Source organism: Elaeis guineensis, chromosome 8 (assembly GCF_000442705.2).
Source record: "Elaeis guineensis isolate ETL-2024a chromosome 8, EG11, whole genome shotgun sequence".
NCBI classification, from domain to species: domain Eukaryota; kingdom Viridiplantae; phylum Streptophyta; class Magnoliopsida; order Arecales; family Arecaceae; genus Elaeis; species Elaeis guineensis.
This window is the reverse complement of record NC_026000.2, coordinates 106203498-106275586: the sequence shown is the minus strand read 5'-3', so window position 1 is coordinate 106275586 and position 72089 is coordinate 106203498.

The window sequence follows — 72089 nt, the reverse complement described above, 5'->3', positions numbered from 1 at the left end:
ACTGAAAAGGTCTGGTTAGATCCAACCATTAATATGACCATACTTGGCCCATCTAGCCAATGAATAATTAGGCCCAACTTTGGTTGGCTAATCTAACCACCATTTAAAAAGATGCAGTCAAGAAATCATATTATGAATGACAATTCCATCAGTCGATAAGCATCAGGCCTTTGGGCCTCCAATGATTATCCAACTGATGGACCCATTATCATCCACTTAATTAGAGGCTATAATCTAGTTATCACCATAACTATTTTATTTTAAGGACCTAATAATTTTAGAAGATTTAATTGATTTAGAAGAGGAGGTCAGATGATCCAGCTTATCATGATCCTCCCACTGGCTTTACCAAGTCAGCTTAAGGGAGACTATTAAAAGGGATGGTCTAGGAGCACCTAAATCAGTCACACTGATTTACTTAGCTGACATGGGTCAGCTCGAATAGTCAAGTGATCCGATCAAAATATAATTTCACCAAGAGGCCAAGTAAGTTCAATCGGTGGGAGGGTCTGCTAAAGCTTGCCTTAGACACCATCAGAAATGATCAAGTAAGTGGGCTCCCAATTAAAAAACCACTGGTCTGGTTTACCTTAGACACCAACTGGTTTAATTAGTTTCGATTAGATCAACCTAATAGTTCGTGCTAGACCGCTTAGCCAAGAATCAAGTCCATTTGGTTCTCATTAAAGACATGGACTTGACCAACTACAACTATTGTAATTGATCTAGAGAATCCTTGACCTAATCTAAAATAATAATTGATTAGATTTAGTCAATTCTCTAATTAAGTCCATCTTTAATCTAACCTTAGGTCTAACCCAATTAATGGACCTAATTTCTACTAATCTATTAACCCAATGTGTTATGGTTTGTGTCTTAAGTTCTTCAATTCACAATCCTAGAACCTAATCAAACAACTTCTTAATTCTCAATTAAATTTTGGGCTGAGGGTTGGGGTTAGACTTTTTAAAAATAATTTTTATATTTGTAAAATAATTTTACAACATGATTCTACCAACCAAGTTGCATGTTTGATTCATAATTAAAATATAAGTGAAATAAGCATGAAACTACTTTAGATCTAATCTAAACAGGTTCATGTAATTGAAACAATTTTAACTTTAAACTGCGCAAATTTCTCAGACAAATATATGATGATTCTTTACATAAAAATTATTAATAAAGAGATTTTATTTTAGATTTAAATATTTTTTAAATCTAATAAATCATAAATTTAATCTAGTTCATATCTAACAAATTTATGATTAAAGATAGATCTACACAAACTAGGACAACCTTTGCATTGTAAGGGAAAAATCTTACAGCAGGATAACCTACAGTTCGTGATTGATCTAAAAATTTTAATTTTAAATTTAACAATCAGATTATAAATTAGATCTAATCTAAGAAATAATCTAAGCATGTATAAATAATCATGTAATAAACAACCTAGGCTCTGATACCAATTGAAGGAACCAGATCTAGGGTTTCAGGGTTAGATCTTGAAACTTTTTCAAGATCAGACAGTGGAAGACTAAAATAAAATAAAATATATCTTATAAAACTAGAGAATTTCTAGATCTAGGATTCTATTACATGATTATTATATGATATTAAATCAAAAATTAAAATATAAAGAGCAAGAACTACATGTTGATCATATCAACATGTTTCTATACTACATCTAATATATGTAAAATATAATAGATCAGATCTATTACCTTGCAAATTAGATGTTCTAACTTTGTTGTTCCAGGCTTGAGGATGATGTTGCGAGCTGCACATGCATCCAGGCTCTAGGAGTTATCCACACGAGCCTATGAATCACGATCATAAGTTTTGGTCCAAGAATTCGGCATAGTATGCTAGTACTACGCTGATCCTTCTTCAATGGTCGATCAGATACCTCCTTCTTCTTGATTAGGACTCTTCCAAAGATGAAAAGTAAAAGAAAGAGTTTTAGATCTGAGATACTCTTAGAAAACTCAAGATGGAGGAAGGAAAGAGGTGAACACAGCAACCCTAGAAGAAGATCCTCTTCTTTTTCTCTTTGCTCTCACCTAGACACCTAGTCTTGTGTCTATTGTATCTCCATGCTCTAACCTTCTTTCTCCCTAATTTTTGCATGCCTCAAAGGACTCTTTTTTTCTATTTTTTACAAAAAATTCATGAATAAATTTATTTTAAATAGAGAGATATGATGGAGTGATTGTCTAGGTCAAATACCTAGTCAAGGATTATCCAAATATGGCAAGACAAGGGGCGCCCAACTCTTGGGTGCCCCCTCTTTCTTTTTACGTGTAGACCTTCAGAAAAAGGCACATATTATGTGCCATAAAATTCATAAAAATCTCATAAAAAATCTGAATAAAATCAGTGCCATAAGGAAAGAGTTTTGGTTTCCTAAAACTCTATCTCATAGAATTTGAAATCCAAACTAATTCCTACTTTGACTTGTTCCACAACCACTTTCCATGTAAGAGAGAAAGAGAGAAAAGTTTTGGGCATGTGTAAAGACCTAGGAGAGAAGTTTTGTTACACAAAATAAGAGAGAGTGGGTGTGGGATAAGGGAGAGTGGGCGTGGGGGCTTAATTGGCGCAAGGTGGAATCCTAGTCTTACTAGGATTCAATCTATGTCTTGTTCCAATCTAGTTTCTCAAACCAAATCAAATCAAAACCAAATCAATCCAATTAAAATAGATCTTAATCAAATTAAAAACTTAATTTAATTAAATTAAATTAGATTTAAATCTGATTTAATTTTCTAATCGAATTAGAAATTAGGTTGACCCAAGTCCTAATTGAACTAGGACTAGTTTATCATTGTATTTGACTTATCCAGTAAACCAATTGGACTTGATCCAATCAAGTCCAAACTAAATTTAATTAAATCATATTCAATTAGACTTAATCTCAATCCATTGGCTTAATCAAATTAAGCCAATTAGCAATTAAATTATTAATCGATCCTCCGACAATACTTGTACTAGGTTAAATATCAATCATATTGATCGTTTAACCCTAGAATGATTCTTAATCATTGATCAACTATCCGATAGGATCGTGAACTCTAATGTATGTGACCTCATAGGTCCAAACCTAAGTCGGTAGCACAAAAATAAATTTTTCTACCAATCAAAGTGACCATCTAGCAATGGTACCCGACAGTCGGATAGGTCAAATGTGTAGAACAACATCCTTAGAACCCATGCGGATATAGTTTCTATATAATTCATCCCTTTGACCAAAATGCTCATAGGACATCTCAAAGTTCAACTATCAACTCTGACCAGGTTGTCCACATTGTATTTCAAAATATCAAATCTATCTGATGGATTACCTTGGCCAAGGTTTTGCTAAATTGAAATACAGCGACTCATTCTTCTCCAACTCTTGGAGTGGTCAATCCCATCTCGATCACACTCTGACTTCATAAGTACTTGACTGTACCCAGAAGTCTTCCATCACTGAATTAGAAATTCAATTAGTCTAGTACCAAAGCATAGTGAGTTGCTTGCAAGTCACTGAGGTGATCTCAGGTCTAAGGGACACTTATACCTATATCCCATCAGAGACATTCTCGACAGCAGAATGCTCTAAAGTTGGTCACGTTCAATGATGATGTATCCTTACATCTCACCTGTATGTCATACCAATGTCTCCACACTCCTTAGTTAAGAGGACAACCAACCCATATGGCCTACAGTGACCTATGCTCGATAGAAGCTGTCATCCTTATTAACAGCCTATCATTTGATCATGAACAGTTTTAAGTACTAATCGATAAATTCTCTCTTTATCGAATCTAAATAGTCCTAAAGACTTCATCACAATAATGGAGTTCGCTAGAAGATAAAAATTTATGATGAAAATACCAAAAATATATTTTATTTATTAATAAATCAATTACAATACAAGGTTGCTCAACCGTCAACAGCTTGACGATTGGCTTTTGGGACATATTTTTGAACAAGTTTGTGTGAAGACCTCTTCTTGACTGATCTGGATACTTTCTTCAAATCTCTGAAATCTTTCTAGAGATTGAAGATGGACTTCTGAAGGAGATGAAGAGGTGAAAAAAAGATGAAGAAGAAAATAATTTTTTTCTTATTTTTTCTCTCATTCCAAACCTTGAGGAATAAAATCCTCAAAAACTAGGTTTTGCACACACCCAAAGAGAAGATGATCCTCCTCTATTTTTTCACACTAAGAACTCATGCCCCAAGACCCTCAATATGTAGGTCACTCTGTATACTCTCTTACATGTTCAAAACAAAAATAAAAACCCCTTTTTATTGGTGTGTAATAAGGTAGGGTGAAGAGTCCTAGAGATCATGGACTCTTACAAGATGTCACTTCCCTTTAGAATTCCATGCCAATACATGCCTAAAAAAGCATGGGACACCCTTTTCATATCTTTTTCATATGAAATCAGATCAATATCTAATTTCTTATGCAAAAAATTCCATCAAAAAATCACACAAAAGAAGGAGAATAAAAGGGATGGCATGTGGAGTGATTTGGATAAGAATAAACTCTCTTGATAAGGAATGTTTTGAAATCCAATTTTAAAACCTTCATTTTATCAAAACCAAAGCAGATTTGGGCATGAGATAAAGAGGGAGAAGAACTCTTTGGCATGAAAAAATCTCATGCAAAATAATTTTATGCATGAGGAAGAATGGCATGCAAAGTTTGGTGCACAAGGGAGAAGAGTCCAATGCTATATGGACTCTTAATTTTCTTATTTGAATCCAAACCAAATGACATCTGATTTAGCCCAAATAAAATAGATAAAATCTAATATAATTAGATTTATAAATTTTTAATCAAATTTTAATCAAATAAAAAATTGATTGAATCAAAGTCCTGATCAAATTAAGAATAATTCTCCCTTAGCGATTAGCTCATCTCATAACATAATCAGGGCAAACCTAATTGAATCTAATTCAATTAGATTTTATTTAATTCTTTTTACTCAATTAAATTGAGCTAATTAGTAATTTAATTATTAATTAATTCTCTATTAATTCACTAATACTTGATGAATAAATTTATTATAATTTTTGTATAAGGTTAACCATCAATCGAATTGATGATTAAGCCCTTGAATGATTCTCAATCATTGATTAGCCACATGATCAATCAGAAACTTCTTTTGAGTGTGATCCCGTAGGTTCGAATCTAAGTCAGTAGCATAGAAATAGATTTTTAAACCAATCGATGTAACCATCTAGAAATGGTGACCCGATGTCCAGATAGGTCGAATGATGGCGAAGCAACATTCAAGAACCTATTGGCGTATGGTTACCATGTAATTCATTCCTTTGACCCTAATGCTCAAGGAGATCCAGGATTTAACTATTAATCCTAGATAAGTCATCTACATTATTCTTCAATCTTTCAAATCCATCACATAGATTATCCGGGCTCAGATTTAGCTAAATCAAAATACATTAATACATTAACTCTTACTAATTCGGAGGGATCAATCCCATCTTGACTCACGCACTGACTTAACAAGTACTTGACTATACCTTCATCACTAAATTTAAAACTCAGTTAGTTTGGCACCAAAGTATAGTGAGTTGCTTGCAAGCCACAGTGGTGATCTCAAGTCGGAGGGACACTTATACCCATACCCTTTGCGAGCTACTCTTGATAGCAGAGTGCTGTGTAGTTGGTCATCTTCAATGAGATGTACTCTTTTATTTCACTTGCATGCCATATCAGTATCTCTATACTATTTGATTATGAGAACAAACAACACATATGGCATACAATAATTTACACATGATATCGCTATCGTCCTAATAAGAATATGATTGACAGGTTGATCAAAGAATGGGTCATTGAGATAGATGATTGTGAATCATTGCCTACCTGTGAGTCCTGTCTACTTAGTAAGATGACTAAATCACCTTTTAAAGGAAAAGGTGAGAGAGCCAACAATATCTTAGGTCTAATATATATTGATGTATGTGGACCTATGAACATAAGTGCCAGGAGAGGATATTACTACTTCATTATATTTACAGACGACCTATTGAGGTATGGGTATGTCTATCTTATGAAGCATAAGTCAGAATCATTTGAAATGTTCAAACAATTTTGTACTAAAGTAGAGAAATAAATTGAAAAGAGTATTAAGATCCTTCGATCAAATCGAAGAGGTGAATACCTCACCAGTGAGTTTCTGACATATCTGGGATTCTCTTACAGTGGACCCCTCCTGGAACACGACAACATAATGGTGTGTTCGAGAGGAGAAATCGAACCTTGTTAGATATGGTCTGATCCATGATGGGCTTTTCTAGTCTACCAATATCCTATTGGGGATATGCTCTAGAGATTGCCTACTACATTTTGAAAAAGGTGCCCAACAAGTCTGTCAATAAAACTCCATATGAGATATGGACTGGATGTAAGCCAGTGCTCTCACAACTTAGGGTCTGGGGGTGTCCAGATTATGTCAAGCATTTAAAGATAGATAAGCTTGGATCAAAGTTCGATATATACTTATTCGTAGGGTACCCAAAAGAAACTAAAAGATACTACTTCTACCTCACTGCTGAACAAAAAGTGTTTGTTAGCAGCCGGGCAGTCTTTTTGGAAAAGGAGTTCTTTGGTGAAGGAGCTAATACCTGTAAAATTAAACTTGATGAAGTTTATGAAGTGGAAGGATCGACACGTACATAATTTTATTTGATTGGTGAATCGAATCTGGAATCGATAGAGGCACCATTAAGGAGATCCAGTAGAGTACCGCGTCAGTCAGACATATACTATGATTTCTTGATCCAGGATGGTGATCCCATTGAACTTGATGAGAATGATGAGGATCTGATCACCTATATGGAGGCCATGTAAAGGCCTGACTTTCAAAAATGACTTGAGGCATGAAGTCCGAGATGGAGTCCATAGAGATCAATAGTGTATGGATATTAGTTGATCTACCTGAAGGGATAAAACCTATAGGATATAAATAAATTTTCAAAGAGGAAAAGAGGAGCGGATGGGAAGGTAGAGACCTATAAAGCCCGTCTAATTGCCAAGGATTATCGTCAGTGTTATGGCATTGACTATGATGAGATGTTTTCTCCTATGGCAATGCTCAAGTCTATCCGAATTATGCTTGCTATCGCTACACACTTAGATTATGAGATCTGGTAGATCGATGTCAAAATTACTTTTCTTAACGGAGAACTGAAAGAAGAGGTGTATATGATATAACCTGAAGGGTTCACATCCACAGACGAGTCGAAAGTGTGCAAGCTGAAAAGGTCTATTTATAGACTTAAGCAGGCATAAAGGAGTTAAAACATGCATTTTGATAAGGTGATTAAAATGTATGGCTTCATTAGGAATGGAGAAGAGTCTTGCATCTACAAGTGGACTTCCGATTCTATAGTCATTTTTCTTGTACTGTATGTGGACGACATACTGTTACTAGAAAATGACATTCCAACTTTACAGAGTGTGAAGCTATGGTTATCATCACAGTTCTCCATGAAGAACTTGGGAGAAGCATCCAACATCCTAGGGATGAAGTCTATAGGGATTGATATAGAAGGTTGCTTGGATTATCCCAATCCACGTACATTGATGCCTTGTTGAAGCAATTCAATATGGATAATTTCAAGAAAGGCTATCTTCTGATAGGCCATGGAATTACTCTTTTCAAGAAGGATTGTCTGACAACTCCTGAGGAGAGAGAGCACATGAGTAGAATACCATATGCTTCGACAGTGGGATGTATCATGTATGCTGTGACATGTACGAGACCAGATGTGGCCTATTCATTAGGGATAGTGAGTAGGTACCAGTCAGATCCGGATGAGAAGCATTGAAAGATTGTGAAAGTAATTCTTAGGTATTTGACAAATACTAAAGATCAATGGCTTATCTATGGAGACTTTGATCTGAAACTTGTGGGATATACTGATTTTAATTTTCAGTCAGATTATGATAACAGTAGAAGCTTGTCGGACTACGTATTTACCTTGAATGGAGGAGCTGTTTGCAGGAAGAGTTTCAAGTAACATACTGTGGTCGATTCTGCATGTGAAGTGGAATATATTGCTGCATCAAATGCTACAAAAGAGGTGGTATGGTTGCGAAAGTTTATCATCAAGCTGAAAGTTATATCTTCCATTGATGGTCCTATCCTGCTGTACTATGATAGCTCCAGTGCCAAAGCTCAAGTGAAAGAATCCAAGTCGCACCATCACATCAAGCATGTTCAATGCTGCTATCACCTGGTGTAAGAGATCAAAAATTGAGATGACGTTGAGCTTCAGAAGATCGATGAAAAAGAGAACCTAGCCGACTCCTTTACTAAAGCTCTTAGGATCAAAGAGTTTGATAACTTTAAATGAAAGATGGGTATAAGATACTGCCCCGATTGATTTTAGTCCAAGTGGGAGTTGTTGGGAATTGTGTCTTAAAACTAATCATGTGACGATTGAGTTCATCCTTGTATATGAATTATTGATCAATTGAATAATGTTATTCTGATATTTTTCATCACAAAGTGACATCTTCCTTGAACTCTTGTACTATGATGAAGTCTCTAGAACTATGCTAGTATATGATAAAGAGAGCATTTATCATATAATTTTTAAACATATTCACGATCCAATGATACGTCATTATGGGATAATGATGTTTATTGAGTGGAGGTCGTTGTGTGCCATATGGGTTGGTTGTCCTCTTAACCAAGGAGGTAGTGACACTGGTATGGCATATAGGTGAGATATAAGGGTACATCATCACTGAACAAGTGACTCACCTGCTGAGCATTTTGCTGTCAAGAGCTGCTCATGAAACACATGGATATAAGTATCTTTCAGATCTGAGATCACTATAGTGACTTACAAGCAACTCACTATACTTTGGTGCCGGACTACCTGGATTTCTAATGCAGTGATGAAAGGCTACTGGATACAGTCAAGTACTTGCAAAGTCTGTATGCGGATTAAGATGGGATTGACTCCTTTGGATTATTGGAGTTGATGTATCACTGTATTTTAATTTAGTAAGGTCTTGACTAGGATAATCCATGAGATAGATTTGAAAGGTTGAAATACAATGTAGATGAAGCAATCTCAATTGACAGTTAACCTGAGATCATCCTAGAGCATCTAGGGTCAAAAAGATGAATTACGCGGTAACAATGTGCATGGGTTCTAAAATATTCTTTTATGATAATTCGACCTATCTGGATGTTGAAAACTATTGCTAGATGGTATCTCGATTAGTGTATGAATTGATTCCTGTGCTACCGACTTAGTGTTTGAACCTATGGAGTCACACACACAAGTCAGACAAAGTAGGAAAGAATTGGCCTATGTTTATATGTCTAATTTGAAAGTACTAAACTTGATTGAACATATAAGTTAACTTGATTGAGAATTAAGTTATGGGTCAAACGGGATTGAAGAGTTGACTATGTCTAGATAGTACTACACATGAGGTTCAGGTTCAATCCCAGGGATGAACAGTTTCTGATCTATGATTCATGAAACATATGAAAGATTGAATTTAAGTACTAATTAATTTCAAATTAAATCTAAATTAATTAAACTTAAATGGGTCTAAAATCTAAGTTAGACTTGGTACAAAAGTCTTAAAGTGTTTGAAATTGACAGCCTTTTGAAATTATTTCGAACTAGCTTCGAATCAGATTCGAATTGGATCTATTTTGGATGAGATATGAGTATTCCTACTTGCACTGAGAATACCCCCTCATGAAGCATAACCAAAACCTAGTTTGGTGCTTATTTGGGGCATCCCAAATGGGTGAGAGATTGGGTGCAAGTTGATTGTTATATGTGATGACAATTATATCTCATATAGGAATCTTTCTTTCATGAGTATTGGATCAATTCAAATCATATTTGAATTAGGAGTCCTAATCTTATTGGATCATGAGAATCATCTATAAATAAAGAGGGTCTCTACCTATGGATGCATAGCAATAGCATAGCAAACAAATCAGATTAAGAGAAGAGAAAAGAGAGAGAGAGGTGTGAGAAGAGAGAGAGGTCCTATCTTTTCTTTGGCCTCTCTCCTTTTTGCCGCCCCTCTTCCTTTGGGCATGGGGTCTCTTTGGGTGTTCCACCTGCTAGTGTGAGGTGTCACACTAACACATCTCATTCCTCGATTGATTGAGTTGCTAAGCCAATTGGATTGGAGTTCATCCTGCTTTCCTGTGGCGTCTGACGTGCATGCGAAGTAGAGGGTCTGCACATTTAGGCCTTCGTGAAGGTTTATATCAGATAATTTGAGATTTGATCTCTGATTTCACTATGTTTCAGGTAAGAATTTGATTATTAAATAAGTAGAATATTAAAAAAATTTTAGATGCAACTTGAGCATCCCGGAGGGAAACTGTTTCCCTTCCCTTCACATTGGAGGAGATCCAACTCCTTTTTGGGTGAGAGACCTAAAATTATTCTAAGATTTTTGGGTGAGAAAAAATACAAGAGTGAAGAGAGTTCTCTTCTGATTTTTTTTCTACCATCTAGCACCTCCTTTAATCCATCTTTGACATCAGAAGAGTCCGAGGCGATCAAAGAAAAGGATCAAATTAGATCTGCTATCAGAAGCCATCTACATGAGCTAGCACTCATGTGGAAGGTTGATCGGTTTGAGAACTTCGTGTGGACAATCCATAGAGGTCGGATACCTTGTGTGGCCATGAGCAACTAGTAGAGCCTCACATCTATGAGTTTCAGTTGCAGTGTTCATCTATCCACGCTCAAGTATAGAATTAGGAATCCTAGTAGTTGTAGATATGATCTACTCATTGTGCAAATTTTCTCACATGGTTGCTGATTTTAAATTTAGATTTTTTCATACATACTATATCATGTCATAGATCCTTCAGTAAGTATTTTAAGATTTGATCTTATGCATGTATTTATAGATTAAAATATTTAATCTAACTTTATTTTGCTATAAAAATTTTGAAATGCATGCATAAAACCCTATGCTTTCTTAACACCTCATGCACTAAAACATGTGCTAGGATGACAGAGGATGAGATTAGCTCCTACATGAGCCAAAAATTCATTCAAGATGGACTCTATAGGTCCCTCCATGCCAAGAATAAGATAGCACCCACCATTTTGTGCGCTAGCCTTGGATAGAGTCCAATCCCCTTTGGACTCTATAATTCCAATGCCCAAAGGGCCATGTGGTGCCATCTAATGACTGCCCAACATCAGAAGTTGAGTCAAATTAATGTCCAATTAATTTGGTTCATAAATTAAATTGGATTCGAACCAAATTGTACCAAAGTAGGAGCTAGAATTTGCCAACAAGTGCTAGCTTGTCAATTAGCCACCCAATTAAGATCTAATGACCCATATTTCAATTCAAATAAAATATTTGACCAATTCCTTAATGTGTGTGACCCATTGGGCTCCACACCTATTCAGTAGTAGGTATGGACACATATTGACCTGATTTGATTAGGCTCCATCTAATAGATTTAGGTCAAACCCATATGGATCCGAGTTGTCAAATTAGAACCTTTTCTACTTGACTCATAAATCAATCTCTTTAATTTATGAAAATCTATAAGATATGATTGATATCTAGTAATATATCATGCTTGCCCAGAAGATATAGAATATTTTGATAGAAATATCAAAAATATCCTTCAGTGGTAAGTTACCATGCAATTCAATCCTTCGATCATCTTTCATTCCGAATAAGTAATGGATATGGAAAAATATCAAATCCTAATACTTATTCAAATGAAACTCAATTCACTAATGATGACTTGACTTATAAAATATTTGAAAATATTTTTCTAATTTCTATTTTGCTCTGATCAAAAATTTCCTGAGTCATCGATTTATGAGATTGCTTGGGATGACATCTTTCCTTATTGAAAGTGATCGATTTCTTGTTGACTTACTCACTATCTTCATATATATTTCACCATATCCAGAACACCCGACAAATATCTTAGAAAGTCATGATAGAAAATAAATTAAAATAATATATATATATTATTGGGTATAAAATACCCCCCCAGCCGAAGTTCGTGTCAAGCGTGGCCCTCCAGGGGTTCTACCGACGTCCGACATTCAGCGACATCTTCCCGAGCCTCTCCGACGGTCGAGCCTCCGCAACATTCCCAAGTTCTGCCGACGAATAAACTCCCACCAATGTAGGCCGGATTCAGCACGATGGGCGGACTCCTACGGGAGCCGGACTTCGCCCCTGACTTCAACTGCAGGTAGACTTCATCCAGACTCCTACGGGAGCCGGACTTCATCCCCGACTTCAACTGCAGGTAGACTTCATCCGGGCTCCTACGGGAGCCGGACTTCATCCCTGACTTCAACTGCAGGTAGACTTCATCCAGACTCTTACGAGAGCCGGACTTCATCTCCGACTTCAACTACAGGTAGACTTCATCCAGACTCCTACGGGAGCTGGACTTCGTCCCTGACTTCAACTGCAGGTAGACTTCATCCGGACTCCTACGGGAGCCAGACTTCGTCCCTGACTTCAATTGCAGGTAGACTTCATCCGGGCTCCTATGGGAGTCAGACTTCATCCCTGACTTCAACTGTAGGTAGACTTCATCCGGACTCCTACGGGAGCTGGACTTCGTCCCCGACTTCAACTGCACGTAGACTTCATCTAGGCTCCTACGGGAGCCGGACTTCATCCCTGACTTTAACTACAGGTAGACTTCATCCGGACTCCTACGGGAGCCGGACTTCATCCCCGACTTCAACTGCAGGTAGACTTCATCCGGACTCCTATGGGAGCTGGACTTTCAACTGCAGGTAGACTTCATCTGGACTCCTACGGGAGCCAGACTTCATCCCCGACTTCAACTGCAGGTAGACATCATCCGGGCTCCTACGGGAGCCGGACTTCGTCCCTGACTTCAACTGCAGGTAGACTTCATCCGGACTCCTACGGGAGCCAGACTTCGTCCCTGACTTCAACTGCGGGTAGACTTCATCCGGACTCCTACGAGAACCGGACTTCATCCCCGACTTCAACTGCAGGTAGACTTCATCCGGACTCCTACGGGAGCCGGACTTCATCCCCCGCTTCAACTGCAGGTAGACTTCATCCGGACTCCTACGGGAGCCAGACTTCATCCCCGACATCAACTACAGGTAGGCTTCATCCGGACTCCTACGGGAGCCGGACTTCATCCCCGGCTTCAACTGCAGGTAGACTTCATCCGAACTCCTACGAAAGCCGGACTTCATCCCCGACTTCAACTGCAGGTAGGCTTCATCCAGACTCCTACGGGAGCCAGACTTCATCCCCGACTTCAACTGTAGGTAGACTTCATCCGGACTCCTATGGGAGTCGGACTTCATCCCCGACTCCGACCGCAGGTGGACCTCACCCCAAACTCCTACGAGGGTCGGACTCCGAGCTCCTACGGCAAGTGGTCCTCACCTGTCACCTTAACGTCCAAGGCACCCAATAGGATTTGCAGCATCCGAGCTCCTCTCAGATGGATGGCTAGCTACCTCTCTCCACCAGGCACCCCAACCGAACTTTGGCCGACAGGCCTGGACCCCCTGGCAGCCCGCAGTAACGGACGTGATTCTGCTCCACTTCCTGCGATGGATCCCACGCGGCTCCATTACTCCCCGACAGGCTGCAGTAACGGCCATGACTCTGCTCCACTTCCTGCGACGGATCCCACGCAACTCCATTACTCCCTAGTAGGCCGCAGTAATGGCCACAACTCTACTCCACTTCCTGCGATGGATACCGCACGGCTCCTCCACCCTTTGGCAAGTCACGACAATGGACGCCGCTTCACTCCCCACAACAGACTCCACATGGCAGGTCACAGTGATGGCCATGATTCCACCCCACTACTCTCCATAACAAACTCTTCCTGGCTCCGAACGACCCACTATCAGACGGTTACAAACGTCGCTATCAGTCTATTGCACCCTCCGTCTATAAAAAGGGGACTCCAGATATATTATTCTTTAAGCTCTCATTTTCTATCTCAAAACTCTACTAAATTTTTCATTCGAGTACTCCATTCTTGTTGAGGCAGAGAACTGACTTGAGCATCAGAGGGTCTTGCCGGAGCACCCCCAACTCCAGTTTAGACTTCCTTTGCAGGTCCCGACGGCGACCGCAGCTCCCTCGACTCCAGCTTCTCCGACGCAGGTGAATTTTTGCACCAACAGGATTGGCGCTAGAAGAAGGGGCCTGTGTCTTCGCAGTACCCTTGTTCTTAAAGGAGCGCTCAACGGGACCGCCTCCGACGTCCTCTCCTCCTTCTCCCACTAGATCTTCGTCTGATGCCTCCCCGCAAAGCATCCACACGACGATCCACGACCTCCGCGGCCAGATCTCAGGCTCTGACCTCACCTCCAGTTTCCCAGCCTCCACCTCCACCTCCGGTAACGGCGGTTGGTGCGGAACAATTCGACCTACTGGCCCAGCAGGTTAGAGGCCTCGCTGAAGCGGTGCAGGCCATGCAGCAGCAGCAACAGCTGCAAGCGTCAGTGCGACTAGTGAGAATATCATCGAAACTCCAAAATTCAGTGGTAGGATGGGCCACTTGGGCCAGCCGTCCCGTCTTTTCCGAAAAGATAAATCCGAGGGTGGAGAGCCCTCAATCGGATCATGATTCTACTCCTAGAAGATCTCTACCTCCATTCTGCTAGAAGACCCTCGAGACCTGCAGTCGAGATGAACCGGTGGATCGAGAACTCCACCACGCACCCCCCGCTTATGTGAGGACATTTGTACTGACCCTCCCTTTTCTCAAATGATCATGCAGGAACCGATCCCGCCAAACTTCAAGCTCCCTCAATTTGAAAGCTACGACGGGACTTTGGACCCAGTGGACCACCTGGAGGCCTTCTGGACAATGATGCTACTTCACGACGTGCCCGACGCCATCCTATGCCGAGCTTTTCCGTCCACCTTGAAGGGAGCGGCGAGAAACTGGTACTCAACGCTGAAGTCAGGTACCATCTTCTCCTTTGATCAGATGAGCCACCAGTTTGTGGCTCATTTTGTTAGCAGCCGGCATCCCTGGAAAGGTTCGGAGTCCCTCATCAACATCAAGTAGAGGGAGGGGGAGTCCATTCGGGCCTACATCAACCGTTTCAATGTTGTCGCGTTGGAGGTCCGGAACTTGGACCAATCGGTAGTGATGGCTGCTCTGAAAGGTAGCCTTCAGAAGAACGACCTTTTATTTTCTCTGGAAAAGAAGTACCCCAGGGATTTTGCTGATCTGTTGGCTCGGGCCGAAGGGTACGCCCGAGCAGAAGAAGCCTTCAAAATGAAGGATGAGGAGACTGCGAGAGAGCAGCAGGCGGGAGACCCAAGTAAGCCCACAGTCGAAAAGTACCGAGAGAAGCTCAGCCACGTTCTCAAACTCCTCCCGGGCACAAGCGTGCCCAGACTCCTCCCCGAGCACGCAGGTAGGGAAGCCCAGAGCGCCAGACTCGGTGGGGCTCTCCCCCAGGAAGATTCCGCAGCTATGCCCCCCTCAACGCATCGAAAACCCAGGTGCTGATGGAGGTCAGAGAGCAGCTCCCAAGGCCAGAGAGGATGCGCACGCACCACGAAAAGCACAATCCTAACAAGTTCTGCCTCTACCATCGTGATCACGGCCACGACACGAAGGAATGAATTCAGCTCCGAGATGAGATCGAGGAGCTCATCCGATGAGGTCGGCTCGATAGGTTAATTCGATGCCGACCTGAGGGTAGAGAAGATCGGCCAAGGATCCTGCCGCAACCTGAGCCACCAAGGAGGGAAGAGCAGCCCGATGATCGGCCTCCAATCAGGATCATCAACTTCATCTCTAGAGGACCTTGACAGAAAGCAGACCTTCCACAGCCCTAGGATTTGAAAATTTGTAAATGTATTACGAACGACCCCGCTTTAAATCAAGATTTCTTTCAGATCTGCACATCTTTTCCTTTTTGGCATGGACTTGTAACGACAGGGGACGACCTCTTCGGACAACGAAAACAAACCCTAATATGGACAAAGTCGAAGGTCCGATTATTTGTAGACCGAATGGGGGGAGAGGCCGTACAGTACCCATATGTGCCCCCACAGTCATGTTAGGGATAGGAGGAGAACCTCGCCCTAACATGAGCAAGGTCGAAGGCCCGGTTATTTGTAGACCGAATGGGGGGAGAGACCGTACAACGCCCATATGTGCCCCCACAGCCATGTTAGGGACAGGAGGAGAACCTCGTCCTAACATGAGCAAGGTCGAAGGCCCGATTATTTGTAGACCAGATGGGGAGAGAGGCCATGCAGCACCCATATGCGCCCCCACAGCCATGTTCGGGACAGGAGGAGAACCTCGCCTTAACATGAGCAAAGTCAAAGGCCCGGTTACCCTTAGACCGGATGGAGGGAGAGGCCCTGCAACACCCGTAGGTGCCCCCACAGCCCTGTTAGGGACAGGAGGAGAACCTCGCCCTAACTTGAGCAAAGTCGAAGGCCCGGTTACCCTTAGACCGGATGGGGGGAGAGGCCCTGCAATGCCCGTATATGCCCCCACAGCCCTGTTAGGGACAGGAGGAGAACCTCGCCCTAACTTGAGCAAGATCGAAGGCCCGGTTACACTTAGATCGGATGGGGGGAGAGGCCCCGCAACGCCTGTATGTGCCCCCATAGCCCTGTTAGAGACAAGAGGAGGACCTCGTCCTAACCTGAGCTAAAATCGATTACGTCAGAAATAAGGAAAGAACCTCGTTCTGACACCAATTAAGGTCTGGTCATTCAAGACTAGATAAGAAAAAGAGAACCTTCCCAGCGACCCCTTTGTGCTCTCACAACCCCACCAAGAGCAGAGGGAAAACCGTCACTCGAAAAAAGAAAAAGGAAAAAGGGGAGGGGAGTTAAAAAGGAAAGCGACGAACTGCATCAGCGACGAATGAAAAATAAATTGCATCAAAGATGCAGGGAACCTCGTCTCAGCAAAAATTGGGGTTCTTATCAAAATCCCCGGCCTTCAAGATGGCTCTCAACATAGGCCAGAGATAAGGCGGCTTCCTCAGGGCGATGAGAAGCCCGAACCTCCAAGCTCGAACTCTGAGAGGAGGCGTCAAACCTGAGTGGTCCCGGGCAAATCAGCTGCCATAAATAGAAGGATGGGTCAACACGACGGTGATTGGATACCTCTGAATGGCATCAATATCGGACAAGACAAAAGCCGAAGGAAGCTCGACAAATGACAATTCAATACATGAGTAAAAGAGGTAATGAAAATTTCCTTTTCATGTCATTAAGTATACATTACAGAGCCTTTGAGGCTGAAGAAGAAAGATGACAAGAAAAGCAAGCCGACGCAGCAACGACCAAGAACCTCCAAATGACATCGGCATCAAAAAGAAAGGAAAAAAAAAAAACAACAACGCCAACAAACAAACAAGCGGCAAAAGAAGACACATAGAAGGATGAAAGACAAAAAGAGCCCTAAGGGGGCCCGACTCCCTCCGACTTCGAACTTTCGGCTTCGACCCTCATCAGGGAGTGCCTTAAGCTTTCGACTTCTTCTTCCAATTCCTTCTCTCTCATTAGCATCTCCATATATCTCCGATGAAGTCGTTGGCTTTCATTCTCTGCCTCTCGATGCCTTTTTCTCAGGACCTCGGATTCTGCCTCCGCATCCTTGACTACCTGCTGCTCGTATACCAGCTGGATCTTCAATTGCTATAGTTCGGCCCTCCCCTCCCCAAGGGTGATAGATAGCTTTTCTACGGTTCTTCTCAGAGATTGGAGTTCGTCAGGATCTCGAATAGGAGCAAACTGAGCTCCTTCAGCTAGCTGCCTTTGAAGGCGGGCAACCTCATCGGTCGCCATCCTGAGCTTCCCCCTACAGTCATCCACCTGCTTGCACCAGCCGGTCCGGTACGCGTCATAGCTCGCCTCGGCATCCTGGAGCTGTTGCTGAAGGTCGGAGAACTTCTTCGACCATTCCCGATCGCTGTCGGCCTGTGACGGAAGCCGAGATGAGCTTCCTTCCAACTGGCTAATTCTCTCCGGTGCAGCCGACGGCTCCACTCTGAGAGAGCTGATCTTGGCAGCTTGAGCCCAAGATCGATCGCTGGCATGCTTCTTGTGTTCCTCGAGCTCCTTCTCAAAGTTTGCTTTCCTCCGACTGTACTCCATGATCCCCTTCACGTGGACGTTCTGAAAGTGGGTGGCCTCTGCGGTGGCCTCAGAGTGGCTCTCCCTCAACCTGTGAAGTTCGCCATCCATCTCCTTCGACCTTTTTGTTAAATGATGAACTTTCTTCTTCAGGCATTGGATCGTGGCTTCAGCAGAATTTCCTGTGGCAAGGGAAGCACTTTGGCAGGACACTACCATCGGGAGACAAAAGTGTCAAGGCGCATCTCATTGCAGAGAGAAAAAAAAAAAGAAAGAAAGAGAGGGGGGAAGAAGAGTGGAGAAGCCCTCCGTAAGGAGAAACCCAATTTTATTGATTGAATGTTTCTTAAAGACAAGAGGGAAAAGAAAAATTGCAATAAAAGAAAAATATAAAGTCAGAGGTCTCAGACCTCTGAAGTAGGAGTCGGGGAGCTCGGTGTTCTTGGAAGGGGTGCTGCGATGACAGTGGCAGTGGGAGAGGGTCCGGCTTCATCTTCAGATGCCTCATCCAAGAAGCTAAGATCGAGCTCGAGAAATTTCTTGACCACCCTCTCCTGACAGAGCTCGAACCCTTTGATGAATGCTTCTTGGCCGAATTTGACGTTCAGGTCCCTCATCTCTGCGGAGGCCTTGAACTCCTCCACTGCTAGGACCCTGGTCTCCGAGATCAGAACCGAAATCTGCTCTGTCAAATTCGCGACCTCAACCTCCGCCTTCCTCACCGTCTCTTCCAAGGTCTGCTTTTCTTTCTCAAGGGCCTCTTGGAGGTTGGCTACCTTAGCAACCTTTTCTTTGAAGCGAGCGATTTCGGCCCGATGACTCTCCTCCGCCTGGATGGCATCCCTTCTCGCCCAGTTCGTCGCCTCGATGTTGGCAAGGAGCTGGTGCCCGATCTGCAAGGGCGGCCAGGAGGTCAGAATGAAAGTTGAAGAATTAATTAAACGAAGGAGCGAGGAGAAGGGGGAAGGTGAATCTGTTTACCTCGAGAAAGGATCCTAGGGAGTCCCAAACCCGCTGTTCGGGATCGGTGCGATCAATCCTCTGGACGACCTCGGGTAGGATGCAGCCATCGATCAGTCACTTTATCAAGTCCCTGTCATTAAAGGGATTCTCCCCCGGCTCTTCTTCGAAACCGTGGGACTCTTTGATGGCAGCCCGACGGCTACTCACCCTGCGGGCCACCAACTTCCTTCTCCTCCCCCTCTCAACCCCGGGTGCCTCCTCGAAGCGGACCGCCGAAATGAGAACCTCAGTGGGGGGACTCCTTGAAGAGGCCCGGGGAGCCGGAGGTTCGGCGTCTGAAGGGATGTCGACCGCGAAGGCCGGGGTAGGCGTGGCCGAGCTCGTCTCCTCCGTTCTAGCCCTCTTAGCCGATCCGGAGGCCGTGGCACCTTTTCTTTTGTGGGCCTTGAGACCCCTGGCGAGCGTCCGTGCTGCTTCGGCATCCATTCCTAAAAAAAAAAAAAAAAAAGAGAGAGAGAAGAAAGAGATCAGTAACGGAGTGAAAAAGGAAGAAGTGATGTGTAAAAAAAAAAAAGAAGAAAGAAAAAGAAGAGAGAAGAAGAGCAGGAGAAAAGAAGAAGAAAGAAAAGATGGGATACTCGTAGGATCCAGGGGGCTCAAGCCGATGTTGAACAAAAACTGCTCTTTCAGAAGGATGGGAAGGGAAGGAGTCAAATAACTGAGAAGCTTCTGGGCAGCCTAAAGGTCGTCCTCCCCCAGACTGGGAGCCCGATGAACAGAGTCCCTCAGGGAGCCCCAAGGGGGCAGTCCTAGCTTTAAGGTCGGGCACTGGATGTAGAGGTACTTCCCCTTCCAATTATGGATTGAAGAGGGAGCACCCTTCAGTAACCCCTTCTTGCCGAACTGAGGGGAGAAGTACCACCATCCTTGGCCGAGGGGTGGCGCTTAAAAGTGTAAAAATGCCTAAACAAAGAAAGAGATGGCTGAACTTTGACTACGTGGCAAAGGGAGAGGAACCCTATCAGAAACCTAAAGGAATTCGGCGTGACTGAAGCCAAAAAAATGTCTAAAAAATAGAAAAGAGCGACGACGAAGGACGGGAGCGGAAGACAGAGCCCGGCACGGAAGGCCTCCTGGTACAAGCAGAAACGGCCAGGTGGGGGGTGCTAGCCCGGTCGGTGGGATCAGAAAGCTCTAGATCATACTCCGGAGGAACTCCATACTGAACCCTTATCAATAAAAGTTCATCCGGAGTCAGAGAATAAGGAATGGCGCCCGACGTAAAAATCGGGCAAGGCCCCGCCCTAGATGAGGGTTCGTCTACAGTATGAAGGTTCTGGGGGGCTGAGACAGACGAACTCCTGGAACCACTAGAGACGGAAGTGCCAGAAGACATTTCAAACACGGACCCTAAAAATCCCGAAGAAATTAGGCGAAATAAGAGGCAAAAGGTTCGCGGGGGACCAAACCAGGAGAACGCGAAGGAAGAAAAATGGAGGAGAAAGGGCACCTAGATGGCAAGAAGAGAGACGAAAGTTCCGGGACTAACCTAAGTCACTCTGAAGGATGCAGAGATGCGAGGACAGGGATGACTCGAAGAACGCTTAGGGCCAAGGTGGACACCAAAGAGGGTTAGAGCTCTCAAAGAGAAGGCAGACACCGATAGAACTTTCAGGCGTAATGAGGCTCCTGAAGGTGGAAAGGCGGATTTAAATAGCCCCTGGGATCCAGTGCTATAATGATCGCGGATCTCCCCAGGCCGACCCGTGCTCACCACGTGTCCCACTCGCCATAGCAGGTGGCTAAAAGCAGCTGACAGCTGATAGAGCCATTACTGCACCGTACCTGGGCCAACGCTCCAGCGAGAATTCCGAAAGATCCCTTCGGATTGCCCCAATTTGAAAAGACTCAGGCACGCGTGCATTAAATGCCAGAATATCTGAGGGCGATTATGCACAGGATTCAAGGGGACAACTTTGGCTATGAAATTTCTTTGTACTTCCTCCATTCGAAACTCGAATTCGAAAGTAGGGGGACTGATGTTGGGTATAAAATACCCCCCCAACCGAAGTTCATGTCAGGCGTGGCCCTCCAGGGGTTCTACCGACGTCCGACATTCAGTGATATCTTCCCGAGCCTCTCCGGCGGACGAGCCTCCGCAACGTTCCCAAGTTCTGCCAACGAATAAACTCCCACCAATGTAGACCGAATTCTCCACGATGGGTGGACTCCTACGGGAGCCGGACTTCATCCCTGACTTCAACTGTAGGTAGACTTCATCCGGACTCCTACGGGAGCCGGACTTCATCCCCGACTTCAACTGTAGGTAGACTTCATCCGGGCTCCTATGGGAGCCGGACTTCGTCCCTGACTTCAACTGCGGGTAGACTTCATCCGAACTCCTACGGGAGCCGGACTTCATCCCCAACTTCAACTGCAGGTAGACTTCATCCAGACTCCTACGGGAGCTAGACTTCGTCACTGACTTCAACTGCAGGTAGACTTCATTCAGACTCCTACGGGAGCTGGACTTCGTCCCCGACTTCAACTGCAGGTAGACTTCATCTGGGCTCCTACGGGAGCCGGACTTCGTCCCTGACTTCAACTGCAGGTAGACTTCATCCGGACTCCTACGGGAGATGGACTTCATCCTTGACTTCAACTGCAGGTAGACTTCATCCGGGCTCCTACGGGAGTCGGACTTCATCCTTGATTTCAACAGCAGGTAGACTTCATCCGGACTCCTACGGGAGCCGGACTTCATCTCCAACTTTAACTGAAGGTAGACTTCATCCGGACTCCTACGGGAGCTGGACTTCGTCCTTGACTTCAACTGCAGGTAGACTTCATCCAGACTCCTACGGGAGCCGGACTTCATCCCCAACTTCAACTGCAGGTAGACTTCATTCGGGCTCCTATGGGAGCCAGACTTTGTCCCTGACTTCAACTGCAGGTAGACTTCATCCGGACTCCTACGGGAGCCGGACTTCATCTCCGACTTCAACTGCAGGTAGACTTCATCCGGACTCCTATGGGAGCTGGACTTCATCCCTGACTTCAACTGCAGGTAGACTTCATCCGGACTCCTACTGGAGCCGGACTTCATCCCCAACTTCAACTGCAGGTAGACTTCATCCGGACTCCTACGGGAGCCAGACTTCGTCCCTGGCTTCAACTGCAGGTAGACTTCATCCGGACTCCTACGGGAGCCAGACTTCATCCCCGTCTTCAACTGTAGGTAGGCTTCATCCGGACTCCTACGGGAGCCGGACTTCATCCCCGGCTTCAACTGTAGGTAGACTTCATCCGGACTCCTATGGGAGCCAGACTTCATCCCCGACTTCAACTGCAGGTAGGCTTCATCCGGACTCCTACGGGAGCCAGACTTTGTCCCCGACTTCAACTGCAGGTAGACTTCATCCGGACTCCTACGGGAGCCAGACTTCATCCCCGACTCCGACTGCAGGTGGACCTCACCCCAAACTCCTACGAGGGCCAGACTCCGAGCTCCTATGGCAAGTGGTCCTCACCTGCCGCCTTAACGCCCAAGGCACCCAACAGGATTTGCAGCATCCGAGCTCCTCTCAGATGGATAGCTAGCTACCTTTCTCCACCAGGCACCCCAACCGAACTTTGGCCGACAGGCCTGGACCCCCTGCAAGGCCACAGTAACGGTCGTGATTCTGCTCCACTTCCTGCGATGGATCCCACGCGGCTCCATTACTCCCCGACAGGCCGCAGTAATGGCCACGACTCTGCTCCACTTCCTGTGACGGATCTCGTGTGGCTCCATTACTCCCTGGTAGGCCGCAGTAATGGCCACAACTCTGCTCCACTTCCTGCGACGGATACCGCTCGGCTCCTCCACCCTCTGGCAAGTCGCGACAACGAACGCCGCTTCACTCCCCACAACAGACTCCACGTGGCAGGTCACAGCGATGGCCACGATTCCACCCCACTACTCTCCATAACAAACTCCTCCTGGCTTCGAACGACCCACTATCAGACGGTTACAAACATCGCTATCAGTCTATTGCACCCTCCGCCTATAAAAAGGGGATCCTAGATACGTTATTCTTTAAGCTCTCATTTTCTATCTCAAAACTCTACTAAATTTTTTGTTCAAGCACTCCATTCTTGTTGAGGCAGAGAACTGACTTGAGCATCGGAGGGTCTTGTCGGAGCACCCCCAACTCTAGTTTAGACTTCCTTTGCAGGTCCTGGCGGTGACCACGGCTCCCTCGACTCCAGCTTCTCCGACGCAGACGGATTTTTGCACCAACATATATATATATATATATATATATATATATATAAGGTACTGTGGTAGTCTCAGGTCAAAGGTCTACATATATTACTCCCACTAAGAAAACCATCTTTTGATATATAAGTAAAACTTTCACAAGATGTAATTCTTATGACAGATCACTTCAGTGAACTCATCCTCTAATTAGCACCCACATCCTTATATTAGTATCCCTACACAAGTAATTGTGATATCAATTACTCTCTCTATCGAGCATACATAGGATGTGTCAGTCTATTCGATATCATTGATCTCTAACTCAATGATCCTATGATTAGAAAGATTTTTAGATTAAAATTTTAGGATTTTAGGTCTCACTGGCATGATTTTATCATTGCTCTAAAATTATTACCCTAATCTATGGGATTCATCGTAACAATACACAGCATATGATGAAAATAAAAATACCTTAATTTTATTCATAATAAAATATGTCAATTACATAAGTATGGAAGATAAAGCAAATTATCCCTTTACATATGCCATAAGATTGGCTTGCAAGGCATTAACTCTTCCAAGCCGATACTTGCCTTAGACACCATTAGAATGGCCAGATAAGCATGCTTCTAATTAAAAACTACTAGTCGAGACTTGTCTTAGATACCAATTGATCAATTAGAATTGAATAGGTTAGCTTAGCTACTCGGGCTCGATCCATTGAGCCAAATTAGGTCTTGAGTCAATCAATTTACATCAAAATATGAATCAATGTGATCAATTACAATTAAACTTGGTGTTGAGCCCTTTTGATCTAACTCTGATCAACTATTAATTAGGTTCAATCAACTGCTCAAAATTGACAAGGGTTTTAACCTGGTCTAATCAAAAACCCTAATTATAGTTCAATCACTAGACCTAATTATTCAACCCATACCCTCATGCACCATCTAAAATTTAAACTCTAAAAAATAAAATTTGGATTAGGTTTAAGTGCATGAATTAATTTCTTATGATCTTGAAATAATTTCAGATCTAAACCAAATATCATATACCTCATATATGATGTTTTAGATCTAAAATCTGCAAACTATATATCACATATATAATTTTTAAATCTAAAACTGACATGACAAATATCTCATATATATATAATTAGATCTAAAATAGTAATTAAAATAATTTAAAATATTTTTCAAAAAGCTGTTCGCATCACAGTAGGACAACCTTTTCAATATAAGGGGTTAATCCTAGACCAAGACAACCTTATTTCAATGCGATGCAAATTATAATCATTTTAATTTCAGATCTAATATCAAATAAGACATATCTCATATAACTAATTTTAGATCTAAATTTTTTAATTTATATATTTCAAAAATTATTTTTAAAATCGATCAATCTTATGCTAGGACAACCTTTTTAGTATAGAGGATTAACCCTATACCAGGATAACCTTATATTAGCATAAAATTGATTTTAATCAATCATAACTATCAGATCTAAAAGAAAAATCAGATCTAAATCTATTTCATGCATGTTAAAAATATGTGGCTCTGATACCATTGTTAGATTTCAAGGTGATTAGCATGCTGATTTTTCATCTCATGAACATGTGCAGCAGAAAGGTAAGATTAAAATGATTTAATCTAAAGCATGCTCGGAGCTAATCCTACAATCACCTAAGGATCCTTTTAAGCATGCTATAAAATGAATATTCAAATCTAAAATGAAAAACCAAGAAAGAAGCGATGATCAGTGAAAGAATAATGTCCTACAAGCCAATCGCATATGAGATGCGATAGAATATTTTGGTAATTTATCTTTCAAACTCATGTAATTAATATTTATATTATTAATAAAATAAGATATTTTTGATTATTATATACTGCATCTTATTATTCTTAGATTATAATGAACTCCATAGGTCTGGACAATGGTTTTAGGACCGTGATAAGATCATGCCAGTGAGACCTAAATACTTGATAGTCCTGACCTAAAATATTTTTAGTTATTGATACATTGAGTCAGGGATCAATAATATTGGTAAGACTAGCATGTCCTATGTATGCTCAGAAATGAGAGTGGTTGATCTCACAACCACTTGTGTGGTGACACTAATCCAAGGATATGGGTGCTCATTGAAAATGAGTTCACTAAATTGACCTACGAGAGAATATCAGATGGAGTCTTATTTACATGTCAACTGATATTTCTCTAGTGGGAGTTGTGTAAGTGATCCTTTGACCTTAGATCACCATGGTATCTTGTGTATTTGGATTCATATTTTGGTCCACTTCCTAACTTGATTCTTTGATCCTTGTATGGGGTGTTTTGGATATGGTGAAGAGTGCATAGAGGTTGTGAGTGATCAATAAGGGATCAGTCATATTTAATAAGAAGAGCGAATATCCTATATGATCTCATAGATCGATGATTCGAAAGTCTTTAGTCAAAGCAGAATGATAATTAGAAAAGAATTTCTGATGTATCATCAACTGAATTATGACTTTCAGATCGAGATACATAATGATAAGTGATTGTGTTTGATATATTTTTATATCCACAACTCATCTGGAATATTGTTTGACTGAAAGATTGAATTACATGATAACTTGCCATTGAAGGATATTTTGATAATTTTTCATCAAAATTTCAAATCTTTTGAGTAGTCATGACATATTTCTAGACGTCAATCTTGACTTGTGGATGTTGCTCCAAGAATTGATTTTAATGATCACAAATTATTTGAGGGGACTACTAATGTATTTTCTATCTTTGGAGATTATTTTTGTAATGTTTCAGGTAGTCCAAGAGATTGGATTTGAAAAGCTTTATCAGATGTGCCAAAAGTTGAAGTTTCAGTAAGTTGAAAATTTTTTTGAAGACTTTTGAGAGTGTCCAAATTGATTTGAATCTACTTGAGAGTATTTGAAAGTATTCTGATAAGTTTTAGACCTTAAATGCATAAAAAATTAGATTAGAATAAAATGGGATGACCCATCTGGGTCTTCCTCTTTTGTTGGAGATGGGTCATCCTCTTTCATTGGACAGCCGGCACAGATGGGTCATCCTCTTTCATTGGATGGTCATCCTCTTTCGTTGGACAGCCGGCACGCTTCATTTTGGCTCATAGCATGTAGTGGGACAACCCACCTGGGATGACCCATGTGATTGGGATGACCCACCTGGGATGACCTCTGAGACCCTGAGACCAAAATAGAAAGTTAAACTTTCTGTCTGACCTATTGGGACATCCTATGGGTCATCCCAATGCCAGTGGGATGCCCCATGGGATGTCCCATTCTGGGCGAGCTGTGTAACGACTAGTTTTCAGCCTATTTTTGGTGTATTTAATATGCATTAAACACTCTTCAACGGCTCAAAACCAACTCTAAGATATTCTTAAGGGTAGATAGTGATTATAAAAGCTCTCTTGAAGAGAAAAATTATAAGTTTTGTTAGCATTAAAAGCTCACATCTGTGAAAAGCTCATTCAGCCCTAAAAGAGAGAAAAGAAGCATTCAATCACTTCACCAACCACTTTCCAGCAGCAATCAAGTATGGAATTCATTTAGGGTGTTTAGCAAAAGCTACTTTCACTTGAGTATTGCATTTATTTTGCATTCATTATATCTATTTAAGGGGATTGTGTACTGAATTTTTTGTACTCTATTTTTTTGAAATTGTATTTATATTTTTGAATTTTGGGAGGTTTCAAAACTCATTTGGATTGATCCAAACCCTGAATCAGATTGTTGAGGGTTGGCTTGTACTCAAAAAATAAGTATTTTTGCTTGGATAGCAAGGATCAGAGTGTCCGACATGTTATAATTTTGAATCCATTTAGTGGATTGAATTCTCAAATAGGGACTTGGGGAATGGATGTAGGTGCAAGGTTGGCACCGAACCACTATAAATTCTTGTGTTTACTGTACTTACTTCTCTTTATTTGTTCTTTGTGCCATTTACTTACATTTCTTCTTTTGTGTTTGAATTTATTTTTATTGAATATCAACCCACGTCACTCGATCTCTTTAGCATATTATTTTAGTGCACTAATCTTTTAAAATTTTAAAAAGATCCAATTCACCCCCCTTCTTGGGCTCCATTTCTAGACAACAAGTGATATCAAAGCTCGATGCTCTAGTCCTTACTTGATTTAACCATCAAGAGCTAAAGATCTATGGCAGTCTAATTTGACACATCTCTAGCTGAGGGGCAATCTACAAATTGACCTTCACTTTTCAATGGGTCAAACTACACCTATTGAAAAGCTTGGATGAAAATTTTTATACAAACACTTGACTATGACATATGGATTATCATAGTAAATGGACCACACACACCCACTAAATTAATTGATGATGTGTCTCTTCCTATGTCGGAAGGTGAATGGGATAAAATTGATAAGAAAATGGCTCAGCTCAATGCTAAAGCCATGAATATTTTATATTATACTTTAGATGCTAATAAATTTAATTGTATTTCCATATGCAATTCAGCTAAAAAAATTTGAGATAGATTAGAAGTCACACATGAAGGCACAAACCAAATAAAAGAATCTAAGATCAATATGCTTGTGCACAACTATGACCTATTTAAAATGAAATCTGAAGAATCAATAACTCAAATGTTCGTTTGTTTCACTGACATCATAAATGGTTTAAAAAGTCTTGGCAAATATTATTCTAACAGTGATCTTGTGAGAAAAGTGCTCAGATCCTTACCAAGATCATGGAAGGCAAAAGTCACTACAATCCAAGAGGCTAAGGATTTGAATACTTTATCATTGGAGGAGCTATTTAGATCCCTCATGACTCACGAACTAACCATGAAGCAACACATTGAAGAAAAAACTAGAAAAAAGAGGACCATAGCCCTCAAGTCGACAGCTCAGGAAGAAGAAGACACAGAAAAATCAGATAATAGCGAAGAAGATGAAGACTTGGCTCTGATCATCAGAAAGCTTAGACACTTCATGAGAAGAAAAAGATAAGGGACAAGAAGAAGATTACTAGTCAAGGGGGAGCCGAGCAAAAAAAAAAAAAATGGAACAGCCCATCATCTGCTATGAATGCAAAAAGTCAGGCCATTTCATATCAGAATGCCCCTAGCTCAAGAAAGGTCAAAAGAAGTTCAATAAGAAGAAGACCATGATGGCTATATGGAGTGACAGTGATGACTCCATCACTGACGAAGAATCTCATGAAGAAACCAACCTGTGCCTTATGACACATGAAACTAAGGTATCATCCGAAACTTAATCTGAATTTACTTATGATGAATTGTTAGAAGCTTTTCATAAACTTTTAAATGACCTAAAAGAATTAGGTACTAAAAATAAAAATCTAAAATCAAGATACCATGCATTAACTAAGAAAAATGAAGAAGTTGATAAGAAAAATAAAGAATTAGAACTAAAGAATCAGTCTCTAATAAAAGAAAAGGATGAACTTTCTAATCAAAATGAAATTCTTGTAAAAGAAAATCAAGATCTAAAGGAAGAGATAACCAAGTTGAAACCTATAGTTGATAGATTTACACTAAGTTCAAACAAACTTCGAATGATTATTGATAGTCAAAAAGCTGTATATGATAAAGCTGGACTTGGCTATAACACTAAAAAAATAAAAATTTTTGAAAAATATTTTTATCAATACATCAAAATTGCCAAATATCACTTATTTTAAATATGGCAAGGTACGACACAAAGCTTATGTATGTTTATCAAATAAATTTGATGATAAAAATATTAAAAAAATATGAGTTTCAAAAGAAACCATTGTGACTAACCCCAAAGGACCCAAGTTAGCTTGGGTACCTAAGGTTAAAACTTGTGCATGGGTATCTTGCTTCTCAAGCAACAAAATGAAAGTGATATTTTGATAGTAGATGCTCAAGACACATGATTGGTGATGAATCTTAATTCATCACATTGGAAGCCAAAAATGGAGGGATGGTCACCTTTGGAGATAATGACAAAGAAAAGATCATTGGTATGGATAACATTGATATCACTCCCTCTATTTGCATTGAAAATATTTTACTTGTAGATAGTCTTAAGCATAACCTTTTAAGTATTAGTCAATTATGTGATAAAGGTTACAAAGTAATTTTTGAATCATCTATGTGCATTATAACTAGTCTTTTTGATGATAGCACTAGATTCATTGGGTATAGGCATGGCAAGATTTTCATGGTTGATTTGGATAATCTTTTCATGAAAAACATGCAATGTCTTGTGGCCATGAATGCTAAAATCAATGAGACTAATTAGCTTTGGCACCGTAGGCTTGCACATATTAGTATGCATACACTTTCTAAAATCATTAACAAAGATTTAGTTGTTGGTTTGCCAAAAAATAATTTTGATAAAGACAAAATTTATGATGCATGTCAATTAGATAAATAAACAAGAGTTTCTTTTAAATTTGAAAATATTATTTCAACTTTTAAACTACTAGAACTCTTGCATATGGATTTATTTGGTCCTACAAGGATAACTAGTCTAGGAGGAGAAAGATATGATTTTGTAATCATTGATGATTTTTCATATTTTACCTAGATTTTATTTTTAGCTTCTAAGGATGAATCATTTTCAGTATTTTTCAAGTTTTGTCGAAAAGTTTCAAATGAAAAAGGTTTGTCAATGAAGGGAAAAACTGCCTTTTTCCTTATAGGATCTTCCAGATTTCATCAAATCTGGGGCAGAATAATTTTTTTTAAAAAATTTATCCTATTTTTATTTTAGATCTAAATATCTAGATCTAATTTTATTATCTAATATTAATTCAAAAATAAATCTAAAAATATGAGAAAACATGAAATACCTCAAGGATAATTTGATTACCCTGTAGATGATCGCAGCAAGCCTGAGGTTCTGATTTAGCCACGCAATCGCCTGACCTCTACCAGTATCCACTTAGGTAAGAGCTAGATCATCTTCTCCTCATAATTCTTTGCTCCAAAAATCAGAACTAAATCTGATTAGGAAGATCTTCAAAAGTCTTCCTGAAGTTCGAGCAGCAGCCTGTCGAAGAAGTCCTGCAGCCTTCCTGTTCAAGGCATCACCACGCCTTAGACCTTTGCCAGATGGATGTCCAACTCCGTGGACATAAAGAGGAGAGGGAGAGCTATAGATGGGATGTGGAGAAGAAGAAAGGGGGTAGCAGATTTGATGGGTTTGGTGTAAAATCTTGAAACCCTAGGCGTAGACAGGGTTTATATAGACCTTGCTGCGCTGCGCAGTGCCACATCATTCGACCAATCAAAAAATTTTAATAAATTCAAAAAAATTTTGATTGATGGAGTGATGTCATCTGATTACATCAGATAAGAACCCCCACTCACTCTCCTATGTTGGCACCATCTTTGGATAAGCACAAAGGAAGGTTGGCGCCAACAAGTCCATGTTGATCAAGACTCTTCATCCTTATCCATTTGGGGTGCCCACTTAATCCAATTGGGCTCATGCCATAATCTGATTATGGTACCCAATTTAATGTGGTTTTGGCATGTGGACACTCCACAAAAACCCTCCAATGAGCTCTCTTCAGTTTAATACCCATATATCAATATTTGACAGATGTCCTAAAATGAAAATGGCAAGTGACAGAAATTAGCAGGTGTTGTCTTAAATTCATCTCATGAATTAAGACAAGGCTTTTCTGAGCTGGACAAGCTTTATTTAGACTAAAAAAAATCTTCTCAAGGTTCTCTGGGTGAGTCAAATCATATTTGGCTCAGTCGAGATAGAAAAGATTACATGAGGAGAAAGTTAGGCTCAATCATGTGCTAGCACGATTTCCTTGAACCTAATTGGATCTAATCCAAATCAATTGGGCTAGCCCAATTGATGATGTCCAGATCCTAACCCTTGTTAGTGTGACCCAGTTAGATTCAATTTTGCATGGTAATGAGACATGTCATGATCTCATCATCGACATCATCGAAACTCCTTTCGATGGACCAAAACTCTTCTGATTTAGACAATTAGAATGATCGATCATCAAGATCATTCTAATTGCTCTCAAAATCCATCAATAACACCTAGCAGTATATTGTGGCAATCCATCAAAACTAAAGATGAACCTCTCAGTGCAGCTACCTATGTGATTGAGTTCCTCTATCATGAGTCCCGACTGAATTAGGGTTAAGGTGAACTCGTTAAACCCAACATCAGTCATATGAATCAATCGATCGATCTGAGTCCAATGTGAAACTCCAATGAAAAACTCTTTTCCATTATTTCACTCTGCAATGGCCATGGGCTTAAGGACTCGATCTTTCGATCATCATAGGACTACTCCTCTTGTCTATCGAGGTTGATAGATCCCATCTTGGTGCGATCTGGTTCCTACAATGAATATGCTACAGCCAACATACACCTCAGGGTTTCGAATGGCTAAGAGAACGAGTTATGGTATAGTCAAACTATAACACACTCAAGGTGAACTGTCGATGCACCTCAGGTAAAAAACTAGACACACAACTGCAGCATCGAGCTAGTCATCGATGAGAAGGTAGACTTCTTTATGACTGCTCGAGGTGGTCATGCTCAGTACTCTCATTCTCAACGAATATCTATACTCTCGCTTCGATGTCTCCACACCATACACTCAAGACACATCTACCCTAAGGAAGCGATCGTATACCAACCTTCCGGATCGATCACCATCCTCATGATGATCCTATGGTCAGGAGCTGTTTATAAGTTAGTTATGTAAATTCATGTCTTAAATTTTCAACTCTTGAAAATATCAATTGACATTCCTGCTAACTTAAAGGATGTATCACAAACACAATGTACACAATGTGATAGAAGAATAACCCATTTATTGATTTATAGTCAAAATTATAAATTTATCCTTAGATTTGTATAGGAATGTATCAGCCAATCTGACATCTAGGGCACACATCTAACAAACTCCCACTTGACCTAATGCCAATTGGCTACATATCTAAGTCCCATCTTCTCAAGGTGGGTTTCGATCTTTTGTTGGCCTAATGGCTTTGTCAGTGGGTCTGCCACATTGTTTGTGGAGTCGACTCTCTTAACCTCGACATAATCCTTTTCGAGGTAATCACGGATCAGATCGAATCACCGCTCGATGTGCTTGAACTTCTGATAAGACCTTGGCTCCTTAGCTAGGGCTATGGTGCCATTATTGTCGCAGTAAAGAGGGATGACATCTGATGACATCACTCCAAGCTTTGCGGTAAATTTTTTGTACCATAATGCCTCCTTCGCAGCTTCCGATGCAGCAATATACTCTGCCTCCATGGTGGAATCAGCAATCACCGTCTGCTTGAAACTCTTCCAGCTAACTACACCACCATTGCAAATGAACAGACTCTCAGATGTCGACTTTCGATCATCTATATCAGACATAAAGTCTGAGTCTGTATATCCTTGAATCTGGAGTTTTCCATTCCTAAAGACTAGAAACATATCCTTAGTCCTTCTGAAGTACTTAAAGATACATTTCATAGAAGTCCAGTGCTCTTCACCTAGATTCGACTGATATCTGCTTGTGACACTCACAGCATGGGCTATATCAGGTCGTGTACATAGCATGGCATACATGAGGCTCCCTATTGCCGAAGCATAAGGGATTTTGCTCATGCGTTCAATCTCCTCAGGTGTGCTAGGGCACATCTTCTTGGAGAGATGAATGCCATGTCTAAAAGGTACTGAACCTCTTTTGGAATTTTTCATGCTAAACCTTTTTAGCACCTCCTCTATGTACATCTTCTGTGAAAGTCCCAGCATCCTATTTGGTCTATCTCTATAGACCTTAATACCCAGTATAAAAGATTCCTCTCCTAGATCTTTCATAGAGAACTCCTTAGACAACCATACTTTGACTGAGGTCAACAAGGGAATGTCATTCTCAATCAGGAGGATGTCATCTCGTACAATACGAGAAAGACAACTGCGCTTCCACTGATCTTTTTGAACACACATGGTTCCTTCTTATTCTTGATGAAACCAAACATTTTGATCACATCATTGAAACGAGTATTCCAACTCTAAGATGCTTGCTTAAGTCCATAAATAGATCTTTGCAGCTTGCAGACCTTGTGATCATCATCACTGGATGTGAAATCAAGTGGCTGTTCCATATAGATATCTTTCTCAAGATATCCATTTAAGAATGTCGTTTTCACGTCCATCTGTCATATTTCATAATCAAAATAGGCTGCAACAGCAAGCAATGTACGGATGGATTTTAGCATGGCTACAAGCGAGAAGGTATCCTGATAGTCAATGCCTTCGTGCTGACTATAACCTTTCGCTACGAGCCTAGCCTTGAATGTCTCTACATTCCCATCTGCACCTATCATTCTCTTGAAGATCCATTTACACCCAATAGATACAATACCTTCAGGTGGATCTACCAAGGTCCAGACTTGGTTTGAGTGCATCGAGTCAATTTCTGATCTCATTGCCTCTAACCATTTTTTGGAGTCGATATCTGATATCGCCTCATCATAGATCTTGGGAACATCACCATGAGCCCCATTTTCTATGAGGAACATTTCCTCTACATCCTCTTGTATGGTACCTAAGTACCTTTCAGGAGGATGGAAAACCCTAGTCGATCTATGAGTGGAAGAGGTTGTGTTAGGACTGGTTCTAATTGATTTGGTTCCTCAAGTTCTTTAGCTCGTTGCTCTGGGGAGACATTCTCCTTGAGCTTAATTATTCTTCGGATGCCACTATCTTGAATAAACTATTTTTTAAGAAAAATAGTATTTCGACTCACAATCACATTGTGGTCCTTCGAAATATAGAAATAGTATCCTAATGACTCTTTAAGATATCCTATGAATCGAGCTCTAAAAGATCTGAACTCTAACTTGTCTGCCTTCTGTCTCTTGACATGAGCCGGACAACCCCAAATTCTAAGATGATTCAGACTTGGCTTCTTACCATGCCATATCTCATATGGTGTGGTAGGAACGGTTTTAGAGGAAACTCTATTCAATACATATATTGCTATCATGAGATAATGTCCCCAAAGAAACTCAGGGAGATCTGTGAAGCTCCATGTAATGGACCATATCTAATAGGGTCCGATTTCTCCATTCTGAAACCCCATTGAGTTGTGACATTCCAGGTGGAGTCCATTGAGAGACTATGCCATTATCTTTAAGATAGTCTAAGACTCCCGACTAAGATATTCACCTCCTCGATCTGATCGAAGAACCTTAATGGGCTTTTTTGTTTGTTTTTCTACTTCATGTATGAATTCTTTGAACCTTTCAAAGGCTTCAGACTTATATTTCATTAGAAACACATATCCGTACCTAGACATATCATCAGTAAAGATAATGAAGTAGACATAGTTGCCTCTAGCTGGCACATTAAATGGGCCGCACACATCCGTATGTACTAGGGCAAGTAGGTCTGTGGCCCTTTCCCCATGTCCCACAAAAGGGAGTTTGATCATTTTGCCTTGAAGGCATGATTCATAAACTGGATATGACTCGAAAGTCAACGGACTTAACAGCCCATATTTCCCACTTTGTAAACCCTGTCTTCCGCTATATAACCTAGCCTTAGGTACCACAGATACCTATTATTTAGACTATCTCTAGGCCTTTTAATTCCTATGGCATTCACATTTTGCTCGATATTAAATACAGATACATTAATATGTAGCTGATAGAGACCGTTAATATGAAAACCATTTGCAACTTTATTATTTTCATAAAATATGTTACAATGGTCTTTATGAAAGCTAATCACATAGCCTTCTTATGCTAAACATGAAACAGAAATCAAATTCCTGCTTGCTGCAGGCACATAATAACAATCTCTAAGAAATAAATCTAATCCTAACGGTAATCGTAAAGGGTAGGTTTCCACGGCAACAACAGTAACTCTTGCTCTATTTCTGACGCGTAGGATCATCTTCCCATCCCTCAGCCTCCTGCTCTCCTCAAGACCCTACATAGAAGTGCACAAATGAGCACTAGAACCAGAGTCAAGCACCCAACTGGATGCAGAAGAAACTGTAAGATTAGATTCTAAAATGAGCATATCTCCAGAAGGACCATCCTTCTTATTCTTCATGGTGGCCAGGTACTGAGGATAGTTCTGCTTCCAAAGGCCATCTGATTGGCAGTGGAAATATTTTTTCTTTTCAGCAGCCTTCTTCTTCGGTTCTATCTTCTTCTTCTTTTCATCCACCTTCTATTTCTTCGTAGACTTCTTTTTCTTTCCAAAAGACTTTATCTTGAAAGAAGTCCGCTCCACAATAAGAACTGAGCCTTTTGAACCCTTCATAGAAAGCTCAACCGTAACCAGCATGTTCATTAACTCGGCCAAGGTACACTACATCATATGCATATGGAAGTTCATGATGAACTGACTGTATGCATTAGACAATGACTGAAGGATCACATCAGTCTGAAAATCTTTGTCTAAGATGACACCGAGCTTCTCAAGCTCCTCAAGATCCTTGATCATTGTCAAACAATGATCTTGGTCTGACTGTCCATCATGCATTTTAGCCTTAAAATATCTTTGACAGACTTGATACTTGGCTGCACGACTTTGTTCACCAAACAACTCTTGTAGGTGAGCCAACATTTGGCGGGTAGTCAAAATGTTCTCATGTTGGCACTGCAAGTCATCAGATATTGCACCCAACATGTAGTACCTTGCTTTGTTATCATCATCCGTTCACTTTTTCAGAGACGCTCTCTATTCAGCAGTCGGACGTGCTGGCATGGCAGGTGGGTCCTGATCCAAGACATGAGTCAATTTTTTAAAATTCAAAATAATTTTGTAGTTCCTCAACCAGTCTTTGAAATTGGGTCCAGTCAATCTGTGGGTGTCTTATATTTTGGTCAGGGGGTTGGACGCAGATATATTTTCTGTAGAGAGTCAACAGTTTCTAGTTAGATTTTGTAATCAGACTTAACCAATTTATTTAGAAATTTTATTTTTAAATAAATTAGGCTCTCACTATTTTCTCATATCCCTACACTCCCTTGGTAGAGATGTGAAAATCTCCATGATTAGTGATTTCTAGTGGGTGGTGCGGTCTCACCGACTGGCTCATTACCTCACTTAATAGTTATTGGTGATGGGTCAACCGATGAGTGGACAACTCTTGTCCAATGATTCTCTAATCATAGTGCACCCAAAACTTGATCTCTAATTCATGAAGCTTACCGTGCCTGGAATATTGCTCCAATCTTTAGTTAAGTCAAATACACCATTTGCACGAACTAGATTCCTGATTGGGTCCCTCACCGTATCCGAAATATTAAGCCCAACCCATCCTCTAATTCGTAGCATCCAATGCCTAATGGACATGGTTGCGTCTTCTCAGTGCAACTGAGCCACTGTATCCAATCGAGAACAATCAACCCCGGAAAGGGCCCGCACATCCACAATGGTGGAAGACCTAGACTTAATATTTTCTTAGGAAGATTTGATTTAGGTCTCATTAAACTTGATTTGACATAGTCATAACAATTATGACTAACCTAGTGGCATGGGTTAGCTCGAATTGTTAGCCACCTCAAATCAAAATTGGGTCGACACATATGGCCAGATAAGTGAGACCGATGGAAGGGATATGCTATTAACTCAACAAGAATGCATTCGAGTCGAGTAGCTCCCAATTAAAAATTAGTCGGTCGAATCTGCCCAACTTTCCTTAGACACCAAATTGTCGAAGCAGAACTAATTGGGTTAGCCTACAATCCAGGCTCTAACCACTGAGCCAAATTAGGTCTTAAATTGATCGAGTCACATCTAAATATGATTCGACCTTGACCCAGACTTAATCCTATTAGGCTGGTCAATTATTAGCTTTCATGATCCCACCTAACCAACTGTTGATTTGATTTGATCAACCGCTAGACCTAATTGAGCTACCCAAGCCCAAACTCAATTTTATGAAAATGACCTAGATCTGAAATTCTTAATTTTAGACCTAATTTAGTTACATAAGCTTAATACATTAATTAAGTTTGGGTTCATAAACAAAACATGTAAAATAAATCCTAGGGTTTCAGGATCTAGGGTTTTGCAGAAAAGTAAGTTTTGATTTCTGATTAAGGTTGAACGCGCAGCACCCCTACACATCATAAAAATATCTCATTGAATAAGAGGAGAGGGCCTTTAAATCCTACTTTGTTCTTATGATCGGACGGCTATGAGGAACACCTTAATCAAAAATATAAATTTAACTACAAAACTAGTTAGATCTAAATTTACATATCACATATACAATTTAAGATCTAACTAATACATGCTTTGCATACATCTCATGTATCAAAAATTGATCTAATTAACATGCTTTCAAATTTAATACATCATATGTAACATCTGAAAAATAAAATTTAAATTAAACTATTCAACATAAAATTTATTCTAGACAGTTACTAGAATAATTCTACAACTAGTCTAGGCATGCAACAGATCAATCTTATGTAATAATTAAAATTTTATTTTTTATTTTTTGATCTAATTATAATATTTATAATATCAAAAAAATAGAAAATAAATTAGATCTAATTCATATTTTAATCACATTAAAATATAAACTTACAAAAATATTCATAGATCAAACTATTCCTAGTCTAGTCATGCATCTCATGTATGTTAGATCTTCTCAGATTTAATTTTAAATATTTTAATTTTAGATCCTATCATATCTGATGTTATATCTAAAATTATTTAATATTAGATAAATTAAAATTAAAATTAGATCTAAATTAGATCTAAAACTGAGCCATCAACCTGGCTCTGATACCCGTTGAAGGGAAAAATCACCTTTTTTCTTGTAGGATCTTCCAGATTTCATCAAATCTGGGATGGAATAATTTAAAAAAAAAATTTATTCTATATTTATTTGAGATCTAAATCTATAGATCTAATTTTATTATAAAATATTAATTTAAAAATAAATCTAAAAATATGAGGAAACATGAAATACCTCAAGGGTAATCTGATTACCCTGTAGATGATCGCAGCAAGCCTGAGATTCTGATTTAGCCACACAATCACCTGGCCTCTACCAGTATCCACTCAGGTAGGACCTGGATCATCTTCTCCTCATGATTCTTTGCTCCAAAAATCAAAACTAAATCTGATTAGAAAGATCTTCAAAAATCTTTTTGAAGTTGGAGCAGCAGCCTGTCGAAGAAGTCCTGCAGCCTTCCAGTTCAAGGCATCACCACGCCTTAGACCTTTGTCAGATGGACATCCAACAACTTGGACATGAAGAGGAGAGGGAGAGCTACAGATGGGATATGGAGAAGAGGAAAGGGGGTGGCATATTTGATGGGTTTGGTGCAAAATCTTGAAACCCTAGGCACAGACAGGGTTTATATAGACCCTGCTGCGCTACGCAGTGCCACATCATTCGACCAATCAAAAAATTTTAATAAATCCAAAAAAATTTTGATTGATGGAGAGATATCATATAATCACATCAGATAAGAATCTCCACTCTATCTCCTATGTTGGCACCATCTTTGGATAAGCACAAAGGAAGGTTGGCGCCAACAAGTCCATGTTGATCAAGACTCTTCATCCTTATCCATTTGGGGCGCCCACTTAATCCAATTGGGCTCATGCCATAATCTAATTATGGTGCCCAATTTAATATGGTTTTGGTATGTGGATACTCCACAAAAATCCTCCAATGAGCTCTCTTCAGTTTAAGACCCATATGTCAATATTTGACAAATGTCCTAAAATAAAAATGGCAGGTGACAGGAATTAGCAGGTGTTGTCTTAAATTCATCTCATGAATTAAGACAAGGCTTTTCTGAGCTGGACAAGCTTCATTTAGACTAAGAGAAATCTTCTTAAGATTCTTTGAGTGAGTCAAATCATATTTGGCTCAGTCGAGATAGAAAAGATTACACGAAAAAAAGTTAGGCTCAATCGTGTGCTAGCACGATTTTCTTGAACCTAATTGGATCTAATCCAAATCAATTGGGCTAGCCCAATTGATGACATCCAGATCCTAATCCATGTTAGTATGACCCAGTTAGGTTCAATTCTGTATGGTAATAAGACATGTCATGATCTCATCATCGACATCATCGAAACTCTTTTCAATGGATCAAAACTCTTCTGATTCAGACAATTAGAATGATCGATCATCAAGATCATTCTAATTGCTTCCAAAATCCACCAGTGACACTTAGCAGTATATGGTGGCAACCCATCAGAACTGAAGATGAATCTCTCGGTGCAGCTACCTATGTGATTGAGTTCCTCTATCATGAGTCCCGACTGAATTAGAGTTAAGGTGAACTCATCAAACACAACATCATTCATATGAATCAATCGATCGATCTAAGTCTGATATGAAATTCCAATGAAAAACTTTTTTCTATTATTTCACTCTACCATGGCCATGGGCTTAAGGACTCGATCTTTCAATCATCAAAGGATTACTCCTCTTGTCTATCGAGGTTGATAGATCCTATCTTGGTGCGATCTGGTTCCTACAATGAATATGCTACAGCCAACATACACCTCAGGGTTTTGAATGGCTAGGAGATCGAGTTATGGTGTAGTCAAACTATAACATACTTAAGATAAACTATCGATGCACCTCAGGTCAAAGAACTAGACACACAACTGCAGCATCGAGCTAGTCATCAATGAGAAGGTAGACTTCCTTATGACTGCTCGAGGTGGTCACACTCAGTACTCTCATTCTCAATGAATATCTGTACTCTCATTTTGGTATCTCCACACCATAGACTCAAGACACATCTATCCTAAGGAAGCGATTGTACACCAACCTTCCGGATCGATCACCACCCTCGTGATGATCCTATGGTCAGGAGCTGTTTATGAGTTAGTTATGTAAATTCATGCCTTAAATTTTTAACTCCTGAAAATATAAATTGACATTCCTACTAACTCAAAGGATGTATCACAGACACAATGTACACAATGTGATAAATGAATAACCCATTTATTGATTTATAGTCAAAATTATAAATTTACCCTTAGATTTGTACAGGAATGTGTCAGCTAATCTGGCATCTAGGGCACACATCTAACAGTAAATTATTTCTATTCGAAATGACCATGACACTGAATTTGAAAATAAAAATTTTGAAAAATTTTATGATGAAAAAGGCATAGATCATAATTTTTCAGCACCTAGAACACCTCAACAAAATGGGATTGTTGAGAGAAAAAATAGAACTCTAGAAGAGATAGACCATACCATGCTATGTGAAAGCAAGCTTTCAAAGTACCTTTGGGCAGAAGCAATTAACACAGCATGTTACATTTTAGACCATGCCTTAATAAGATCAATTTTAAAGAAAACACCTTATAAATTATGGAAAGATAGAAAACCTAATATAGGTTACTTTCATATTTTTGATTGCCGATGTTTTATTTTGAATAATGATAAAGATAGCCTAGGTAAATTTGATGCTAAATCTAATGAAGCTATCTTTCTTGGCTACTCCAATTTTAGCAAAGCCTTTAAAGTATTTAATAACAGAACACTAGTAGTGGAAAAGTCAATTCATATTATCTTTGATATAATTAATGATCTTCTATCAAGGAAGAGAGAGTGTTGATAATGCAGGTATCATAGAAGATGGAATGAAAGAGCTCACCCTCAATGATTCAAATAAACAAAACAAAGATCAGATGGATGAAAAATAAGAGGATGAAAGAATTAATGATCAGAACATTCAAGAACAACCTCCAGACACAGGTAATCTCTTAAGGAAATGGAGGTATGTCCATAATCACCCTAGAGAATTAATAATTGGTGATCCGACACAAAGAGTAAGAACTAGATCCTCACTTAGAGATGTTTGCAACTATGTAGCTTTTGTTTCACATCTAGAACCTAAAACAATGGATGAAGCTGAAAAAGATCATAATTGGATAATAGCCATGCAAGAAGAGTTAAATCAATTTGAAAGAAATAATGTATGGACACTAGTTGCTAGACTTAAAAATCACCCTATAATAGGAACTAAATAAGCATATAGAAATAAATTAGATGAAGATGAAAATGTAATAAGAAATAAAGCAAGATTAGTTGCTAATGGATATAATCAACAAGAAGAATTGATTTTGATGAAATATTTGCTTCTGTTGCTAGATTAGAAGCCATAAGAATGCTACTTGCTTTTGCTTGCTTTATGAATTTTAAATTATTTCAAATGGATGTCAAGAGTACTTTTCTAAATAGATATATTGCTGAAGAAGAATATGTAGAACAACCTCCTGATTTTGAAAATTATAAACTTTTAGATCATGTATTTAGGTTAAACAAAGCTTTATATGGGTTAAAACAAGCTCCTAGAGCTTGGTATGAAAGATTAAGTAAGTTTTTATTAGAAAATAGATTTTCAAGAAAAAATGTTGATCCTACTCTTTTTATAAAAAGAAAGAACAAAAAAATTCTTGTTATACAAATATATGTTGATAACATTATATTTGGATCTACTAATAAAGATCTGTGTCAAGAGTTTGTCAAGCTCATGCAGGGGGTGTTCGAGATGAACATGATGGGAGAACTAAATTTCTTCCTCAGACTCCAGATTAAATAAATGAAGGAAGGAATATCCATCATCCAAAGTAAGTACATAAGAGAATTATTAAAAAAATTAAAATGGAGAGCTCAAAAATTATAAGTACACTTATGACCCCTTCCTGTAAATTAAAAAAAGATGAGCATGATAAAAATATTGATTCAAAGCTTTATAGAGACATGATAGGTTCTTTATTATATCTAATTACTAGTAGACCTGATATAATATTCAGTGTATATATGTGTGCTAGATATCAATCAAATCCTAAGAAATCTCACTTAAATACTGTTAAAAGGATCTTTAGATACTTAAAAAGAATACAAAACCTAGGTCTTTGGTTTTCAAAATAATTTTCTATGGACTTAATAGGTTACTGATAAACACTTAATTTAAGTCATTTAAAGTAGAAAATTATAGTTAATTTATTTTATTTATTAAAAATTTGATGCTTCTTTTTATGTTTTACAGGAAAGATAATCGCCGATACAAAGAGTCTGATTCATAGATCAAAAAGACTCAAGTTTGAAGAAAATTGGACTTAAAATAAAATTAAAATAAAAGAAGGATGCATACGGTATTATAGAAAATGAAGATACTATGCAAGAAATCCAAAAGGGATATAGGCATCATTTTAAAGAAATAAAAGTTTCTTTTTGGTAATCAAAAAAAAAGGGAGCACTTCCTAATAGCTAATGTGGGTGTGGGCGAGCGGCAGCGTGCGTAGGCACGAGAGCGGGTGAGGCAGCAGGCGCGCGGGGTTCATGGGAACAGACGGGCAATGGATTGAAAATTAAAGGAAAAAAATATATATTTGAAAATACTTCAAGAGGAAGAATTTATATTTTCTTTATCTGCTTGTGATCTTTCCATCTCATCCATCCATCTTTTAGTCCTTAATATTTTCTTTAGTCCCACATCGAAAAATTATGTAAAACTCCTCCCTCCTAACACCTATAAAAAGACTTTTGTACTCCCATTAGAGGGAGAGCCCAGAAATTCTTCTAGAGCCTTGCATAGAGGAATAGAAAGGGACTACTCCATGAGCAGCTAGGCTAGCAGTCTCGGGAGTGGAGAAGAAATTTTGTAACGATATAGAGTGGGTTTATTGTTCTAAACTTTCTTGTATTTCTTTATATGCAATAAAGATTATGCTTTTTATTTAAATCATCATCAGTTCTTTATTTGCTCTCTTTCATATGCTTTTATTTATACTTTCCTGTTAGATTAATATTAGAAACAACTTTTACTTTATGGAGATACGCCATGATCTACGGATACGGGGCGTGCTGAGGAAAAAAGAGTTATTTATTTAGTACTTTCTGGAGATGCATCGTGATCTACGGGTACGGAATGTGCTGAGAAAAGATAGATATTTTTTTCTAAGATTAATCATATCTATTTAATTAAAAAAAGATACAACTCTGCTAGTGCAAAATTAATTCAAAACTCTCGAGCTCTTTATTTTCTAATTACATCAATTTTAAGATAATTTATTTTCTAAATCAAAACAATACTTCTTTCTTTTATTTTGTAATCTCAACTTAGCCCAAGGTCCCTGAGGATACGATCTCGACTCATCCTACCTACGTAGTAAGTAGAGTTATTTTTGGTGCTATCAACGACTACGCATCAGTTACTCAGATGTAGACTTTGCTGGATGCAAATTTGATAGAAAAAGTACTAGTAAAACTTGCTAATTTTTAAGAGTAAACTTAATTTCTTGATTTAGCAAGAAGCAAAATTCAGTGGCTTTATCTATGGTTGAGGTCGAATACATTGCAATTGAAAATTATTGTGCTCAAATCTTGTGGATTAAGCAACAGCTCATAGATTTTGATATTGAACTTAAAAATATCCTCATAAAATATGATAATACTAGTACCATCAATGTGATCAAAAATCTAATTCAACATTCTAGATCAAAATATATTAAAATTAAACATCATTTTATAAGAGAACATGTTTAAAATAATGACATAACACTTGAATACATAAACTCTGAAAATCAATTAGCTGACATTTTCACCAAAGAACTTAATGAAAGTAAATTTTGTGAAATTAGAAGAGAATTAGACATCTTAGACCCTTCTGCTTGAATTTTAATTATAATTTCACTCTCAAAATTTATTTAAAATTTTTTAGCTTCATTATCTTAATTTTGAGAGTCATCTATCATTTTTTGAAAATTTTTTAAGATAATTAAAAATCATCAATGCTATTCAGATAACTTCTTCGATTTTTTTTAATTAAAATATTCAATTAAAAATTATATCAAAATTTATCTAAACTCTCAATGACCCTCTTAAATCGATATGACTAATTTCAAATTTTTTAGTTTGAATTTTTTTTAAAATAATTTCTCCATCGCCTGATGCAACCCTAGATGGGGCAACCCATTTGTGTGGGTAGGCTCTCTTTAAGTGAGCCGACCTGAACCCTGTTCTATTAAAAAAAGTTTCGGGATATCTCAAATCCAAAGACTCTTCTTCTCCCTCTCGTCCCAACCTAAGAACCTCATCCTAGATCTCTCAAAAACCCCAAATTTCTCAAAACCGAGATCTACTCTCCCCAAATTTACTGCTGTCACGGCTCATTTTTTTGATTTTTCCAAATTTCAAATCCTAACCCTCAAATCCATAAGAAACTTTTCAAAAATCATCTTTTCCACTTAGTTTCACTTCAATCCGCATCTTTCTCCACCCTCTTAATCATTATCCACCCTCTTTTTGGGACATGGCCCTCAAAATGAGAATGCTACAAAGAAGGAAGTCAGTGAGATTCATGGAAGCAGAAGAAAGGAGGAAGAAGGTAGCATATGAACCGACCCAAGCATCCCTTCTAGTAACTCCAAGTAAGATTCCATTATCTGCAAGGAAGATTGCTTTGGGTAGAAATGTAGACGTCAAATTTTTGAGGCATGATGGTTTTTCAATTGGAGATAAACTAGTAAAGCAAGGGTGAAAATCTTTTCTAAATTTGTCTAAACTAGTTTAATTTTAATTTGGTGAAAAAGTTCTACTCAAATTTGGTTTTCACTGAGGATGTTTTGAGGTCTACTATAAAGGGAGTCTAAATTATCTTAAATGCACCTAGACTAAGTAGACTACTTCAGATGCCTTGTGAGGGTAGTTGTTTAGATGAATTGCCTATGAAGGAGATTGGATTTAGGACCATACTAGGGAGAGATGTTGTGGAAGGGCCTTGAAGATTGAGGCCAAAGATCTTAGTGTAGAGATGAGGCTACTCCACCACATGGTGTTTAGGATTTTCTTTCCCAGAGGGGGAAGATATGATCTGATGATGGAGAGAGATATTTGTCTGATGCACTATGTAGTTTCAGAAACTCCCCTGAACCTTTCCTTCGTGATGATAGATGCCATGAGAGAAGCCTTGAACAGATCCAATGCTCCCTTGCCCTATGATATGGCCCTATTGTTATTTTCAGAGAGTCAGGAGTCAGTTTTAAGAGAGAGATTGTTTGTAGACTGTCATATACTAACACCTACAACAACCACTCTCTTAGGTGAATGGGTTTTGTGAGAGTTGATGGTCGGTGGGCCAAAGGTCGAGCTGCAGCTGTTGAGGAGGAGAGTGATGAGGAGGAGGAGCATGCTGAGGGGAAGGGTCCATCTAGTATCAGAGCATGCTATTGAGAAAAGTGATCCATGGGTTTTGTGAGAGTTGATGGCCGATGGGCCAAGGGTCGAGCTATAGCTATTAAGGATGAGAGTGATGAGGAGGAGGAGCATGCTGAGGGGGAGGGTCCATCTTTTCTCTTGTCCAGGCTAAGTTCAGCTGATCACCATGTTTCAGAGCCTGAGGCAGGATCTTTAGTCAGAGTCCCCCCATCTAGTCATACCATGCCTACTTTCATCTTAGGGAATATTGATACGGGACAGCTTGTTGAGAGGGTAGCAAGGATCTTATCAGTCCAGCAGCAGTAGTTTTAGGATCAGATTCTACAGCAGCTCCATCAGTTTTAGTTGTACTAGGAGCGGATTCTACAGTAGGTACAGCAGCAGCCACAATAGTTTCACCCTGCCTCTTTGAGTGCCTTCCTGCTCTATCATTGGATTCGTCTATTATGCCACATATTTTCTTGTTGATGGAGCTTCTATCAGACTTGAGTATCAGATTGGAGGGTATGGAGAGCTTTCTTCTGAGATTCAGTGGCAGGATCTTTGATTTGGAGAGAGAGATCAGATAGATAGTAGATTCTTTCTCTACTCGCATGGGCTCATCAATTTCTTCTACACCACAGACAGATGATCTAGCTCGAAAGATAGACAGACTTCACTCATAGCTTTGCTCTTCTCTCGAGGTGATTAGGATAGATATCAGAGACTCCAAAAATTTTATGACAGCTGATCTGGATGGACTCAGACTTACTGTGAGGGAAATCTTGTCTCAGTTAGATAGTATTAGGACTCAACTTCAGTCTAGATCCTCTACATCTACTGAGCCTGTGCTCGTACAGCCCATTGCTTTTCGTCCTCCATCTTTTTCATCTCAGACCAAACCCTTCGATCGAGGATGAGGCTGATCTTGTGTTATCTATCTTGATTCTGTGCTCAATGCCTAGTCTCTTTGACTTTATCATTTTGTATTAGATTACTTAGTTATATTTTGTAGATTGAATATATGAGAGCTTTATGCTCATTATGACTCTTGTAACCTCTCTTTTGGTGTAAATGAATGAGGTTGTTTTCATTTGACTCATTTCTTTTTAGATAAATGAATGTTTATTATCATGTCTTTTTGGATGAATGAATGTCTATTATCATTTCTTTTTTGGATGGATGAATGAATGCTCTATTTCCTTGATACTTGACCTAACACCATGAAAATCTTATTCTCCTAGTTATTCTTGATGTCAAAAAGGGGGAGAAATAATGGTAAATGGTGAAAGTGGTGTATTTGTTATAAAAAGGGGGAGAAATAATGGTAAATAAAAAATAATAATGGTAAAGGGGGAGAAATAATGGTAAATAGTGAAAATGACGTAGTTGTTAAAATCTTTTACTTTTTTTAAGTTTTTTTTTTTAAAAAAAATTATGCTTTAATGCAGTAATCTATACTGATTCACCTATTTTTTTTAACTCTGATACATCATTTTTTTTTTACCTTCTTTTTGATAATATTTAAAAAATTACTCTGATCAACCTATTTTTTTCTTAAATACTCTACTAATCTTATTTTTGCACTGATACCAAATTGATTCGATACATTTATTTTTGATTCTTGCTCAATTTATCTCATTCTTATCTTAATATCAAAACAAGAAAAAGAGAAAGAATTATTTTCTTTCATATCTATTGCTCTAATACTAGAATCAAGGAAGAAAAAGAATTTACACTCTTTATATAAGAAAGGGGGAGATTTGTTTTCAAATGATCAAAATAATCTAATTCATGAAAGAAAGGAGAGGATTTTGATCGAATAAGAATAATTCTTAAAAATTCTCTAATTCCTTCACAAATGATTTTAGCTAAATGAATTAAATCATTAAAATTTACTAAAAATATGTATATCATGATCCTCTATGTTGAATCCTTGGCATAACTCTTCTAGTGCTTCACAAACTCAAATTCTTTGAGCTTTGAAGATATTTTTTATGTATACTTAAATATTTTGTCATCATCAAAAAGAAAGAGATTGTTACTCCAAGAATTGATTTTAATGATCACAAACTATCTGAGGAGACTACTAATATATTTTCTATCTTTGGAGATTATTTTTATGATGTTTCAGGTAGTCCAAGAGATTGGATTTGAAAAGCTTTATTAAGTGTGCCAAAAATTGAAGTTTCAGCAAGTTAGAGAAGTTTTTGAAGGCTTTTGAGAGTGTCCAAATTGATTTGAATCCACTTGAGAGTATTTAAAAATATTCTGATAAGTTTCGAATCTTAAATGCATGAAAATTTGGGTTGGAACAAAATGAGACGACCTATCTGGGTCATCCCCTTTCGTTGGGCAGCCGACATGCTTTATTTTGGCTCATGGCATGCAGTGGGATGACCCACCTGAGATAACCCATATGATTGGGATGACTCCTGAGGCCTTGAGATCAAAATAGAAAGTTGAACTTTCTATCTGACCTATTGGGATGCCCCATAGAACATCTCAATGTCAGTGGGATGCCTCGTGGGACGTCCCATTCTGGATAAACTGCGTAACGGCTAGTTTTCAGCCTATTTTTGATGTATTTAATGTGCATTAAATACTCTCCAATGGTTCAAAACTAATTCTAAGATATTCTCAAGGGCAGATAGTGATTATAAAAGCTCTCTTGAAGAGGAAAATCATAAGTTTTGCTAGCATTAAAAGCTCGTATCTGTGGAAAGATCATTCAGCCCTAAAAGAGAGAAAAGAAGCATTCAATCACTTCACCAACCACTTCCAGCAGTAATCAAGTGTATAATTCATTGAGGATGTTTAGTAAAAACTTTTTTCCTTTAAGTATTATATTTATTTTGTATTCATTGTATCTATTTAAGGAGATTATGTGCTAAATTTTCTGTACTCTATTTTTCTGAAATTGTATTTGGGTGTTTAAGTTTTGGAAGGTTTCAAAACTCATTTGGATTGATTCGAACCCTAAATCAAATTATTGAGGGTTGGCTTGTACCTAAAAAATAATTGTTCTTGCTTGGATTGCAAGGGTCAGAGTGTCTGATGTGTTGTAACTTTGAATCTATTTAGTGGATTGAATTCTTAAGTAGAGATTTGGAGAGTGGATGTAGGTGCAAGGTTGGCACCGAACCACTATAAATTCTTATGTTTGCTGTGCTTACTTCTCTTTACTTGTTATTTATGCTATTTACTTGTATTTCTTCTTTTATGTTTGAATTTATTTTTATTGAATTTCAACCTACTTCACTTGATCTCTTTAGCACATTGTTTTAGTATACTAATCTTTTAAAATTTTAAAAAGATCCAATTCATCCCCATTCTTGGGCTCCATTTTTGGGTAATAGTGGATTCATAAAAATTAAAAGAGTTTAATTTTAGAATCAATTTGAAAGAGTCCAAGTTGATTGGGACTCTTTGGGTAATCTAATCTCATCGAATTAGGATTACATCGAAAGTCTTGATCTACTGCTGGCTAGATTTGAAATCCAATGGATCACACACTTTGGGATTTAACCTTAGTCTGATCTAATTAGAGTTTAATATAAATTCTATGAGTTAATTAGATATGCTAGTACATTGTATTAACTCAAGTTCCTAAATTAGTTTAGATCAAAATATTTGAGCTAACCTAGACCAGTTGCCTTTGACCTAATGAAATTGGGTCAATTTAGATTGGATCCTTATCCAACTTGAAATAGTTTCAAGTGGAGAAGGACTCCTCTATGTGCACCAGAAGCCATGACAAAAATTGAATGCTACCCACCTCAATTTGGCATGTGAAATGGAGAGTCCTTCTTAAAGAAGGCTCTTAACTAATACACGTTGCTTTTATTTCTCAAACAGATAACCTATGATTTGATGCCAATTTAGTGTGGAATTTTTGTGGCACATAGAGGAGGAAATGTCCTTCTACTATAAGCATTTGATGCACCAAAAATTCTACATAGTGTATTTATTTGCCGCGTGAGAAGTTGGAGCACCAAAGGTTGGCGCCCCTTCATCTCCTATGATGTCCTTTGGTCCCCTATATATTTGGGATGTCCTATATGGCTACATACTATGATTTTGGGCTAAAACTAGAGAGGAGAAATGTAAAAATAATAAGAAAAATTTAAAAAAAAGTTGAGAAAAAGGTAAGGAAAAATTGAGTGGCAAAATTTGTAAGAAGGGTGGTGAGAAATTTAGCAAGAGTTGCTAGTGTGCCCTAGGTTTTAGTTTTTCCACATGTTGGAGCCAAAAATCAAATCTTATGTTGTGAGATATCTAAAAAGTATCTTCTTGACATGATCCTGGTGGCAAGCTTGGATGCGAGCTTTGGCACGATCGTACCATGAGTTCGAAGCTGGCAGTGTTCTTGAGAAGAAAAGGCTGTTGCAGCGCACTGGTTAGGAAGGACTTTGGCCAACTTTCATATGAATCACCATTGAAGGACTTCTACTTTAAAGTCTCATGGAGAACACCAATGTGTCACTTTTTTTTTTTGATGAAAGTAAAAATTCTATCTCTTTTGCATGCTTGTTTTTGTTTTATTGATATCGGCAAGATGATTCTAGGGTTTGAATTCCAGCTTGATAGTTTTATTTGATAAAGTATTGATTTATTTATTTTTAAAATTTTAAAAATCTCTTTCTACTATATGGTTAGAATCTAACAATGGTACTAGAGCCACTCTTGTCTAATTCGATCAAACAAGTGCAAAGTTGTAGCATAGAATCATTCTTGTTCATATATCCTGCCAAAAATGTTGCATTGATTTTTAGTATTGATCTTTAATCTCAAAAAATATTTTTGACTTCATATGTACCATGATTTTAAATTTTAATTATTAGAATTATAAATTTTTGATAATTTAGAATTTATTTTATCATGGTAGCTTCATGCTTAGATCGATGTATGGTTAAGGGTGTTATGCATGCCTAATAAGATTAGTGTTTGTTATATTATTTGAATATGCTTGTTATATGTTATAACTTCAAATTGCACCCTTGTTTGTTTTTGGCATGATTATATGATTGCTATTATATTTTATGATTGCATGTCAATTTACATAATTTGTAATGTACATTTTATGTAGTCATAGTTAGGATGTGCGGAGATCAGTTCAAAGTCTCTCTTAAAATTATATTAAGTAGTAATGTCGGGATTCATTTTTAATCAAAAGTTGAATTCTTTTAAGATCAATTGGTGTTGAGAAAAGTATGAAAGATGATTTTCTAATTAGATCCGTATGCTGGTCTGGTCAACTCTATTGGTATCTAAGAAAAATTATGGGGAGCCTCCCACCTACTGACCTGATCAATTTGATCTTATTGAATTTTGAACTTAGATTGAATAGTGATGTAAACATTACAAAGGCCTTCCTTCAAACTTGGTCAATAGAGTATGTCAAGATCTTAGTGAAATTGTTATGCTATCCATAAGGCTTACTATAGAAATTGATGTGATGTTGACCAAGTGCATTTTGATGCTTACGGCATATTTTGAATAGTGTTGCTTTGTTGTGCTATCTACAAGGGCATCATTGTTTAAGTATGACCATATGGGATTGAACGGTCAACTTAACTGGAACACTGTAGTTTGTTATGCTATCTGTAAGGCTATATATGTTCTAGAGGTCAGAGAGAAAATATTAAGAATTGAAGTTGTACAATTGGTAAAGAGTTACCTACTCTTGAACTCATGAATACTTGTGCTATTCACAAGGTGTTCGTGAGGAATAAGGATCTCAACCCCACTAAAAAATATTAGTATGCTTTTTGATTTTCATATTTGAGGGGTATGAAGTTTGATAAAATAATGGGAGACATCATTAGATAAAAGTTCTAGTCTTATTGTGCATGTCATCATGAGTTGTCTATTTATGTTATGTTCTTATTATTGTAGATTAACTACACACATGGTATCCTCACTTTCACTTAGAGGTATCCTAAATATAAATAAGTTGACCGGACCTAACTATGTCGACTGGTTAAGAAATTTGAAAATTATTCTCACTCAGAAGAAAGTCTCTTACATTCTGGATTCACTTGCCCCAGATTTTTTTGGAGAAGATGCTTTCGAGGAGGAAAGGGCCACATATAAAATATGGAAAGATAACAGTGTGACTGTCAAATGCATCATGCTTGCCTCCATGAGCAACGAGCTTCAAAGGTAGCATGAGGACATAGATGTTCCCTCTATACTCCTTAATCTTAAGGAGTTATATGGGGAATAAAATCGAACTACTCGATATGAGATATTAAAGTAGTTGTTCCGTGCCTGCATGACTGAAGACACCTCTATCCAAACGTATGTCCTAAAGATGATTGATTTGATCACTCATCTGAGATAGCTGAGCTTTGTCATGGATGGTGAACTAAGCTAGGATTTGATCTTGCAGTCTCTCCCTGACTCTTTTTCTTAGTTTGTTATAACTTATCATATAAACAAACTGAACATCAGCCTGCTAGAACTGTTGAACATGCTGAAAATAGTAAAGAGCTATTTCAAGGGTGAAAAGGCTTTGGTTCTTCTTATTAATAAGATCGACAAGAAGGAAAAGAAAGGTTTCAAGAAAAAGATGAACCCTAAGACTGGCATCTCCAAGAAGAAAACAAAGAAGGTCTCTGCCAAAGGTACTTGTTATCACTGTGGCAAGGAGGGCTGCTGGAAGAGAAATTGCAAAGATTATCTTGCAACCATGAAACCAACAAATATTGCTAAAAGTTTGTATATGATACAAATTAATTTATCATTAAGTACTTCAATGTCAGATTCTTGGGTATTGGATATCATCTGTGGTTTACACTTTTGCAAATCATTGCAGGATCTGCAGAAAAAAAAGAGTCTGAATAAAGATGACTTCAAGCTATTCGACGCTAGTGGAGAGTCCATTCAGGCCGAAGCCATAGAAACCAGAGTTTTGAAGTTGCCTTCGGATAAAGGTTTGGAACTGAAGACCTATTATTATATCTCTAATATTGTTAGAAATATTATTTCTGTACCATTATTATTGGAACAAGATTTTAAAATTAAAGCTAAGAACAATGATTGTTCTTTATATTTTTCTAATGAATATTATGGGAGTGCTTATGTTGATAATGGTCTTTTGCTGCTTTCACTTAATGATAATTTACTTCATATTGATAATATGAAGAAAAGAAAAAGTGAGGATGTGAATGTCACATACCTCTGGAACTGCTGACTTGGCCATATAAATGAGTCGAGAATTAACAAGTTATTCAAAGATAATTTTTTTGATCCTTATGATTATGAATTATATGAAACTTGTGAATCTTGCCTTATAGAAAAAATGATCAAGACTCTATTTACTAGACATGGAGAAAAGGCAAGTGACATTTTGAACCTTTTACATACTGATGTATGTGGTTCAATGTTGACTCAAGTCAGAGGTGGATACTCTTACTTCATCATATTTACTGATGATAGGTCTAGATTTAGATATGCCTATTTAGTAAAATACAAATCTGAAGCCTTTGTCAAATTTAAAGAGTATCAATGAATGGTTGAGAAACAAACTGATAAAAATATTAAAGCTCTTCGATCTGATCGAGGAGGAGAATACTTGTCTAGTGAGTTTCTCAATCATTTAAAATAAAATAGAATACTCTCTCAATGGATACCTCCTTATACTCCATAATTAAATAAAATTATGAAAAAAAGGAATCATACCTTATTTGATATAGTGCGGTCCATGATGTATTTCATGGATCTTTTGATATCTTTTTGGGGATATGCCCTCGAGGCTGCAGCATATATCTTAAATAAAGTGCCTACAAAATTTGTTTCTAGCACTCCATATGAAATATGGAAAGGAAAAAGACCTAATCTTAAGCACCTTAAGATTTGGGGTTGCCTGGCTTATGTGAAAAATATTGATGGACATAAGCTGCATGCTAGATCAGAAAAATATAGGTTTGTAGGTTATCCCAAGGAGAATATAAGATACTACTTCTATAATCCTACTCAACAAAAGGTGTTTGTTGGTAGACATGCCAGTTTCTTAGAGAAAGAGTTTATCCAAGAAGGAGGTAGTAGGAGGTTTGTCGAACTTAAGAAAGCTCAAAACCTACAATCCATCCAGAATTTACAAAATGGTTCTCAACTAGATGTCCCCATTGTTGAGGCACAGTCCCTACACACACCTCCTCTCCAAAGGTCAAATAGAGTGCGTAATGTATCACTCAGGTATAGATTTGTCATTGAGAATGATAATATATCTCACATCATTGAGAATGATGATCTTCCGACCTATTCAGAAGCTGTCATGAGTAGTGACTCTGACAAGTGGCTCAATGCCATAAAATCCGAAATGGACTCCATGTATGCCAACCAAGTTTGGACTTTGGTTGATGCGCCTGAGGGTGTGACCCCAATAGGCTGTAAATGGGTCTTCAAAAAGAAGATTGGAGCAGATGGCCAGGTAGAGACCTATAAGGCCAGGCTGGTGGCAAAAGATTTCAGACAAAAATAAGGTATTGATTATGAAGAAATCTTTTTGCCGGTAGCCATGGTTAAGTCTATTCAGATAATGCTTGCTATTGTAGTATACCATGACTATGAGATCTGATAGATAGATGTCAAGACTATCTTTCTTAATGAAAACCTTGAGGAAGAAGTCTATATGACTTAGCTAGAGAGATTTGTCTCAAGTGGGAGAGCAAATCAGGTATGCAAGCTAAATAGATCCATTTATGGATTAAAGTAAGCATCAAGGAGTTGGAACATCTATTTTGATAAGACAGTCAAATCATTTGACTTCACCAAAAATATGGATGAATATTGTGTGTACAAAAAGAATAGTAAGAGTGCTATAATCTTTTTGGTCCTGTATGTGGACGACATACTGCTCATTGAAAATGATATCCTGATGTTGCAATTGGTCAAGACTTGGCTATCATAAAAGTTTTTCATGAAAAAATTGGGTGAAGCATCCTATATACTTGGTATAAAGATCTATAGGGATAGATCAATGTTGCCCAGCTATGCAACCCAAGAGGGGGGGGTGAATTGGGTTTCTAAAAATTTTAGACTTAATTAATTACTTATGATGAACAAGACAAAGATTTTAATTCAATATTAATTACCTAAAGCAGGAATGCAAGAATATAATAAAGAAATAAAGTGAAGCGATAAAGCACCCACAAACACAAGGATTTATAGTGGTTCGGTGCCAACCTTGCACCTACATCCACTCCTCAAGCTCCTACTTGGGAATTTCAATCCACTATACTTGTATTCAACCCGAATACAAAATGTCGGAAACTCCGACACTAGCTATCCCAAGCTAGTCTACTTATTTCTCGGGTACAAGTAAACCCAAAACACTCCGATTTCAGGTTCGGATCAACCTTTCCTTGTTTTGGAAATCCTCCAAAAATAAGAACAATTACTTACAAGAGTAAGAAAATTTAGAGCACAAATTAATACAATAACAGCTCCTTAAATGAGCGAATATAACAATTAAAAATACTTTACTTAAATGAAGAAACCCTTTTTGAATTTTCTCAAGGTGGATGAATGCTTGAATGAATGCTTGAGAAGAGGATGATCGTTGATTGAAGATCTCTTGAAGGCTTTGAAAGATCTCTAGATCAAGGTTGAAACAATAGGCGTGACAAATCCTCTCTTTGAATGCTCTTAAATCTCTTTCACAATCTCTCGTGTGGATTTTGGATCCTCTTTTCTTTTTCTCTCAAATATCTCGTTGATCACTTTTTCATATATTTTTGGATCCTCTCAATGAATTTGATCTCTCGTTTGATCTGCCGATTGATCTATAATTTCTTTCACCATTTGAAATATTTTATAGCATTAGAAGCAAGAGAAAACATATTAGGCAGAAAAAGAGCCGTTAGAGCATTTTTAGGAAGCATAAAAGGCAATTAAAATGGGCAAAAAAATAGCCGTTGCTGACATTTTCCATCGCAGGGGTCGACTCATGAATCGACTCATGCCTTGTGGGTCGACTCATGAGTCGACTCACAAGTCGTGCCAAGCCAAAAATCCAGCGTGCCATGGGAATTTTTTGCATGCCAGTCAGCTCATAGTGCCATGAGTTGACTCATGAGTCGACTCATGCACTTCAAACCTTCATAACTTCAAAAATATAAGTCCAAAAATAATAAAATTTTCACCAATAGTTTACAAATCATTTGTTCTATCAATTGATACTATCAAATCAGGATTTTAGTAAAATTATGATTTTACCCTTGAAGAGCATAAAGACTTTTTCAAATTAAAATTATTTGTATCCCTTCAATATGCTTTGTAATCATCAAAATCAATCTAGGAGCAACAATCTCCCCCTTTTTGATGATGATAAAATATTTGAACAAAAATATTTATGTGAATCACTAATTTCAAAAGAATGCATTATAGGTGTATATTCTTGAAAAGAGTATGATTCTTTTGGCATGTAATATAAATGGTCATATACAAAAATAATTTGTCCATTTGCTTAAGGATTTGAAGATATGCTCATTTGATTATGTGATTTTGGTGTTAGAGCAGAAAACTTATTTTTGTTATCAGATTGAGCTGTATTTTGAAAATTCCATTCTCATTTGATTTTAGTTTTAGCATCAGAGCAAAAAAAATACTTATGTGCTAAAAAAATTATGTGTGCTAAAGTATGTTTATGAGTTGATTTTGAAAGTGTATTAGCTCATTTTGAGTTTAAGATATATCAGAGCAAGAGAAAAGAAATAAATTTTGCAATGTATCAGAGCAAGAAAAATAATTTTTACAATGTTATCAGTAAAGATTTTACAATGTATCAGAGAAAATTTCACACTGTATCAGAGCAAATTTTATAATGTATCAGAGCAAGTTAAAAGAAATTTTAGGGTGTATCAGAGTAAGTTAAATTTCTTAAGATGTATCAAGGTAAATAAAATTTCAAAAGATGTATCAAGGTGAGCATATGTAAAGCATTGTACTTAGCATTGTATTTTTGATATTGTTTTTTAAATTTTCAATTCATTCATTAATTTCCCATAATTTGTAGTTTTGATTGCTTTTTCTTTAATTACTCATAATTTTTCTTTAATTGCTCATAATTTATGGTTTTGCTTTGGATGGCTTTTAATTTCTGTCTGATACCAAATTTCTCAAATTTTTGTTTAATTTCTCAAATTTTTGTTTAATTTCTCAAATTTTTGTTTAATTTCTCCAATTTTTGTTTAATTTCTTCCCCTTTTTGACATCATCAAACATGGTTAACTTTTCCTTTTTTTTTGAAACATTCTTTAATTTCTCTCCTTTTAGAGTTTATCACAGATGTTTGCTCCCCCTTAATATAGCAATTATCAATAGCAAACAACAACAAAGAGAAGACAATATTTTAATAAGGAGAATATATATAACCAAAATATGATCAACATCATTACAAAAGGTAGAAATATAAGTAAAAGATGATTCCATTAATACCATAATTGTTTCATTACATAGTTCTTAAAATAAAAGTCAACTAGCTAATTGTCAATACATGACCCCAAAATTCATATCCTAGAACAAGACACTAACTCCTAGGACCTAGTAATGATCAAGACAAATCATGGATCGGAGTCATCAGATATGGTATGAGAAGCTGATGGATCAGAAGTGCGTCCTCTATCCCGTCTGCCTCTGGCACGAGTAGGAGAGCGAGATGAACTGGGAGGCTGAGTACGCTGAGATGCTAAGGACTGAACAGAAAGGGTGAGTCTGATAGAATCAAGTACGTTCAGTGCTCTGGAAACAGATTGAAGTAGAGCAGTGAACTGAGTGGTAGCATGCTCACTCGATCCTCGGATCTCTTTTCTCAATAATTCATATCCACCTTCTAGAGCTCCTCTGAGCCTGCCAGCCTCTGCAGTGAGGTCTGTGACCTCAATAGTTGACTCCTGTGGCTTAGGATGGGCCAAAGCAAGGACTTGCCCTTGCAAGTCAAGAACTCTGCCAGTCAGTCTTCAGACTGTGTCCTCAAGCTGCTGGATTCAGATGGACTGATCTGATATCATCTGAAATATAGTGAAGATGTAGGGAGTCATGGTCTGATCAGAAGAGATGGCTCCAGGTGCAAAAGAAGTACTACTCCACTGGCTAGACAGCAAAGAAGCCACACGCTGTGATATATGCTCGATCTGATCGTCAGCCAGTCTGAACTCTGAATGAGGTACTCTGCTCTCTGGCTGATACACTGGTGTGGACATCCTAGTAAACTCTGAAGGGCCAGCCTCTGTATCAGGAATGAACTGGATATGTGGTGATGCTGCCCTGAAGTCATGGACAGGAGATGATGGACCTTCTTCTTCTACTCTCTCTTCAGTTCTGACTTCAGCTCTATCTTCAGTTCTCTCTTCAGTTCTCTCTTCAGTTCTCTCCTCAGATCCCTTGATCCAACCACCATCAGTCTTTATAAATCCCATTCGGTGCAGGGTGTGTTGGTTGAAAGTGTCCACATGAGAGAGCTTAGTAGAAGCCTCCCCCTCACAGCTAACTCCAAACCTCCTAAATATTCTAGTAAGGGCCATACCATAAGGCAAGTGTGCCTTGGATCTGTTCAAAGTTTCTCTCATGGCCTCTATCATAAGTGCAGGGAGGTTCAGGGGGGTCTGAGTGATGACATGAAACATGACACATACATCTCTGCTGGAAAGTAAGTCATGTCTACCACTCCTAGGAAAGAAGAGCTTTGTTACCATCTGATGCAGGACCCTCATTTCAATAGACAAAATCTTTGCTTCCAATTTGTTTAAACTTCCTGAATAGGTTTCTCCTAGAATAATTCTGATCCCCTCTTCTTTTACTGGGAGTTCCATATATGAGTATCCTTCACTAGGCAAATGAAGTATTTCTCCCAATATCCTAGAATCCAAGCAGATATCAATTCCCTTGACTGTTGAAGTCACTGACCCACTTCCATAAAGTAGATTCTGGTAGAATTCTCTAACTAGGTCAACATAGGTGACTTCCTTAAGGGAGCAGTAGAGTTCCCATCTTGATTTTTAATCTTACTTGCAAAAGTAAAGCCCTCTTTCTCAAAGAACCGAAAATCTATATTTTTCCCGGTTTCGACTTTTCTATCGGAAAGAGGATTCTTACTGGGGCTTTGGAGGGATTGAGAGGGACCTTGAGCAGGTACTGAAACTGGAGTGGGAGCAGTTGAAGACTGAGCATGCCTTTTCTTTCGGACAATTTCTTCAGGCTCACAGATTGACTTTCTTCTTTGGGGAAGTTTCATCTTCGGAGCCATATTCAATAAAGTAGCAGACAAGAAGACTTGAATTGAGTGGAGGAGGGATCACAAGAGAGTAAAGAAGGATTTTGGTGGAGAAAAGAAGTGAATTTTGGAAGTTCGGTAAAGTGCTAGGGCATGTTCCAACCGCGCCAAGCAATGCGAGAAAGCACAAAAATCTTTTTCTAAGGTGGCGATTTTTGGTGGAGAGGAGAAGGAAGAATTGCCTCGAAATAAATCCTTGGATTTGGAGCAAAAAGAGTTGGAGAAGACGGCTTTTGGAGGGAGGACGATGAGAAGATGAGTCGTCTCACAAACAGGGTCCCTTATAAAAACAATGAACCCGATGAAAGTTGGTGGGATTTACAAGTTTGCCATTGAGTCGACTCATGGGGGTCGACTCATGAAGTTCAAAAATTCAAAAAAAATACGAATAAATTTCAAAAAAATTCAAAATTTTGGGAGAAGGAATTTTGCTCAATGATAAGTTTTTTAGAATGATAAATTTGAGCTTTTGGGATCGGGATAAATGTTGGAAATTGAGCTCTAAGAGTTTTTGACATCAATTCTTTGGAAATTGAGAAATTTAGGCATATGGATCTAGAATTCCTAGATTTCTCCTAATTTCACAGAATCTATCCTCACTAAGGGCCTTTGTAAAGATATCAGCTAATTGATTTTTAGTGCAAATATATTCAAGAATTACATTTTTGTTTTGAACATGTTCTCTTATAAAATGATGTCTTATTTCAATATGTTTGGATCTTGAGTGTTGAATTGGATTTTTAGATAGATTTATGGCACTTGTGTTGTCACATCTTATTGGTGTTTCATTAAGTTTGATTCTAAAGTCTTCGAGTTGTTGCTTAATCCACAAGATTTGAGCACAACAACTTCCGGCTGCAATGTATTCGGCCTCAGCCGTAGACAGTGCTACCGAATTTTGTTTCTTGCTAAACCATGAGATTAGGTTAACTCCAAGAAATTGGCAAGTTCCACTTGTGCTTTTTCTATCTAATTTACATCCAGCAAAATCAGCATCTGAATATCCTAATAAATTAATTTGTGAGTCCTTAGAGTACCATAACCCTAGAGTTTGAGTACCATTTAAGTATCTAAGGATTCTTTTAACAGCATTCAAATGAGATTCTTTAGGATTAGATTGATATCTAGCACATAAGCAAACACTAAACATGATATCAGGCCTACTTGCAGTTAAATATAATAATGAGCCAATCATACCTCTATAGTATTTTAAGTCTACACATTTACCTTCATCATCCTTGTCAAGCTTACATGAGGGACTCATTGGTGTGCCAATTTGTTTGCAGTTCTCCATTCCAAATCTTTTGAGTAGTTCCTTGGTGTACTTGCTTTGGATGATGGAGATTCCCTCTTTTGATTGTTTGATTTGGAGTCCGAGAAAAAAGGTGAGTTCTCCCATCATACTCATCTCGAACTCCCCCTGCATAAGCTTAGCAAAGTCTTGACAAAGGGATTCATTAGTAGACCCAAAAATTATGTCATCAACATAAATTTGTATAACTAGCATATCATTTTGATTTCTTTTAATAAATAGGGTTGTATCTACATTACCTCTTGAAAAACCATTATTTAGTAAAAATTTGCTTAGCCTTTCATACCATGCTCTAGGTGCTTGTTTTAATCCATATAAAGCTTTATTTTATCTAAAGACATGATTAGGAAAAGCATGATTTTCAAATCCAGGGGGTTGTTCTACATATACTTCTTCAGAGATATATCCATTTAAAAATGCACTTTTAACATCCATTTAAAATAATTTGAATTTCATAAAGCAAGCATATGCAAGTAGAAGTCTAATAGCTTCTAATCTAGCAACAGGTGCAAAGGTTTCATCAAAATCAATTCCTTCTTCTTGATTATATCTCTTAGCAACTAGTCTTGCTTTATTTCTAATTACATTTCCATGCTCATCTAATTTGTTTCTAAAGACCCATTTTGTGCCAATTATTGAATAATCTTTAGGTCTTGATACTAAGGTCCAAACATTATTTCTTTCAAATTGATTAAGTTCCTCTTGCATAGCATTAATCCAATTATGATCATTTTCAGCTTCTTCAAAAGTTTTAGGTTCAAGATGAGATACAAAAGCACAATGATTAACTACATCTCTAAGTGAAGAATGGGTTTTTACCCCATGCATAGGATCACCAATAATTAACTCCTTAGGGTGGTTGTGAACATACCTCCATTCCTTGGTAGATCATTTGTACCTTGAGGTTGTTCTTGAATTTCTTCACCTCTCTTATTTTGTTCATCTTCTTGATCCTTGTCTTCTGGAGTTGCTGAATCTTTCAGAGTGATCTCCTTCATACCTTCTATTAGTGGATATGCATCATCAACACCCTCATTCTTCCTTGAAGGAAGATCGTTAGATTCATCAAAAACAACATGTATGGACTCCTCAACTACTAAGGTTCTTTTGTTGAAAACTCTAAATGCTTTACTAGTGGAGGAGTAACCTAGAAAGATTGCTTCATCTGATTTTGCATCAAATTTACCAAGTTTTTTTTTGCCATTATTTAATACAAAACATCGGCAACCAAAAACATGAAAATATGCAATATTTGGTTTTCTTCCTTTCCAAAGTTCATAGGGGGTTTTCTTTAAAAATTGTCTAATTAAAGCACGATTTAAAATGTAACATGCTGTGTTAATTGCTTCCGCCCAAAAATATCTTGGAAGGTTGCTTTCACAAAGCATGGTACGGGCCATTTCTTCTAAGGTTCTGTTTTTCCTTTCAACTACCCCATTTTGTTGGGGTGTCCTAGGAGCAGAGAAGTTATGGCCAATTCCATTTTCATCACAAAAATTTTCAAAATCTTGATTTTCAAATTCAGTTCCATGATCACTTCTAATATTTTGAATTGAAAACCCTTTTTCATTAGAGACTTTTCGATGAAATTTAGTGAAAATATGAAAAGTTTCATTTTTGTGAGCCAAAAAGAAAATCCAAGTAAAACGAGAGTAATCATCTATAATTACAAAGCCATATCATTTTTCTCCTAGACTAGTGGTTCTGGTTGGTCCAAATAAGTCCATATGTAAGAGCTCTAAAGGTCTAGAAGTTGAAACAGTATTTTTGGATTTAAATGAAACTCTAGTTTGTTTTCCTAATTGGCATGCATCATAAATTCTATCCTTTTCAAAATTCAGTTTTGGCAAACCAAGAACTAAATCCTTCTTAATTAATTTTGAAGGAGAATGCATGCTAATATGTGCAAGTCTACGATGCCACAGCCAACTAGTTTCATTAATTTTAGCATTCAAGGATACTAGGCATTGTATGTCTAATTTGGCTAAGTCATTCAAATCTATCATATAAATATTTCCATGCCTATGTCCTATAAATTTAATGCCATCGTTAATAGGACTAGTCACAATGCAAACAGATGATTCAAAAACTACTTTATACCCTTTATCACAGAATTGACTAATGCTAAGTAAGTTATGCTTTAAACCTTTAACTAATAAAATATTCTCAATATATTTGGAGGGAGTGATACCAATGTTACCTATCCCGATGATCTTTCCTTTGCCATTATCTCCAAAGGTGACCATCCCTCCATCCTTAGCATCAAGCGTGATGAATTGTGATTCATCACCAGTCATGTGTCTCGAGCATCCACTGTCAAGATACCATTTTCTGTTTCCTTCTTGGGATGCTAGACACACCTGCAAGCAAAGGTCAAGTTTCTGTCTTAGGTACCCAAGCTTTCTTGGGTCCTTTTAGGTTAGTCAAAATGGTTCCTTTTGGAACCCATATTTTCTTTGTGTTTGCATATTTGTTAATAAGACATGTGTATGATTTATGTCCTATTCTTCCACATTTGAAACAAGTAATATTTGTAGACTTGTTACTTGAGTAATTTACATAAATATCCTTCAGAAATTTTTGTTTCTTCAGGGGTTTATAGCCAAGTCCAGCCTTATCATATATAGCTTTCTGATTATCAAGAATCATGTTTAGTTTGTTTGAGCTTAAGGTGAACTTATCTACTATAGATTTCAGCTTTTAATTTCATCCTTTAAGTTTTGATTTTCTTGAATCAAGGTGAATTTTTCAATTGAAAGGTTTTCAGCTTGTTTCACTAAGGACTGATTTTTCAATTTCAGTTCTTTGTTTTTCTTCCCTAGTTTCTTTAATTCATCAATTGAATCATAGAATGCTTCATGCAATTCTTCAAAAGTAAATTCACCAGTGGATTCAGAAGTTACCTCATTTTCGTGTGCCATCAGGCACAGGTTGGCTTGTTCTGTTGAGGTTTCCTCGACGGAGCTTGAGTCATCACTCGCACTCCAAGTTGCCATCATTGCTTTCTTTTTGAACTTTTTGGGACTTTTCTTCAGTTGTGGACATTCGGATCTGAAATGTCCCGGCTTCTTGCACTCGTAGCATATAAGGGGTTGATCTTTCTCTTTTTCTTTGCTTTGTTCCCTTTTGTGAACTTCTTTCTCATCCCCTGTTTCTTTTTTCTTAGAAACTTCTTAAATTTTCGGGTGATGAGTGCCATCTCTTCATCCTGTTCTTCATCTTCAGTGTCATCCATTTCATAATCAGGTGAAGTTGTGGATTTGAGGGCAATGGTTCTTTTCTTTTTGACTTCATCCTCTTGATGTTGCTTCATGCTAAGTTCAGGAGTCATCAAGGATCCAAGAAGCTCTTCTAGAGGTAGAGTGTTCAAGTCCTTTGCTTCTTGGATGGCAGTCACCTTGGCTTCCCAAGTTCTTGGCAGTGACCTGAGAATCTTCCTTACAAGTTCACTGTTAGTATAAGATTTGCCAAGACACTTCAAACCATTAATTATATCAGTAAAACGAGTAAACATAGCAGTTATGGACTCATCATGTTCTATTTTGAACAATTCATATTTATGCACTAGCATATTTATTTTAGTCTCTTTTACTTGATTTGTTCCCTCATGGGTTACTTCTAACCTATTCCATATTTCTTTAGCAGATGCACAAGTAGAAATGCGATTAAATTCATTTGCATCTAGTGCACAATAAAGAACATTCATAGCTTTGGCATTTAATTGTGCCAACTTCTTATCAACCTCATCCCATTCTTTCTCGGGTTTGGTTGATTCCTCACCATCTATAATCTTGGTGGGTGTGTGAGGATCGTTCACTATGATACTCCACATATCATAGTCGAGTGCTTGTATGAATATCTTCATCCGAGCTTTCCAATAGGTGTAATTAGACTCATTGAAAAGTGGAGGTCGGTTTGTAGATTGCCCCTCGGCTAGAGAAGTACCGATATGGGTTGCCATAGATCTTTGGCTCTTTGATTGTTAGATCAAAGAAGGGCTAGAGCACCGGGCTCTGATACCACTTGTTGCCCAGCTATGCAACCCAAGAGGGGGGGGTGAATTGGGTTTCTAAAAATTTTAGACTTAATTAATTACTTATGATGAACAAGACAAAGATTTTAATTCAATATTAATTACCTAAAGCAGGAATGCAAGAATATAATAAAGAAATAAAGTGAAGCGATAAAGCACACCACAAACACAAGGATTTATAGTGGTTCGGTGCCAACCTTGCACCTACATCCACTCCCCAAGCTCCTACTTGGGAATTTCAATCCATTATACTTGTATTCAATCCGAATACACAATGTCGGAAACTCCGACACTAGCTATCCCAAGCTAGTCTACTTGTTTCCCGAGTACAAGTAAACCCAAAACACTCCGATTTCAGGTTCGGATCAACCTTTCCTTATTTTGGAAATCCTCCAAAAACAAGAACAATTACTTACAAGAGTAAGAAAATTTAGAGCACAAATTAATACAATAACAGCTCCTTAAATGAGCGAATATAATAATTAAAAATATTTTACTTAAATGAAGAAACCCTTTTTGAATTTTCTCAAGGTGGATGAATGCTTGAATGAATGCTTGAGAAGAGGATGATCGTTGATTGAAGATCTCTTGAAGGCTTTGAAAGATCTCTAGATCAAGGTTGAAATAATAGGCGTGACAAATCCTCTCTTTGAATGCTCTTAAATTTCTTTCACAATCTCTCATGTGGATTTTGGATCCTCTTTTCTTTTTCTCTCAAATATCTCGTTGATCACTTTTTCGTATATTTTTGGATCCTCTCAATGAATTTGATCTCTCGTTTGATCTGCCGATTGATCTGCAATTTCTTTCACCATTTGAAACATTTTATAGCATTAGAAGCAAGAGAAAACATATTAGGCAGAAAAAGAGCCGTTAGAGCATTTTTAGGAAGCATAAAAGGCAATTAAAATGGATAAAAAAATAGCCGTTGCTGACATTTTTCATCGCAGGGGTCGACTCATGAGTCGACTCATGCCTTGTGGGTGACTCATGAGTCGACTCACAGGTCGTGCCAAGCCAAAAATCCAGCATGCCATGGGAATTTTTTGCGTGCCAGTCAGCTCATAGTGCCATGAGTTGACTCATGAGTCGACTCATGCACTTCAAACCTTCATAACTTCAAAAATATAAGTCCAAAAACAATGAAATTTTTACCAATAGTTTACAAATCATTTGTTCTATCAATTGATACTATCAAATTAGAATTTTAGTAAAATTATGATTTTGCCCTTGAAGAGCATAAAGACTTTTTCAATTTAAAATTATTTGTATCCCTTCAATCTGCTTTGTAATCATCAAAATCAATCTAGGAGCAACAATCAAAAAGGATGCTAGGCTTGTCCCAGTCTAGGTACATTAACTTGGTGTTGAAGAGGTTCATGGGTCATGGCATACAACTCTCTAAGAAGATATCTCCTAAGACACCTGAAAAGAAAAATAGAACGAGTTCTATTCCTTATGCTTCGACTGTAGGATTGATTATTTATGCTATGTTATGTACCAGGCTTGATGTGGCTTATGCCTTGGGCATTGTAAGCAGATTTCAGGCTGATCCCGAGTAGATTATTGGAAAGCTGTGAAAAATATACTCAAGTACTTGAGAAGGACTAGAGATATTTTTCTGATATATAGTGGATATAATTTAAAACTAGAAGGTTATACAGATTCTTGTTTTCAATCTAATCCGAATGATATCAAATCTATATCTGGATATGTGAACACTCTGTATGATTGTGCAGTAAGTTGAAAAAGTTCCAAACAATAAACTGTTGCTGACTCGATCATTGAAGCTGAGTATATTGCTGAAAGTGAGGCTACTAAGGAGGCCATCTAGATGAAAAAATTCATCATAGAGTTGGATGTGGTTCCAAGGATTGAACAACCAGTGCTCCTTTATTGTGATAATACTGAGATAGTTGCTCAAACCAAAGAACCAAAGTCTCATCATAAATCTAAGCACATCCTAAGATGGTTCCACCTCATTCGAAAGATAGTCGAAGATGTGATGTGATCGTAGAGCGAGTTAAAACCAAGAACAATATAGCAGACTTATTCACTAAGGCCTTATCAATACAGTAGTTTGACCGTCACCTTGATAGTATGGGTATCAAGTATAGGGGCGATTGGCTTTAGTACAAGTGGGAGATTGAAAGAATAATGCCTTACAAACCAATCACATATGAGATGTGATAGGATATTTTTATAATTTATCTTTCAGACTCATATAATTGATATTTATATTATTAATAAAATAACATATTTTTGATTCATTATATGCTACATCTTATTGTTCTTAGATTATAATGAACTCCATAGGTCTGGGCAATGGTTTTAAGGCCGTGATGAGATCACGCCAGTGAGACCTAAATCCTTGATAGCCCTGACCTAAAATATTTCTAGTCGTTGGTACATTGAGTCAGAGATCAATGATACCGGTAAGACTGGCATGTCCTATGTATGCTTAGAAATAAGGGTGTTTGATCTCACAACCACTTGTATGGTGATACTAATGCAAGGATATGGGTGCTCATTAGAGAATAAGTTCACTGAATTGACCTATGAGAGAATATCAGATGGAGTCTTATTTACATGTCAACTGATATTTCTCTAATAGAAGTTGTGTAAGTGATCTTTTGACCTGAGATCATCATGGTACCTTATGTACTTGGATTCATATTTTGGTCTACTTTTTAACTTAATTTTTTGATCCTTGTATGGGGTGTTCTGGATATGGTGAAGAGTGTATGGAGGTTGTGAGTGATCAATAAGGGATCAGTCACTCCTAATAAAGGGAGCGAACATCCTATATGATCTCATAGGTTGATGATTCGAAAATCTTTGATCAAAGCAAGATGATAATTAGAAAAATTTTTTTAATATATCATCAACTGAATCATCATCTTCAGATCAAGATACATAATGATAAGTGATTAGGTTTGAAATATTTTTATACCAATTGCTCATCTGGGATATTATTTGACTGTAAGATTGAATTACATGGTAACTTACTACTGAAAGATATTTTGATAATTTTTCATCAAAATTTTAAATCTTTTGGGTAGTCATGATATATTGCTAAATATTAATCTAGACTTATGGATTCATCAGAATTAAAAGAGTTTAATTTTGAAATCAATTTGGAAGAGTCCAAGTTGATTGGGACTCTTCGGGTGACCTAATCTCATCGGATTAGGGTTACATCGAAAGTCTTGGTCCATTACTGGCTAGATTTGGAACCCAATGGGTCACACACTTTGGAATTTGATCTTAGTCTAATATAATTAGAGTTTAATATAAATTTTATGGGTTAATTAGATAAGCTAGCATATTGTATTAATCCAAGTTCCTAAATTAGTTTAGATCAAAGTGTTTGAGCTAATCTAGATCAGTGGCCTTTGACCTAAAGAGATTGGGTCAATTTAGATTGGATCCTTATCCAACTTAAAATAGTTTTAAGTGAAGAAGGAATCCTCTATGCCCACCAAAAGCCATGGCAAAAAGTAAATGCCGCCCACCACAATTTGGTATGTGAAATGGAGAGTCCTTAAAGAAGGCTCTTAACTAATACGCGTTGCTTTTATTTCTCAAATAGATAACATATGATTTAATGCCAATTTAATATGGAATTTTTATGGCATGTAGAAGAGGAAGAGTTCTTCTGCTACAAGTATTTGATGCACCAAAAATTTCACACAATAAATTTATTCACCATGTGAGAAGTTAGAGTACCAAAGGCTGGCACCCCTTCATCTCATGTGACATCCTTTGGTCCCCTATATATTTGGGACATCCCACATGGCTACCTATTGTGATTTTAGGCTAAAACTAGAGAGGAGGGATGTAAAAATCATAAAAAAAAATTGAAAAAAATCTAAAAAAAAATAAAAATTGAGTGGCAAAAGTTATAAGAAGGGTGGTGAGAAATTTAGCAAGAGTTGCTAGTGTGCCCTAAGGTTTGTTTTTTTCATATGTTGGAGCCAAAAATCAAATCTTAGGTTGTGAGATATCTGAAGAGTGCCTTCTTGGCATGATCTTGGTGGCAAGCTTGGAGGCGACTGGGCTTTAGCATGATCGTACTATGACTTCGAAGCCGGCAGTATTTTTGAGAAGAAAAGGTTGTGGTAGTGCATCGGTTAGGAAGGACTTTGGCTAACTTTTGTGTGGATCACCATTGGAGGACTTCTACTTTATAGTCTCATGGAGAACACCAACATGCCACTTCTTTTTTTTGGTGAAAGTAAAAATTCTATCTCTTTTGCATGCTTGTTTTTGTTTTATCGATATCGATAAGGTGATTCTAATGTTTGGATTCGTGCTCGATAGTTTTATTTGATAAAGCTATTGATTTATTTGTTTTTAAAATTTTAAAAATTTCTTTCTACTACATGATCAAAACCCAACAATCAGATGGCCTACCTAAAAATACTTTTCATTCTTCTTGTCAGATCGGATTTGTTGGATGTCTTGGATTTCTGTCGTAGCCGTGCAAGTGCCTGACCTCTACTAGTATCCATATGAAAATAATCTGATTGAAGCAAGGAGGCCATCAGAGTGCTAACACCTTGTAGGTCTAGCTCCTTGGTTTAGATCTAAACTTCTCCTTCAAGATCTAGAAGGAGAACAAAGTCTGCAGCACAAACTCTTTGCATAGATTTGATGGGATCTTTTCAGAATGCCAAAAAGAGAAGATAGAACCCTTCTTCTCTTCCTCTCTCTCTATTGTCTCATTCTCTCAGATCTAGAGGTGGGGAATCAAGATGATGGAAGAAAAAAAGGGGGTGTTGAGAAAGATGTGCACCAAGGAAGGAGTGCCTCTAAGTTCTCACGCATGCCATAACCTCTTTTTATTTTTGTTGCACAAAAATAATTTTCCATGCCCCATAGCTGATAAGGATCTGATCTACTTTCTTATTTGAATCAAATTCAAAATGAAGTTAGGTTGAAAAGGGAGAGAGAGTCCCAGAGAAGTGGGGCGCCAACTACAGAGAGAGTCCCAGAGACGTGCAAACAAGGGGTGCATGTCTTCACACACACCCTCTCCCTTTTTACATGGAACAAGAGAGAGAAGCCCAGTTAAATTGGACTTCTGGCTTTCTAAATTGATTGAGTTTTAAATTGAGTTTGATTCAAATTCGATTCGAATCTGATACGAATCAAATTTGAAAAGACTATCAAATCTGATCTAATCAGGATTGAAATTCAAGTCCAACTTGGATAATTAAATCTAATTAGCTTTAAATTAATTTAAGCCTAATTAAATTAATTTTGATTTAAATTAATTAAAATTTGATCCATAATTTAATCATGTCCAATTACATTGCAACACTTGCAATTAAATCCTTCATGCTAACAATTAGCAGTTTCTAAATTCAAACCATTAATTTAATTGATAATTTGATTATGATCCAAGCTATTGATTAGGTTGTGCTCTTTTTATGTGTGACCCCTCAGGTTCTATTTTATTTGGTCGTAAGACATATCGTGATCTCCATCACAGTATCATGAAAACTCCTTTCGATGGACTGAAACGATTTCAACTCAACCCAACAAGGATTGTTGATCCAAAAATGATCATAGTAAGTTCTCACAATTCATCAGTGATATCTAGCAGCATATAGTGACAATCTAGCAGAATAGAAGGATGAACCCCTAGGTGTAGTTATCATGTGATTAAGTTCTTTCATCGAAAGTCCCAACAAGATGCAGGTCATGGAAACTCGTCAAACCCTAAGCATCCGTCATATGCAAGACTTAAGTAGCTTGAGTCCAATCGTGAATCTCATGAAAACTTCTTTTCATTATAATGCTGCTGTGGCACAGACTTAAGGACTCAGCCTCTTAGGTCACATAAGACTACTCCTCAACTTCTAAGGCTAATAGATCTTCTATAGTATACTCCTACTCCTACAGTGAACTACTGCAACCAACGAACACTGTAAGACCCTGAATGACTAGGTACCATGTTTATGTGTTGTCAAACTGTAGCAATCCCACTGTGAATAGCGAGATATCGCAGGTCAAAGAACTACTCACACAGCTACAGCATCAAAAAAGTCACTGACAAGTGAGTAGACATTCAAGTGACTTCTCATTCTTGATCATGCTCAGTACCATTGTTATCTAACTACCATCGGCACTCTCGCTCATGTGTCTCTACACTGTAAACTCAAGATTCATCTACCCAAAGGAAAGCGATCTGTGGACCAATCTTATTGGATCAATCACCGTCCCCATGATGATCATCGATTAGGAGCAGTTTAGAAATTAATTTATCATGACATATGTCTTAAATTCTCAATTCTTGAGAATATGTGTCATTAACCATTAATTTCTTGGATATTTTTAGGACACATTACTCTAGAATAGAAATAATTACCCATATTTAATATAGAATTATGATTAAGTACAAGGACCATGCCCTAGACTAGAAAAATGCATTAGCCAGATTAGTTTCAAGGGCATACATTTAACAGAAGGCATGGGGAGATAGATTAGGCTCGAAGAGAAAGTCTTCGAAGAGCAAAGAGCTTCAAAACCTATAGAACTGATGTAATTATAGCCAATTCATGCATCTCCTCCTCCACTTCATGAGTCTAGTAGGATTTTTTATCCTCTTGAGAGATACTTAGGTATCTGTTGGGATGCACAGAGATTTCATGCATGCATTTCAAAATTTTACAGTAGAAAAATATTAGATTAAACTATTTAATCTATAAATGTATGTATAAAATTTGATCTTAAAACTTCTATAAATAGATCTATGACATGAATTTATATACATAAAAATTTAAATTTAAAATAACAAGCATATGAATCAAAAATTAACATTCAGCAGTAGATCTAATTTATTATTGTTAGGGTTCTAAATACAATACCTGAGCATGGGTAGTCAAACTCTATGATTGAAAATATAGATCTAAAAGGTCTCTCTGGTCGCTTGCAGTCGCACAAGCGTTCGGCCTCTACGGATGGTTCACACGAAGCCTTCGGACTGAGAAGCCCTCTGCGGTAGTGCTAGCTCGCGCAATTGGCTTCTGATGATGGATCTGATGTGATCTCCTTCGATCGCCTCAGACCTTTTCAATATCGAAGATATATTGAGGAGGATGCTGGATGTTGGAGGAAAATCAGATGAAGACTCTCTTCTCTTTTGATTTTTTTCTCACTCAGAAATCCTAGAACAGTGCTAGGTCTCTCACCCGAGAGGAGATCGATCTTTTCCTTTGCACACACCAAGATGGTATGAACCCACCCCAAACCTCATGCCCCAAGAAGAACATTTTGGCCCCTCTTTTCCTCTAATATCTCATGATAAAAATTAGAGAGTTGTTGGTGCATAAAAATGTAAGCTTTTTATGGTTGCCGGCATTAACAAATTAGATAGGATAAGAACCAAAGTTTGTTGCAATTCAAATCATTTTGAATTTCAATTTAACCCCAACTTTTTCTCACCCTTATCTGACTTAAAGAGAGACCTACCAGAGGATTTTGGGCATGGAAAACATACTAGAGCTCTTCCTTTTTGTTACACAAATCAGGGTCATTCACAAGGTGCCGGTGTGTGGGAGGATAAGGATAAAGTTTTAGGTTTAAATTCAAACCTTTTGAATCCAACTTAAAACAAACCTAATCCAATCCAAAGTGGGCAACAAAAAGGGTGTTAGATTCTAATTTTCTCACACATAAACAGTTTTGTGTGATGAGAAAAGGCATGAATCTTTCTAGGTGGTGCAAGGGAGAGAGTCCCATTCATCTAGGACTCTAGGGTTTAACCAATTGGATTTCTTTCAAATCCAATCTAATTAGATCTAAATAAAATATGATAAATCTAATCTAATTAGCCTCTCATAATCTTAATTAAATCTAAACAAATTAGTAAATTAATTGAGCCATAGACCTGTTAGATGTATGTCCTAGAAGCCAAAATGGCGGACATATT